This window comes from Crocodylus siamensis, chromosome 9 (genome assembly GCF_052110815.1).
Source record: "Crocodylus siamensis isolate JL-2025a chromosome 9, ASM5211081v1, whole genome shotgun sequence".
Taxonomy (NCBI): domain Eukaryota; kingdom Metazoa; phylum Chordata; order Crocodylia; family Crocodylidae; genus Crocodylus; species Crocodylus siamensis.
Window position 1 is genome coordinate 53,012,258 of NC_143403.1, and position 54,558 is coordinate 53,066,815.

At 46.7% G+C, this 54,558-nt stretch overlaps 1 protein-coding gene across 4 annotated transcripts; it reads right to left on the reverse strand.

Annotated features, from left to right (window-relative positions):
- Positions 1 to 10,193: 10,193 nt before the first annotated feature.
- On the reverse strand, positions 10,194 to 40,574 carry TESC (tescalcin). 4 transcript variants are annotated; one of them, XM_090063473.1, is made up of 8 exons: positions 40,266 to 40,574; positions 24,257 to 24,326; positions 15,036 to 15,116; positions 13,129 to 13,268; positions 12,850 to 12,911; positions 12,644 to 12,751; positions 11,219 to 11,266; positions 10,194 to 10,552 (listed from the first exon to the last, which is right to left on the reverse strand). In XM_090063473.1, exons 1-8 carry the CDS (start codon positions 40,321 to 40,323, stop codon positions 10,475 to 10,477), a joined length of 645 nt encoding a protein of 214 aa, XP_089919599.1. In that variant the 5' UTR covers positions 40,324 to 40,574; the 3' UTR covers positions 10,194 to 10,474. The 4 variants fall into 4 exon arrangements, with proteins under 4 accessions (XP_089919599.1, XP_089919600.1, XP_089919597.1 ...); XM_090063474.1 differs by lacking the exon at positions 24,257 to 24,326 and adding an exon at positions 34,076 to 34,241; XM_090063471.1 differs by lacking the exons at positions 24,257 to 24,326; positions 40,266 to 40,574 and adding exons at positions 34,076 to 34,241; positions 35,233 to 35,342.
- Positions 40,575 to 54,558: the final 13,984 nt, after the last annotated feature.

Genomic DNA, 54,558 nt, shown 5'->3' on the forward strand with positions numbered 1-54,558 from the left:
TTGCCCCCCCCCTCCTTTGCCCTGTCAAGGTTAGTGGAGGTGCTTGCAAACCTGTCCCAGCTTCCTGCCTCTCCCTTCTGGAGTGCTCACATCCTTCTGCATGTGCTCTCCTCTCTTCTCAGCCTTATCTATTTTTTTCTATCTTCCTTAACAGCAGGGGATCCGTGAGATGTTGTGCAGGTTAAAGCTTAATTGTGGATATATTCTGTGGAAAGGATCTTCTGTCTTCAGCATGATCTGAGGCAGTGGTTCATTAGGATCAAACCTGAGCCTATTTGATCAATGGGAATTCTGCTGGTGACTTCAACGAGAATAGAATTTGGCTCTGGATGCAGCTGTTATCAGAGCAACTTCGTAATGCAGATGGCTTATTCATTAAGCGGATGGCTTATTCATTAAACAGAACTGTTCCCGTTATGGGCAGAAGCAGGATTTTTGGGGTAGTATTTTTTATTGGATCAACTCAAGGTGTTTTTTGCACATTCTCTGGATCATCCTGGCTACAACAGACCTTGTCACTGGTATTATTTTAAGAGGATCGCCTATAGCAAGAAACTGTATTCAGAATTACTCTGCTAATTCCATTTATAGTACATTCCAACCACAAAGCAGGGCATTTCTGTTGTTAGCAAGCAGCCATGATAGAATACAAGCTTTATTAGCTTTTTTCCCTGAAGAGGGAATATTGGCTTGCTCTACTTCCCAGTATCCTTTTATACAGCACTATAAGCAGGCATTGTGCTATCAGATGAAATATTGGCAATTTTTCTTCTCTAAGACCCGTAGCTGTGATCAGTGTGAGTGCAGTAACTATCTGGCCTTTTCCTGTCTAGAACTGAGGTGAACTGAAAGGCCAAGCGCACTGAGTGGATGATACAACCTGCTGATCAGGCTACAGCTGTTAGTCGAGTTCAGGTTTTTTTCTAGCGCAAGAACCTTGGAGGCCTCGGCGGTGGGAATGCTGGCTCTCGTGTCGGATGAAGCAGAAGTGGCACCTGACAGGTGGGGGAATCCCATCTCTATCCCTTTCAAACAGGGAGCTGACCTTTCAGCTGACTACCCATGCTAGGGACAAAAATTAGTACTGATCGATACACTGAGTAAAACACAGACAATGAGGACAAAACCGTTGATTTCCTAGGGAGCGCATTGCACTAGGCTTTCTTCAGGTACTGCTGGCCTCCAAAGAATGAAGAAAGGGTTCCCCAGAACCAGTTAAAAGCCCTTCATTGCTGGCTTGCCCCATCCTTGAAGATTGTACAGCTCCTCTCTCAGCCATAGCAACCTCTCTTCTCAGCTCCAGCATATGCATCCTAGACATGTGAGCACCATCATCTCTTCCACACTGCCTGGCTACTTACTTGCTTTGGGGCCAACACTGCCTCAGACAGTTGGATGGAGAGGGACAAGAGGCAAAAGGTTTGCAATCAAGTGTATGGTGGCCCTCTCTCCTTGGATGTTATTTCCCACTGCACAATTATTAGTCTTTACCTGGGGGTGGGGAAAGCCCCTTTGTATTTTGTTGCTCTTTCTATAGAGGGTCAGGACTGCAGTTACTGGCTCCCACCTAGTGTGTTTAAATAGCTCGGGCTTTGTGGGGGAGGGCAGGTGATCTTTCTGTAAGTTCATAGCACCTGACATAAGCTTCCATAATACCAAGTAAATGCCATCATGGCAGACCCATTGCTACAATGGAAGCGGGGCATGAACCTCTGTGCATGCTGGCTGTAGTGCACAGTAGGAACTAGGTGCAGGGAGCAGGTCAGCCACAGAGGGAACATGCCTTCAGTGTCAGATCGCTGTTGTCTTAACATCACTTTAGCGCATGGCCACTCAAAGCCTGTCTGCCTTGCATGTGTGAAGTTAGAGCAGAGCTGAAACTGTTGGATTGTTAGTGGGGAGGGGACAGACTTCTAGACAGTGACACAGTTGCTCTTGGTCCCTTATGGACCCCTGAACCTTGGATCCCAAATACACTTTCAGCCTCCTACCTCCTACTGCACTGATTTAATTCATTGCGTTTCCTAATTACGAGGCAAAGACAGGTCATTGTGGCCCTGTCTGCTTGGCTGTTCTGTATACGCTGCACAACATTTGTTCATTATCAAATTTTCTGTTGCACTGATAAAATTTACTGCCCTTAATGAAATTTCATCTTATGCTGCTGGACAACAACATGATGCAGCACCACATTATATACCAACTATCAGCATGTTGTCTTGGATTGTACCATGCTCCCTAATGTTCATTTAGTAGACACTGGCATATGCATATGCATACACACACACACACACACACACACACACACACACACGCATGTACATACATACGCATATATGCATATATATACACAGATAGACACAAATATATATGCAGGCACACCCACGCATACATACAGATGTGGGGGGTGTGGTTGATTGCTTTTCGGGGGGTTTTGTCGCCCCCCCCCATCCCCCGCACCCCCTCCTATTTTGCTGTAATAGCACATTTTGCCCTTGATCACTTTCCTCACCACCACGCCCCAGATGAGCATCCTGCCTTTGCTCTTTGCCAGTGCTGCACTTTTTAAGGCCTGGGGAAAGCCTATACATAGAGCAGGGGTGGGCAAAATACAGCCCGCAGGCTGGAAGCCATTCTAGCCACCCCGCGGGGCCCCTAAAAATATTTGGAAAATTAATATTTCTCTGCTCGTGGCAGTAGGACCCAGGGGAAGCCCAGCAGGCTCCAACAATAGGGGGCCCACCCGGACTCGCCCCCCCCCAGCTGGGGTTTCTGGGCTGGGAGCACGTGGCTGCCCCACGTGGGAAGCGCAGGTAAGTGGTGGGGGGGATGACCCCAGGCAAGGAAGGAGTGCAGGCGGGTGGGAAGTGGCCCTTCCTGACCCCACACCTGGTGCCCTGTGCTACAGCTGCTCACAGCTGGCGTGGGGCTGCCTGTGCCCACTCCAGACAGCCCCATGTGGGCTGTGAGCACCTGAAGCATGGGGCATCGGGTGTGGGAGGGGCCACTTACCCCCCCCCCGCACTCAGCTTTTCCCCAGGCTCCTTCCCTGCATGTAGAAAAGTGGCCCCTCGCCCACCCCATAGCTGGTGCTCCCTGCTGCAGGCACTTGCAGCCCACGTGGGGCTGTCCAGAGTAGGCACAGGCAGCCCCAGGCCGGCTGCAAACAGCTGCAGTGCAGGGCACCAGACATGGGGCAGGGGGAGGCTGCTTTCCCCCCCCCACACTCAGCACCACCTGGCCTCACTTGTAGGTTGGCAGTGGGGCAGGTTACAAGCTGGTACTGAACACGGGGAAGAGTGGCCCCTCACCTGCTCCATGGCCAGCGCCCTGCGCTGCAGCCGCTTGCAGCCTACCTGGGGCTGCCTGTGCCTGCTCCAGATAGCCCCACAGGGGCTGGGAGCACCTGCAACGTGGGGCGCTGGGCATGGAGTGGGTGAAGGGCCACTTTTCCCAACGCTCAGTACCAGCTTCTTCCCTGCTGGGGCGGAGCACTGCCCCCTGGCATGTACCGTGGGGCTGGGGGCACTGGGTATGAGTGGGCAGGGAGCCAGCAGGAGCACAGGGCCCACACCAGTGTCCCAGGGCCAGTGCCAGCAGGGCCCAGAGCAGGGTGGCAGGAGTGCAGGGTCCTAGCTGCAGGGGCTCTATGGAGCCGGGCCAGCTCCCCCCTCCCTGCTGGTGCAGCCCAGCCTGGCTCCATGGACCCCCTGCCAGCCTGCGCCCCTCCTCTGAGCCCCTTGGTGCTGGCCCTGGGACATTGGTTTCAAGACATTGGGACGTTGGTCCCAAGATGGTGACCAGGGGCGAGACACCTGTCATGGGGCAGGGCTACCCATGCGGCCCTCAACAGCCTGCCAAAACTGGGTATGCGACCCTCTGCCCAAAACAATTGCCCACCTCTGGCATAGAGTCCAAATGCCACTGGTACAGAGACACCCCATGCCCCACCCCTGGCTTCATGCCTGCATCAAGGAGAAATGAGAAGGTCCCTTTCTGAAGGGGCGGGAGGGGGTGGGGGACAAGACATGAGATGGGGGAGAGTTAAAGTGTTGCTGTCCTTTCAAAAGCTGCTTGTTTACCTGCTAGCATTTGAGGCACTTCCTCTGAGGCCTGGCTCTGTGACTGGCACCGTGCACTGCAGAGACGCAAGAGCCTGAAGCGCGTCTTTGTAGCATTCAGACTGCAACTGCTTTGGGGGAAGGTGGGGTGTAGTTGTTCAAGAGAAGCTCCTCAGTGGCAGTACACCGTGGCACCAGACAGGATGGGAAGGAGAAGCTTGTGTCCTAGGGAAGCAGCTCTCCCAAATCCCCAGTGGGAGTTTGGACAAGAGCCTGGTTGCTCATACCTTGTTGGATGAATGATAGCTGAGGGAGCTTGAACGAGCGGCAGGGGATCAGCCTGAGTGTGACACTGCATCAACTGGGAGTCATTTCTCCCTTTAGGGGAGGGTCTGCTTGAAGGCTAGCAGAGCTGAATATAACAAATGGGGGTGTAGAGGTAAAAGCTGGCCCAGCTTAATACTCCATACGCACCTTGCTCCCCTCACCAGCTCCAAACGTTCAAGCTTTCATATGAGCTTCGGCCCCTGACTCCCGAGCCCTGCTGAAAAAGGATGCGAGTTTATCAACTGTGAAGTTCCATTTCCTTCCTTCTGGTTTTTGAGCTTCTCACATCACAGGCGGCCACATTATCAGGGTTTTCTCCACAGCTATGAGGTCTGGAAACGGACTTTGGCTTTTTCACGTGAGAATTTCATCTTCCGTTTATCACATTACTCCACTGGTACGCTTTAATAAACGTACCAATTAGTCCTGCAACCCCCATTAGCAGTGTACAACCAGAAGAAAGGCTGGAGGCAGGAGAGGCCTTAGCTCACCATCTGCTTTGGGACAGGCACAGTGATGCTAAGTCTCTGCCTCAATTTGCCTTTCTGCTGCTGGGTCCATCACCCCTGCCAAGCCTAGCAATATAATATGGCCACATGTCTTGTTTCCGCCACCTGCGCCCAACATGAGCCCCTCTTACTCTAGGGCAGAGCTTCTCAATGAAGTCAGAGCATAGGCAGGATAAAGCCAAGCCGGAAACTTTGCTCTAAGGCAGGGGTGCTCACTCCCCGCCTGCAGGGTGATGTTATTCAGCCCATGGGGTTCCCCCTGACCCAAGACTTTGGCAGCAGGGGAGCAGAGACAGCTAGTTTCCACCCCTTGGTGTCAAAGTTTTGGAGCTGGGGGAGCCCTGTAGGCCAGGTCACCAGATGAGTGTGGGAGGCTAAGGGGTGGGGGTGGGGGAGCAGCACAGGGTGGCAGGGAGCGGAGTAGGGTTGCAGGGAGCCAAGTGGGGCAGCCAGCAGCCAAGCTGGGGTGCCACGGGCCCTGATCCAACCCACAGACTGCCCCCATGCCACCAACCTAGCCTATGCGGCAAAAGACTGAGCACCACTGATCTGTGAGTACAAAGGTGGGCCAGCCCTTTCATGAGGGAGCGTTTCATCCCCTGCAGCCCCAGGTGGTCTTGCACTCTGAGCAGGGCACGTGCAAAAGGAAATGAGCCCAGCCTGGAGCTGGTTCTGCACATCCTGCTGAGCAGTGCAGGTATCCTTAGTTGTCCTTTCTCCCACAGGGGACCGAGAACTGTTAACAAGACTGCATTGCAGGGAAGAGGATCATTCCTGCTATTGCTGTATCATTAAGTAGCTGGTCTCATACTTTCTTCTCCCAAATGCTCCATTTATAAAAAAGCACTAAGAAAGGTTAATATTTCACACACACAGATAAACAGAATTCTCTTTCCAGTAGCTCTTGGGATGGGCAAACTCTAGCTCTTCATCTCAGTTGTATGATTTTTTTTTCTCCCTTATCTGTAAAATTAATGCAGAAATGGATTACAGCTTTGGCTCCTGGGCAGCTGGCTGCGTTCTGCTTTGCCTTGCCAGACTGCTGCAGCATGAGAAATAAGTTGGAGGAGAGCAATAAGAGACAAAGCTTGCTCTTGTCCTGAACTCACCCAGGAAGGACCCCCACACAGGGCATGTCTACATGTTCATTAATGCACAGTAGTTATTGTGCAGTAGCCCCAGCATATGGGTTTTTTTGTGACACTTACTGCACAGTAGCCTAATACTACTGTGCAGTAGTGTATTAGCATGGTTTTTGCTCAGCGCACTACCACACAGTGTTATTAGGATAAGTGCAAAGAAAGGATACCTCCACCAAGCATTCTGCAGCGCTCTGTGCTTTCCTAGGGCTATCTGGGGTCCTGCAGGCAGACTTACTCAGTACCACCCTGTTTAAAACCCATCCCTACCCATTGACTGGGGAGAAAAGCGACAAGCTTCTGCCAAGCTCCCAGGGCAGCCCCCTCACAGCTCATGCAGCCTTCCAATGAAAAAAAGGTTCAAAGAGGCCTGAAGAGATCAGTATGTCCAAGATGGGTTTTGATTCGCTCAGCTCATGTTTACAGCCACCATGTTGGCAGACGCAGCAGGGACTGAACTAGAGTCTCCACAGCTAGATGCACAAGTTGAAGGAACCCAGGTCCCTTAGTCACCCATCCATGAACTGGGAACAGACTGAGGGTCGTAGACATACCCAATACCCACGTTCTCTGAGCTGCACTGACCCATCCAAATCCGCCTCCACTGAAGCTTGCTTGATCAATCTGGGAGGCAACTCGGTGGCTGCTAAACAGCGAGGGACACCGCCAAGCAGGGAGAGGATCACAGCATTGTTTTAACAGGCAGTGAACAGAATACCCGATGTTGATTAGGCTGGATTTTAAACACAATTCCTTTAAGCCAGATTGGCTCAAAAGTTTTTCACTAAGAGGTCCTTTCCAAATCTTGCATTGCCTCCCAAAAACTGTCATCCTTCATGTTTTCTTTAAGCTGTAACCAAACTGGTTAATATTTTATTTTGGGAATATCAACAAAGCTTCCCTTTTGTTTTTTCTAATGCAGAAAGGAAAATAACTTCAGGGTTTATTTTGGAGCCAAGTTCTCTGCTCCCAGCCAGAGCTAACTTCAGGGATGACCTTGTCAACACCTTTCTGTAGGACTGCAGCGGCAGAGACTCCCATGGCCAGTACTGTGTCTGGAGTGAAAAGAAAATGGTGGAATCTATCACACTTCAGTGCAAGGCTGATGTACCATGACCCTGCTCTCTTCTAGCTGGTTAAAGGAGAAGCTTGCGCTCATGAGAGCCTAATAGCTTCTCTCAAACATATCACCCACCTTCGCCACGTCCAGACAAGCACAGCCGTGCGGTATGTGGCATGACAGACATGTCTGTGGTGCCACGTACCACACGTTCAGTTCTCCATGCTGCAAGGAAGGGAGCAGCGCAGAGGGGTTTTTTGACCCCTGGATATCCAGCGCACATGGCACAGGCATCCTCCAGGGAGAACTAGCAGCAGCGCAAGGCGCACCACTGCTACTTGTCCCCAGGGAACCAAATGTCCATGCACGTCTGGACACAGTACCTGTGTGATGCACAAGCTGCACTAGCAAGAGGCAATCACTGCTCCCATTCCACACTGAGCCACAGGACCACTGCCTCCCTCTGTCCAAGCTAGTCCTCCACTCCTCCCTCCCTCAGACAGCAACATATATTTCAATTCTCAACACAGATGAAGACTGAGTTCAGACACCTTTCCAACTCATGCTGCTTGCTCCTCCACTCCCACCGAAATTTAATATATGTGAGAGGCAAAGATTTTTTAGGGTGATCTTTTATTATAATTCCCAATCACCACCAAGATGCACCTACATTAATAACATCCTTCAGTAAATAACTCCCAGTCTGAAGTCCCTTGCAAGCAGCTCCAAGGTTTCCTGTATACTTTATTCAACCCCTTAATTAAGAGGCTTGCTAGGCAACACATTGCTACTGGCCCGTAGGCAATTGCTTACAGCAGATGCACACAGCCACACTCAGCTTATACCTAAATAGTACACAACAGCATCACAGTTTTACTGACTTGTGCTGAGACTGTCCTGCATTGCCCAGTTGTGACACGGGAACATCTCTCGTGCCAACAATTTCACATGAGAATGCTGTTTAAAAACTTTCTAGAATGTCTAAAAAGAATATCTTGCCCTTTTTTTGTCCTACTCCCTTGGTAAGAGGAATCCACATGTGATGCCAAATGGAAAAATACATATCTGTTAGAATAAACAGAAGTTCACCCTGTTTTTCCATGCAAGATTACAATCTCCCAAGACCAGAAACACGTGAACAGCCCGGGTGATCCTGCATCTCAGTTCCTCGACACCTGGGTAAAGTTCCCATTTCCAGTCTTTCTAGCTTACAGAGTTTTAGCCTTTAAATAGTCCTCCTAGGTCAGCATGTTCATGAGTGGGGATAGAAATCAGACAGAAGACGGCATCTTTTATAGCAGGTTCCTATTTGCCTCAAATTGAGATTATTAATATTTGTATAATGGCAGCATCTAGAAAAATGTCACCTCTTAGCAAAACTGGCCAACTGTGGCTTCGGTTTCTCCACAAGCCACTGGCTGGGGAACTGGCTCCGTGGTCGGACCCAGAGGGTGGTGGCTGATGGAAGTCAATTGTCGTGGTGCCCAGTGACCAGTGGGGTCCCCCAAGGCTCTGTCCTTGGACTCATATTGTTCAACATCTTCAATAATGATGTGGACATTGGCAGCAGAAGCGGACTGGCCAAGTTCGCCAATGACACCAAACTTTGGGGTAAAGCGTCCACACCTGAGGTCAGGAGGGCGAGCCAGGCTGACCTGGACAGGCTCATGAAGTGGGCAGATGAGAATCTGATGGTGTTTAACACCAAAAAACGCAAGGTTCTCCACCTTGGGAGGAAAAACCCACAGCATCCTTGTAGGCTTGGCAGTGCTACACTGGCTAGCACTTCAGATGAAAGGGACTTGGGGGTTATGATTGACGACAAGATGAGTGTGAGCCTTCAATGTGATGCTGCGGCTAGTAAAGTGAGCAAAACCCTGGCTTGCATCCATAGATGCTTCTCAAGCAAATCTCAGGACGTCATTCTCGCATTGTACTCAACCTTGGTGAGGCCGCAGCTGGATTGTACCCCCCAGTTTTGGGCTCCACAATTCATAAAGGATGTGAAGAAGCTTGAGAAAATCCAGAAAAGAGCCACATGTGTGATCAGAGGTCAGGAGAACAGACCTTATGAAGAGAGGCTGAGAGCCATGGGACTCTTCAGCCTGGAAAAGCGCAGGCTTGGGGGCGATGTGGCGGCCACCTGTAAGTTTATCAGGGGTGCTCATCAGGATCCTGGGGAATGCCTGTTCACCAGAGCACCCCAAGGGATGACAAGATCGAACAGTCACAAATTCCTCCATGACCGTTTCAGGCTGGACATAAGGAAGAATTTCTTCACTGTCTGAGCCCCCAAGGTTTGGAATAGACTGCTGCCAGAGGTGGTTCAAGCACCTACTTTGAACACCTTCAAGAGACATTTGGATGTTTATCTTGCTGGGCTCCTATGATCCCTGCTGACTTCCTGCCCTTTGGGCAGGGGGCTGGACTCGATGATCTTCCAAGGTCTCTTCCAGCCCTAATGTCTATGAATCTAGAAGGCACCACTGAATTATGAGCCCCCACTCTACTGGGCACTAGACATATTCAGAGATATTCCTGGCTCCAGAGACAGGAGCTGCTCTGGTTGGGATGCTGGAAGGTGATAGACCAATGGGTAGAGCAAAGACAGGTCAGAGGGCACCACGAATTCAATCTGTGCCATGGATTATCCCCTTTGTGGGGTGTGTCTATGTTCATTGATGCACTAAATCTGAAAGGGTACAAAGTTCTCATCTCATTTCCTGTTACATCTTTGACTCCAGTTTAATATTTTGGAGTGGTGCTGGTGTTCTCATAGGTTCAGCAACAACAGGGGGAAACTGCCCACAAAAAATAGCCCATCCTCCTTCAGCATCTCGTTGGCTTCAGGAATGCAGAGGAGAGCTATTTCCTGCACCTAACGCAGACCTGGAAACAGCAGCACATGCTGACTGGCTGAGGACACCAGCTGCTCCTCCTCACACTCCTGCCTCTTAGGCACTGGAGGAGCTAACAGGATGCTGCTCTGTCCTGGAGGAGTTGAGAAGAAGCAGGGCTCTGATTATGGACCATCTTGAAGCAAGGGCGGCAGGGAGGGGGGCACACATTCCCCAAACAGAGCAAAAAAAAAAAAAAAGACAGAATAATATTTTATTATAGATAAAAGTTGGCACTTAAGCCCTATGCATTTCTACACAGCACAAAGAAGCCCCTGTGGGAACACAGGGACTAGAGGACATCATAGGACTTAGTCACACACACTGGGAGCAAATGACAGATATCTGATATCAAAGACCTGAACCTGCTCTCAGAGGCTGTTTTCCCCCCTCCTCTGCTCATGGTCCAGTTCCCTCTTCCTGTGCTCCATCACTCATAGTCAGTACCCATGGTCCAACAACTCTGTGGAGCCAGTCGCAGTCAATGGCACTGTGCAATAGTCTCCATGTTTAGGAAGCGGACGTGCATCTTGGTCTCTATGTCAATCCCCTGCCATATCTGGAATTGGAAGAGGCAGGGTTAGGCAGAGGGAAGAGGCTGGGTTTTGCTCCCGACAGCGTGTCATTGCAGCAGACTTTGCCTGGGTTCCTATGGAGTCAAGAAAGGAGCAGGGCATCTGACCCTGAGCTGCTCAGTTTAAGGCCTGCACTGCATCCCACAGGATGGTCTCAGCAGTGGGAAGGACTGAACATTGTCACCACCAATCTGAGAGAAACAAATTCAGCATCTCAGTGCAATTCACTCAGGGACACCATCCCTACCCCAGAAACCACTGTCCTACTGGCATGTTTTGGTGGTGGCCTCTGCCCACATCAAAGACAACTTGGCAAGCAGAATCCTCTCCTCCTCTTAGGAGGAGCCCTCTCAGAAAAGAGCACTAAGCACTGGATACCACATGGGAGACCAGCCCTGTTGCTTCAGTTTTGGATAACAGGAGTTGGGTGACAACAGACAAAGGGACACAGCAGTCTTTGCAATGCCCCTCTGAAGGTACTACATGAAAACTGGCATCTTGAAAGATTAGCAGGTGTAGCTGTGAGAGGCCCAAAGGACCTTTACACTGTGGAATAACCAGAGCGGTTTAGTGATTCAGCCCTGTTCTCCCCACCAGCCCAACAGGGCTGCCAAACTGACAGCATGAGTAACCCAACTATCATTGCTAACCTTAAGAAAGTCTTCAAAAGTGATTCCCTCATATACCTGGTCTGGCTCCTGGAGTTTGGGGAGAGAGAGAAAACATGTTAGGAAATTAAATCTGCTAAAAGTTTGTTACCAACACTGAAACACCAGGCAGGGACAGCATTGCCTGAGCTGAGGCTGGGAATCAGAAGGCCTCACTCAGCCACTTAAGCTGGTCATATCAGGCGCTTGTACACGTGATGATTTGATCGTGTACATGTGATGAAGTGCAAGGAAAACTGCCATTTGTCTAGCATAATGGCATCACCATGTACATGTGCATGCTTTCTTGTGTCAAAATTTATTTGAGCATGGGAACTTAGACCACCTCCACTGTATTTTAATCATGGCCTATCATTAATTCTCTCTTTGTGTCTCTTGTCCCACCAGCACAATGGGGCCCTTTTACTCAGTGTTCCAGTGCAAAGGTATCATTATTGCCTAAAACTGGGTGGGGAAAAAGAGGCCAAGCCTGTGTTTTGCTGGCACAAGCTGGTATTTCAGAGGTCAGAAGGGGCTCTGAGGTGGACTGAATGCAGCCAGGAAGTCACAGACTGGAAATCCAGTCCCCAGAATGGGACTTCAGGGGACTCAGGCTGTCAAAACAGAAGGCGATTACTGGACTGGACTTCCAGGGCATCACTCTCCAAGCAGTCACTGCACTACTGACTGCTGTGCAGGGCTCCCAGTCAACAGCGATCACCTGCTTCTCAGCACAGCAATAAGCCTTAGTTAGAAACTGCAGCTGCTTATTTGAAATGCCTCAAATGAGCAGGCACCAAGCAGTGCCTCCTTACAACAGGGGGAGGGTGACTGGGTTTTTTTTGGTATTCCTTCAGTACACAAGTTCCATGGGCTTCTTACACGACTGTGTGCAACAAAGGATGGCAAAAACTTTCATCTACACGGAGGTCCTCCCCCCACAGGGTCTCAGGCTCCTTGGCCTCCTGGACCAAAGGGAGGTCTCCAGGCTCCAGTCCCGTGAGGTGCTGAATATACTGCTTTCAGGGAACCCAAGAACATGCTTAGGGCTGGGACGAGGTGTCTGGACAGGGCCTGGGACTGCACCTGGGCCAGCTGCTCTGCAAGACAGAGCTCTGATGAATTTTGCGTGCACAAGTGGCTGCATCTAAGAGCAGCAGACAGTGCACAGACATAGCCACCCTCCTCCAAACAATAGCATTATGTAGAAAAGAGCCATGTGATCCCATAGTGCTAGTATGGGAGTACAAGGCAGAGTGCACAGCACCAGGCCCATGTGCACTGTGCAGCAGACAGCAGGGCACTGCCCAGAACAACTCAGTGCTGTTTGCTTCCACTAAACAGCACCAAACTGGCCCATGGCACCTCACTGCAGGCTCATCATGCTACAGTGCCTACACAGCTCTACACCAAGCCAGTGGCTACTACCATTTGTCCAACACAGATGCTGGCAGCCTCCATCATGGCACCATCTGCAATAGACCTTGCTGACTCCTTCTCCAGGTGGGGGTTTCCAGACAGCAGCTCTTCCACCACCTACCAGGGAGTGAGAGGAAGGAAAACAAGGCAGCTTTAGAGGTTGCAGAGCATTTGGAGAGACGCTGGGAGAATGGGGGGCTGGAACAATACATTACATTTCGGTACTCCTGCAGTGTGATCTTCCCATCATGGTCTGAATCGTACATATGAAACAGAACTAGGAAACACAAGGCAGCAGTGGAGTCAGTCCAGGGCTCCAGTGGCTCAGAGCCGAATCATACCCATGTAGCCCAAGAACCCAATGCTTACTGCAAATAGAAGGGAGCATGGAAAGAGCTAGAGCAGGGATCCTGGGCTGGGGGCGGGGGGGCCTCACCATGCAGCCTTCCTCTAAAGCCAAGGACCTCAGGGTGGGAACTTATGGCAAGCCTCACATTTTAGCTTCTCTTTCCGGAAGTGATCTAGCTGTTCTTCATCCATGTTCATCTCAATAGGCCTGAAATAGGACATGATGGTCAGGAAGTCCTCAAAGTTGATCTCATCAGCTAATCCATCTGACTCCTGTCGAAGATTCCTGCAGAGACAGCAGAGAATGGAAGTGACACAAAGGAGGCATGATGATACCTGCAGTGAGAATCCACCCAGCAACTTTCCATACTGTGTCAGAAAATGGACCCGGTTAGGTCACCATCTCCACCCGTTCTAGCACAGATTGGCTACTGACACTAACAGGTTGCCAGGTTCAGTGTTAAATGTCCTAATCAACAGGGCTCCCACCATTTCTCTTAGGAGGCCAATAATCATTATTTGTATCAATTAAGCATCCAGAGGCAGGTACTGGGCACTGACCAAACAACAAAGGACAGTCCCTGCCACAGTGTGGATGTGGGATGCAAACAATGAGAGGCCACAGGTGGATATAGCTAGCCAGGGAGCACACAAGGGCAAGTGTGAAACTGTTGTAAGCGGCATAATGAGCAAAAGTCAGGGCTTGTTCCTGCACTGAGTTGTTATCATTAACTCTCCTAATATTCAGCCCTAAATTTTCTTGTTCTGAGATCACCCCCATTTAGATCTTTAAAAAAAAATGACACAACAGCCCCTTAATACTCATCCACAGGCACAACCTGTGATGTGACTCAGCCTGCTCATACAATCAGAGTAATCTATGGGAGCAGGCTCCAGCCCACATTAACTCACATCCAGGCTGCAGACAGACAAAACAATGATACTGATTTAAAATGAGAAGGGAGAAAGGGAAGGGAAGACTTCCCATTTGCAAGCTCAGGTCAGCTAACATTGCAGCTGTTTCACCCCTCTATTCCTATCTGACAAAATGGAAACTAAGCTGAGGTAGCGTACCCCAGAATCAAACAGCTGCTAAATGACCAAGGTTTAGTTTCCACTTATCACAGTGAAGTGTGGACATATAGGAACGTAGGGCTGGAAGGGACCTCAGGAGTTCATCTAGTTCAGCCCCTTGCTTAAGGAAGAATCATCCCTGACTAAACCATCCTAGACAAGCATCTGTCCAACCTGCTCTTGAAAATTTCCAGGGTTTGAGATTCCACACCTTCTCTTAGGTAGCCTTTTCCAATACTTACCTACCCTCATAGGTTGGAGATAAAGAAAAACGTCCTGACTAAATTTCTCCTACAGTAATTTGAGGCCATTGTTCCTAGTCCTGTCCTCTGTGGCCACAGAGAATAGTCTGTCTCCATCTTCCTCATCAGGTATTTGAAGACTTTTAGCAAATCCTCCCTCAGTCTTCTCTTCTCTAGACTAAATAACCCTAGTTCTTTCAGACTTTAACCATAAGTCATGTTTCTCAGGCCTCTAATCATATTTGTCATTGTCCCCAGGACCTTTTCTAATATGTCCACATCTTTCTTGAAGTGTGGAGTCCAAAACTAGACATGGTACACCACGAGAAGCCTCATCAGTGCCAACAGAGCAAAAGAATCACTTCTCTTGATTTCCAAGTGATGCTGGTTACGAGAATCTAGTATTATGTTGTGTGAATAGGTAAGAATGAACTAGCTAAGCTGAGACTGAAATGCAGGACATCCTGCCTCCCCACAATTGATATCATTGTTTCAAGTATCTATATCCAGTTATCCATACCAGTGTCTTTGTAGTATAAACCATAAAAAGTCCTGCTTAAGGGACAAGCATGTTCATCCACAGAACAGGTAGAACACAGGTCCACCCGCTGCTGACCTGGCACAACCAGCCATTGCTTGAGATGAAAATGAAGGCTGTTATTTTTTAAGGTCAGCAGAGGAGGACAAATGTGATTACGTCAAACCTCCCCGATAGCTGCCAGGGGCGCTCCTCTTACCTCTTGTCAAAAAAGGCATGGACAATTTTTGACCTAATTGGGTTGAACTCTAGGTCAGGGATGTTGTCAAAATGCTCCTTGCTGTAAAACAAAAAAGAAAACATGGAGGAATCAGCTATGCATGGATGAGTCTGAGCGTAAGGGAACAACAACTTCTGATACCACTTTAACATAGGAGGACTTGGAGCAGGAAAATCCAGCTGCACTTATATCTCAAGACCAGTTGATCCTTAAGGCAGAGATGGAAAACTTTTATGCAGCCAGCCTCTGCAAGGGCAGACCATCGTTAGCCCATTGCCTGGGGTTTTTGTGGGACGCACATATGGACATTGATTAGGCTGTAAAACTATGCCAACTAACTGCACATGGGTGGCAATTGTATGTGTTGCTCAGTCTCCTTATATGTTCTTTGAAGGGAGGCAGAGGGAGGAACTGACGGGATTTGCAGGGGGAAACCTCTGCCATCTCTGAGCCATAATTGCTCAGTGTGTGATTTCAGAAGATTTGGGTTGAGGGGAAGCATGGTGGGCAGGAGGAATTTACCCTCGATGTTGGCACTGTGCCTTTATAGCACACGCTGCTTGCCCTGGAGCTGAAATTCCAAACCTGCACTCAGACGAATAGTCGTCTGGGTTGATGCTAACCTGCACTTAAAACCTTCCAGTCGCAGAGAACCCACATCCTCAGGAGATAACGTGTTTCGGTGCCTAACCACTGGCTCTGAGGGTAGCTAGCACCAGAGCCCATGATTGCAGCTGGCTGGGGAATCTCTGTGATTGCCTAACCTGCACTTTACAACTTCCAAACACTTGACTGGGATGGTTTATACAGGGGGTTGAACTAGATCCACAGTAGCTAGACTTTTTGCCCCGCAAGCCATCCAGGTCAGTCCGTGGGCCTGAGCCAGCTGTGTGGGACCTGGAGATTCAGCAGCAGGGGAGTAGCAGCAGTGTTAATTCCCAGTGTCCCACACTAACAAATTTCCATGTCCATGGGGAGCCCCATGGGACAGATGACATGGTGCCATGGGCTGATCTGGCCTGTGGACTGGAGGTTGAGTACCCCTGAACTAGAGGACCTGACGAGGCCCCTTTCTGCCCTGTTTTTTAAAGTTCCAACTTCATGTGCCCACAAAACTAGCACTCACCTTTATCTTAAGCCACAAATGAAACACATTTAGTGACCTCAGATTAATAACTGGGAGACCTGGTTGAAAAAATCTTCTGACTAGATGTTATTTGTCAAACAGGAAAACCTTTTCATAGGTTAAACTTTCTGTGGGGATGGGGTGATTTCAATGCAGCTTCCTTTTAAAAGAAGTAGAAGACAGTGATTGGATGAGGTGATGCTCTGAACAGAGGGCCTTGATTTTTTCAGCTCAACAATATTTTATAGAAGTAATGACATTGGCATAACCTATTTCAATTCCACAGAATCTGTTTTCCAGTTAACCCCAAATTAAATGATTTCTTGGTGAGCTTCATTGTGAGATTTTTTTTTTTCCAAATCAGAATGAAAACAAAGTTGGAAACATTAAAAGTTCCTGCAGAAAATAAGTACCAAGTTTTGAACTAGCTCCACCACTGTTTGTCCCTGGAAAACAGAAGCCACAGCAGTTGCTCGAGACCGGTCAAAGAGGCAGGCAGTGCTGCACAAATGGTAGCAGAGCTGCATGGAGCATCAGGACCGAACCAACGAAAGCTGCTGGAGGCCAGAACTGAGGAGTATCGGGGTGGTCTGTGCAAGGACAGCATGTAAGTTATGCTTTAATGTTCTACTCAAACCACGACTCCCCTTTCTCCGCGTTCATTAAGTGCAAAACCAGGTTCACCTCTACCTCAAGAAGACCCCCGTTAAAGCGATACGTGACCAGCAGTGCGCATGGAGGTGGTAAACACCACTCAGGTACTGGACAACCCCAACAACTAACAGATGAATGTACTGTGATCACTGGCACAGGAACAGTCAGATCCTACCACTGAATCAAGACAGTCAGGTGTGCTAACAATGAAATCCTCTTCCAGCTTGTATACACAGAAATTCTCATGGAGGGGGAACAGCTTACTTTAATCTCTTTGGTAACGTGATGTTTTCCCAGTGCCCTGTATGGTCCTCTCCACACATCCCAGTATGTTCAGATCAGTCCCTTCATCATGGATCTGTAACGGCAGCTGAGGGAGCGCGTCACCCAGTAGCATCTGATCTTGCAGAACTGCTGCTCCCTTTGTTCCCCTCGGGGGTAAGAGTCAGTGTAGTTGTGGTCCACTCACTACAGGCTTGAGGAAGTAGTGTCTCTCTCTCACTTCCTCCCTCAGTTCTTGTGGTGTCGCTCACAATACCCTGTGCTGAGCTTCTTCCTTTCTCCTGCTTGCCTATTCACTCAGCTACCTTTCTGACTTTTTAACCCCATGCTTCTGGGTAAAAATACAGACCATGCAAAGGGTATAGCCTGAAAACAAGGCTGTTTTAGCCTGTTACAAACTGCTGATATTTGGTGTTTCTAAAAGTCTCAGCTCCTGCAGCTACGTCATAATGAAGAAAGCTGTCATTAAAAAAATTGCCTAGTCCTCATTTTTGGGGCAGAAAACTTTAAGATATGAACGCAAAAAAAGCACCACCTTTGCAGGGCTGATATAAAGAAACCGACACCTATTATTTGAAGTTGCACAAACTAGCGAGAGCCTTGACTCGTGAGTTTTGGCCACTCAGCATTTAGAGCAGTATAGCCAACTCCATCGCTGACCTGGAGCTGCAAGTATAGGCCACTGGGGAGCAGCTAGGATAAAAGGCAGAGAGGAGCCTGCTTTCCAGTATGAGCATGGGGGTACTCCCCTGTCTGCTCTCCTGGGGAGTATCTTTATTTCACTGCCTCTGTGGCCCTTCTTGCATGACCTGCTTGCAGGAAGGGCTAGGAGGAAGCTGTGGCTACACACACACGGGTGTGCATATATCACGCAGTGAGCTAACAAGAGAATAGTCCCTGGGGGACAGTGTGAATCATCTCTAGAGATAGCACTTGTAATTTTCCTACCTTTCTGCAGCTGGTGTCAGCTGCTACTGTCTGGATAGTGATCTGCAAGCGCCTAATGAGAATCACAAACAGTGCTCTCGGGGAGAGGAGAGGAGGAGGCCTGGCTATATCTGGAGAGAGCGAGCGAGCGAGCGACCTCTCCAGAGCATCTCATTATCCCTGAGACGGGATCTCTGATCAGTGTGTTTTGTTAGTCTTGGGGGAAGGGAAGGCACCTGCCCAATTTACAACCTTCCTCCCTGCTTTTCATTAGAAACCTGACATGCAACATGCTTTAGGCAGCTGAGCTCAAAGAAAAGACTTGAAGCCAGTCACTCAGAACAGGCTAACCTAGTTACCCTACAGCAATCACTGCTCTCAAGAAGAAATGGGGGAGTAAATCCCAGTTGGGGCAGAAAAGCAGATGTAAATCTTTCAACATAAAGACTCACAAGAAAAACTCAGCGTGGGAAGGAGCTGGGTTCGAGTAGGGGGCTGGGTGTCAGGAGTCTCAGTCTGTCACAGGACATACGTGGAGCTGGTATTATGCACGACCTAGGATCCAATTTTGTAAGTGTTGTATGTAGTTGGGTTAGCAAGGGGAAGTTACTGTAGATGGGTCTTTGAATTTCCTGTAGGACTATTGATCCAAGTCTCAGTGTGAATCAGGAGAACATTTATTATATGTCTCTAATGCTGGAATTCAATGGTGACTATTCAGAAACACAACACAACGGCTTCTCAAATAAGAGCACCCCTGCAGGCAAGTACAGAACAGTCATGTACTGCCAGACTTCAGGCCAAAGTGAGACAGTAATTTTGCCAAGCTGGGAGCATGGGGTTCAAAAAGGTATCAGGCATTTAGGAACACCTTCTCTTCCCTGGAGGGCTTTTCAGCTGCCAGTGAGCTCTGGATGGGAGCCAGCCTGACATACAGAAGCTCTGCAGAAGAATATATAGAGTTCGTCCTTACAGTGTCCCCCCTGGGGAAGATGGGGAAAAAAACAGTAAGCAAGTCATCTGAAACAGTAAGTAGGGCTATAAGCACAGGGCCTTTCTGAAATACTTTTGGTGTAAATGAATGGTACACTGCTTTAAATGGTACCTTAATTTATCACTGCCATTGTCCCCGATGGAACAGGCCTCTAGGGTCATGCCTGAATCAGACCTGCCAAGGTACTTGCTGCCTGATCTGTGAGTCGGGGGGGGGGGCAGATTGTACTAATGGGACTGGGAGGGCTCAGAGTAGCAGTTTGCCCAGTAACTGTGACATCCTGCTCTGATCATCAGCCCACTTCCCAATGCTTTCTTGAAGAGCTTGGAAGATTTGGAGCAAGGCTACGGTAGACATAGACTCACGCAGGGGTTGGCAGTGAAAAGAGACTCAGTCATCTGCTCCATGCGGAAAATCTACCCCAACCGACATCCCACAACAAATGAGGCATCATGAACTCTGGGCAGCTCGCCTAGGAACAGGCATCCCACATCTGGGGCTCTGGTACAACAATGTTTAACTACGGATTGGTGAACTTTTTGGTTTAGTTTATTTACCCATAAAATGCAATTTTGGTTGACCTAAAACTACACTCAGAGTTTGGGGCAAATTCATGACATTAAGTGGGGGGGAAAAAAAACCCCAGACTAATTTCATAAACCAGAAGAGAATGAGAAGGTGGTTTGTCTCGTTGCTTCCTCCATGACTCAGAAGGCCAGTCGTTCGGGTACTCACTACCTCGGGGGACTTGAATCAACAGCTTCCACTAGCCAGGAGAGCACCCTGTCAGGTTACTGTGTATTCTGGGGTGAAATGGGTCTCTCTGCCATTGAAGCCGTTCCACTTCACATATAGTAATTTGAATTTCCAGAGCAAGTTGGCAAGAATGTACCCAGGGCCCAGTCCCTGCTGCAATGATCCTACTTCCATTCTCCTGGGAGGCAGGAAGCATGGCTTCAAGTGCCCCGAGGCGGAGGAAGGATCTGAACCTGGCGCTCTCACAGCGAGGCGAGTGCCATGATCACCAGGCTCCTGCAGAAAACCCCATCTCCTCCCTGTCACGAGTTCTTCAAACGGCACCTCCCTCTTTGGTGCTTTGTGTCAGTGCCAGAAACAGAAACAAAACATTGTTTCAGGTTGGTCCCAAAGACTGACTGTCAATGGACCCGAGTCAGTACCCTTTAATACATTCATAAACCATCTGGATTTGGGTGTCAGAAGTGGACTCACTAAGTTCGCAGATGACACCATATTATTGGGAAGCTCAGTCACTCTAGAGCAGGTGGCCAAAATGTGGCCTGTGGGCCAGATGCGGCTTGCCAGGCCATCCTATCCAGCCCACGGGACCCAAAAATTTTAGAAAATTAATATTTAGATCTGCCCCCGGCTGCCTGTCATGCAGCCCTTGATGGCTTGCCAAAACTCTGGCCCTCCACCCGAAATAATTGCCCGCCCCTGCTCTAGAGAATAGGCTGGGGATTCAGGCCGACCTGGACAGGCTTGCAAGGTGAATGGATCAAACCTGATGACATTCAACATAGAGAAATGCAAGGTGCTCCATCTCGGGAGAAAGAACCCACATCATGCCTATAGGCTCGGCAGTGCTATACTCACTAGCACCGTGACCGAAAGAGACTTGGGGGCCACGATTGACCACAAGATGAATATGAGCCACCAATATAATGCTTGCAAAGCAAATAAAAGTCAGCAAAGCAAATAAAACCCTGGCTTGCATCTACCAATGCATCTCAAGCAAGACCCAAGATATCATTCTCCTGCTTTATTTGGCCTCAGTGAGGCTGCAACTGGAGTACTCATCAAATTCTGGGCTCCACACTTTAGAAAGGAGTTGGAGAAGCTTGAGAGAGTCCAGAGGAGAGCCACGCGCATGATCAGAAGTGAAGAGAACAAGCCTTATGAGGAGAGTTTGAGGCAGAGGACTCTTCAGCATGGAAAACCGCAAGCTCAGGGGGACTTGCTGGTGGCCTATAAGTACATAAGGGGGGGGCAGTGTCAGGATGTGGGGGAACAGCTGTTCTGAATTTTCACTGTGGTGGATTCAAACAAAGTTTCCTTCAGCATTTCAGTTAAGCTGAAAGACTATGTATTCCACCAGACAGACCTTGTTTTACTCTGCTTGTTGCATGTCCTATGAGACAAAGCTGAGGACACTACCAGGCAGCCCGGAGACTGGGATATGTATGCTGTGGTGCCACAGGACCTCTCTCGTCAATCACAGTGAAAGGTCCCATTTGCTGATTCTCGTGAAGGACGTGGGGAGAAGTCACGCACACAGATTATGCAAAGCGGGTTTATGAAAGGCTGTGCCTCCTCCTGTAGCAACCTCCTACAGGGCAGGTCACACCACAGAGCAAAGCAACCTCATCCCCACTGCATCTCCATGAGACTGTGCAGCTACAGAAAGGTCAACCTGCTTCTCTTCATAAACGGAGGCTGAGTCACTGCTGAAGAGTGTGGTGTGCCCGAGGGCTCGTAGGACTGCGCAAACACTTGGCACTGAATTAGCAGTTGTGCTGAGCACAGATCATTCACACGGGGATGCACCCAGCATGCTGGGGGATGCCCGAAGTCCTGACGCAGAATGCAGTGGGTCTCCTGGAGAACTTGAAGGAGTCGTCAAAGGTGGCAGAACAAACTTCAGATCACATGAAGAACTAAGACTGGAGGGGATCTTGGTAAGGCATGTGAAAGCTTCAGGTACTGGACCTGGGGAAAAAGGAGTGGGGAACTACACTCAACCACCAAGGGCTGGGGAGGCTTCAACTGAGAGCCTAGGAAAGTCCACCCATCTGCTATCTCTCTCTACCAATGCTGATAGGGTTTTAGCATGCCTTGGATAATACAGCAAAGATCCTTCCTCTGTCCTCACCCCCACTGAAGAGTCAGGTGGGTAAACATCCCTGCAACTAGGCAGCAGCTTCAGATTCCCCAGGGTATCCCTGCAGACCAGGACGCTGGAATCCACCTCCCAGGCCAGCACTCACCAGCTATTCCCATCAAATCCAGATGGTCCACTATAGGCCAGCCCCTTGTGGGCCAAGTGCTGGGAAGGCTGCTAAACTAATGCCTTTGCCAAGCGAGTACCAGGAGCATCTAGAGTTGTGCGTCAGGGCCCCAAGTAAGGGATCTCAAGAAGTTAGTCTCCTGCTACCTGCAGCCTGGGGATTCATTCCAGTCTCGGCAAGGTGAGCACAAAAAAAACCAGAACTCTGCTCTGCTGCCTTAGTATCAGCAGCATTTTAACCGCTTCAGGTAAACTCTTCATACTTACTTACCCTTCCCCCTTTTGGGAAGCATTTCCAGAAAATGCTCCCGCCCACACTCCATTTAGGGCAGAGGTTTCTCACTACCATTTATCCACGCAGGGGAAAATGCCTCTTCCTTTGCAAGGCTTCCTGGTATTTTGTGGGCACTGCATCCAGTGAAAGCTGGTTTCCAGACAACACACCCACATGTTCTGCAGCCCCACCATGCTCTCACAGAAGCGCCAGGGGTTCCTTTGTGCTTCTTGACATGATAATCTTTTATTTATGATGCCTGCAACAATAACTAAAGCCCCAGGCAGACTTGTTTTAAGCCGCCTCTTCTTGCCAGGTCTTGGCCTGAATTCACAGGAGCAATTACGCCAATATGGGAAGAACCGAGACCTTGCACACAAAGCAGAGCGAGGGAACTTCCTTTTATGCTGCCTCGTGTTTTCTTACTATGACTCAGCTTCTTCCCCCTTATCGCAACATTGGGCACCATCTCCAAGAAGTGGCTATGCTCAGAGGTAAATACCTGCTCACATGTGAAAACGTCCCTCTGACAGCCATTGCCTATTAGAGCCAATCCTATTAAGAACATGAACAATCAGTTTACTAACGTGAGATTTCCCCTTTGGATACAGTTAGGCAAGTATTCGGCAAACCTGTAAGCGTAACGGGAAATGATGACCAGATTTCTCAGTGTAATCTTCCCTGATCCTTTCCCTGCCCTCTCCCTTATGCTTGCTATGCCTCAATACTGTGACATTTGTTCTACAGGCAGAGGTTGCAGACAGGGTTGGGGCACTGTAATCCTGCGCTGTTCCACTGTTGACCAGCCACCCAAAAAAACAAAACACACAAACAACCAAGTACGTTAGGAAGCAGCCTTGTTGCACTTAAAACACATGCTTTAAAGCAGTGGTTCTCAACCTTTTTCCTAGAGCACCCATTTGTAAACATCAGTGACCAGTCCCGACCCAGTAAATAGTTTAAGTAAAAAACAGCCTCCTGGCTTTGCCGATGCACCTCACTCCCGACCCACTGCCCCCAGCATGTAGGGTGGGGGGCAGAGCAGGGTTTGGGACATCGAGGGGGGCCCAGGCAGCCTCTTGCAGGCTGAAATGCCCACATTTCCTCCTTTAAATGAGAATCCATTTTTAAAGTTTGTTCACAACCCTGTCATATATTCTTGCAACTCACTTTTGGGTCACGACCCACAGGCCGAGAAACCCTGCTTTAAAGAACTGGTCAGAAACTAAGCATAGCATTTTCAAAAGAAAGCCTAGAAAGTGGTTTTCCTTTATTTGTTTTTCAAAATTTCCTAAGAATATTTTGATTTTAAAAAGCCCAACTGTTTTTCTGTACGTCTTTACCAACAGTTTATGGATTTTATTTCCAGTTTTACAGTATTTATTTTGGTCAAAACAGCTACTTTTTGTTTGGGGGAAAGATGGCTGCCAGTCCACAGCACATGATTGTCCCGAGGTGTCTAGGCCAGGAAGTGAAAATAATTTATAGCTGCAACTGCAAGGGAAACCTGGGTAACTACCCAAACTGAGATTCAACCAGGACTTTACCATTAATATCTGACTTGTGTGGAAAAGTGCCCTCAGTAACCTGAAAGAGATCAGGGATTAAGTTTATCATCTCTTTCTAAACCAGCATTGCTCCTTGTAGCAGCAGTATTCCCCTCGCTCCATCCCATGGGGTCTGTTTCACTCCAAGCCAGAGATGACGTCTTCTGAAATAAGAACACTTCTCTAGGTTTCAGTCCCTTTTAGAGCAATTCCACAAGATCTCACCTGCAAGCCATTGTACTAGTACCATCCAGATAGCTCTTTAGCAGGCTTGCTAACTCCAGAGAGAACACATATGCAGGATAAAAGGGGACTCTATAAAAATGCAGCCAGAGCAATTAACAGAGTACAGGAGGTAAGCAGCGCCCTACCGGATAGTTGGCTGGTCTCCACTTAACTGCTTGAATCTTCGATGAAGATGTTCAATTTGTTCTGAAGTGACTAACAAGAGAAAGAGAGACAGCTCATTGGTCACTAACTCTCCAAAAACAGTAAGTGAAGCACGAGTGGAAACCTCCCAGACAAATGAGACTCTGCAGCTGTGCTTGCCCCTACCAAGGAGGAAGCACATAGAAACTTGGTGAAATTCTGCACCCACAACGAGATGGGGGGCTGAGAAGGAAGGGTCCTGGGTTTCTGCTCATCCAGCCCTGCCAAGCTGCTAACTATTCACAGGATCTTATTGTTTGGAAAGCATCTTCTTATTTTGCCTTCAGAGAAAGTTCCCACAAGGGAGAAACTCCTTCACACACATTGGACTGATCTGATCTGCGCATGATACGAGTCATGGTTGTGGGATTGGGGATTGGACCCCAATCACGCCCTGTTGTGGATGCAAAGGGAGCCTGTGATCACGATCCCCCTGTACCAGCAAGCAGCAATGGCTCAGCGTACTGGTCAGCTGTTTGGGGAGCACACCAGAGCCCTTCAGGGCTCTGCTGTGCTCTCAATTTAAGATGGGATGGGAACCAGCCACAAAGTTATTACACTTTGTTAGTGCAGTGGGTTAATCGCTTCTTAAGTATAACATCTGCCAGGAGCCTCCGACTTAGGTCAGTAAGTCTTTCCAGGAAGAAGACAGGTACTGCTACATGTGGCATTTATCATGCCCGTTTGCCAATGGGTGCCATCTCTCTCCTCTACTACTAAGAAAGCTTTTGTCTCAAGCAGATTTCCCACTCTTCTCTGGTACCTTCTGCCCAGGACATACCCAGTGTACTGCCCACATAAGCCCAAATGACTTTTGTTTGCTCTGTAGCTCCTTCCAGACAAGGCATGACATACAATGCTGTCCTTGGTAGCCCACAACAGATGTATTACATACTGCAAATTGGAGTTATACACCAAATCCACAATCTCTGGCAGAACCCATGCACTGTACAAAGACAGATCCCCAAATTGCCACACTCCAGCAGCACAGGATATTGGCTAGAGCACAGGATTGATTGCCGGAGACTTCCGGCTTTTGCTCCTGCACTGCCCCTGCTCCCTTGATATCTTAGTTTAAAATGACCACACCTATCTTCACTTCTATTTTCCCATCCATAAATCAGGTAATTATCATTATCTGTTTATCTGCAAAGGGGCTGAGAGGACTGATTACTGGGTGCTTGAAAACTATTTTCAATGAGTTAAGTATATGAGCTAACTAGTCTTTTATAGAAAAAACAACCAGAGGCAATGCCGGATATTTCACATTGCATACAGCTACATTACAAACCCTATGTGAAGAATTATTTGTTAAGAGCTGTTGACAGCAAGAGACTTTTCCTTGAGGAACTGACATTTTAAAGGACCTGATCCTGCAATATGAGCCACTCAAACTCTTAATGCCTTGGTGGCCTATTAGCAAAAGCTGGTGTTAGACACTGACAGTATAGATAGGCAAAAGAGTTCATACACAAAGCACTAGAGTGACAATCTAGTCCCTAATTGGTAGGACTGTCGCCTGTTATCTCCCTCCTTCCCAGTCATCTCTCCAATTTGGAGGATCACCATTAAGAGCAACACAAAATAATTCTCGTAGATTGTGGTTGACTTGAAATAACATTAAAAAGACAGCCTTACTGATTGCTGCAAAAACACCAGGGAACTCTACAAGACTGAAGGCAATATATTTGAGCGAGATAAAAGGAACATGCTGTTTACAGTAGATATAATTACCCTGAGAAGTCACCAATCCACGAAATACACACTATGTAGGAAGTGCTGGATCCAAGATGTTCAAGTAACTATAGCAATTGGGGTACCCTGCTGGCACACTTCAAATGATCCTGGTTTTCAGAAAGTGCTTACCATCTTTGAGAACTCAGCACCCTTGAAAATGGCACCACAAAATTGAGGGAGATTATAAAGAGGATAGAGATGGACTATTCTCTGTGGCCGTAAGGGTCCAGACTAGGGGCAATGGCCTCAAACTGCAGCAGGGGACATTTTAAATTGGAGATTAGGAAGAACTTTCTCATTACAAGGGTAGTTAAGCACTGGGACAGGCTACCTAGAGGACCAGTGGAATCTCCATCCTTCGACATTTCTAAGAACAGGTTAGACAGACACTTGATTTGGATGGTTTAGGTCAGAGATGATACTGCCTTGAACAGGGGGCTGAACCAGATGACCTGATGAGGTCCCTTTCAGCCCTATGATCCTATGAGGTACTATAGATAACTGGCTGTTTTTTGAAAAAAATCTAGGCTTCAATGTACATTTACAATCATATGGTCACTAGTCATGCCAGCTAGGATAAAATCAAGAAACCTGTGAGGGTGATGGCTCAAGTCACACAATGATCAGCATGCAGCATCAGGAAAACTGGCATATTAAGGCCCATTCAGAAGCATCTGCCATTGGCCAACTGAACTAAGTTAAACCACAGCTCAAATCCTATGTGGCAAATCTTAAATCGCCCCACAGGAAAACACAGCTGCTTAGGAAGCCTGTGTTTAGAGTACAGTAACTCAACCAGGGGAGCTAACTAACCCTTTCAGGTACATACTATGACTGGACTGACTGACCATAAGAGCCGTCTGGGAGCTGCTCCTTCCAGAAGACGACCAGCTCTGAAGATTTCCTGTTTAGTCTTCAGTTCAAATAAAGACCTCACCTTACTGAGAACCCAGGAACAAACTCCATCCTAATGCATTGCACTCCTGCAGCTCGGTGAGCATCACAAAGCCCTGTTTAAGCCCCAGGCTCATCTATGAAGCAGAAACGAGCCCTGCCTCAGAGATGGGAAAGAAGCAGATAGCTTGGCAAGTTGCCAGCCATTGCACCATAAGGCTGGCATCATCGGGGACAGAACGCAGATCACTGAACCCGAGGCCTTGCCCTAAATGCCTCTCTCACTTTAAGAGGAACTAACCCTCTTTTAATGTATAATCAATTGTAGCAAGAACAAAGGGCTGACTGATCATCTCCTTAATCTCTGGCTAGAAGTTACTTCCTCCTCACCAATACCTAGTTCAGAAATTGTTGTTCACAGCAACAATACTAAAGTCAGTCGCTGGCGGGTACTTCTCAGCCCAGCACCAACATTGACAATTGCAGTTATATGGAGCAAGGAGGGCAGCCTTCGGCTTTGTTTGTACAAACTACTAGTTGTTGTCCGGGTGCCAGTTAGGATTTGCATTCTTTACCACTTACGCACAGAGATTGAAGATACAGCACACAGCAGATTGCATCACATTTGCTATGATGTAAAAAACCTTTAACTAATGGGTCTTTTATGGCAGGGCCCATTAAATACATCCCTGGCAGATCTGGAATATTGACTATAGCTGTAAAAAGACAACAGGTATGTATTAATATTTTTCTTCTTTTTATTTTGCCTAAGAAGCTATCTTCACTCTTTTAGTTTTGTTTTATGGCCTTGGAATGCAACTGTATTGATCTATTAGCCTGAGTGTTTCACAGGGCTCAATAAATGGACTGGAAAGTTATCTGCATTTTTTGTGTTACCTTCCATTTCTTTCTATGCCCACTGCTGAACCAGGTTGTAACTTCAAGCAATTTCCTCTGTGAAGCGCAAGAAAGATCTTTGGGCTAGCTATGCTCAGTGAGGGATGCGACTATTTTACTCTCCTTACAGCTGTGGAAGGATGCCATGATTACAACTTTGTGACTGACCGCACCTAGAACAAATCCACACCATCCCCATGGGTGACCAAAACACAACATAGCACATATGGTCACTGATGAAAAGGCTGATATGAAGAAAGGTTAGCCACTAGCTCAATTAAGCTGTAACAATGCAAGAGATCTTATCATTAGGAAATGAATAATAAGCAGGCTTGAGCAAGGATCTGTCTTGAAGTCCACTTCAGGGACAGCTCAGCTTCTTTCCGGGGCTACCATGTGGGTGGGTACAGAAAGCCAATCCAGGCTTTTCAGCTTGGAGGGGTTCTACCATGAGCTTGTAACCAGGCGGGCACAACCATCCACTCCACACTATCCTGTTGCTCAAAGCTGAGTGACTCCGTTCCTGGTGGATGCATAAATCCAGCCTGAATCCTTTTTTTTCCCCCATTCCAAATGCATCAAGCTTTCTTCTTCTCATTTTTTTTTTTTTTTTTTTTTTGCTCATGTGCACGATGATGGTATAAGGCTCCAGCAACTAAAATGGTTAATTTTCACCAGGAACAGCTGCATGTTAATGCCAGTTTGGAATGGATTCTGGCAACATCCCTGTATTTGAGTGGTTAAATCTATCATGTGATGGGGAGAGAACATATTTTCTAAGCAGAGCTCCTATACATCCAAATACCCAGTATCTGAAAATGTCAACATTTCATCGCATCAATTGATTCCCTTCTCATGGCTCCCCAGTTAGCCAAACAGATTTTCTGGGGTAGCTCAAGCTTTCTAGATGATTAGGATCCTGCTGTATCTTGTTCCAGTCACTCAACATGAGTCATTTCAAAGCCCTGAACTGCTCTAGGATCTGGCAGCCAGGTCATCCCCACAGCATTTTTAAATCTCTCTCTGGGTTTAAGCTATGCTTTACTTTTTCTTTACTTTTTTCAAAACATAAAGAAACACCTTTTCTATGATTTGCTTTCCAATTCTGGCTATCAACAATTGACCTTTCACATTTTCATTGGATGACATCACTGTTACCGTGGCAACACTGGGGGCAAGAAATCTTAAGAATCTGGAACTTTGCTTAAAACCAAAGCCTTGGATATCTTGGGGAAAAGTCTCAGAAAATGGAAAAAAGAAAGTCCCACCTAGCAGTGAAATAGTCCCTCTTCTTCCCCACACTGCAGTGTTCGAGAGGTTCCCACAGCACTCCAAGGTGCAGAAGCAATAAGCATGGAGGACTCAGAAACAGGACTCCTTGCCTCTTTTCCCAGTTCTGCGACTGAACTTGGAGAAGTCGTTTCACATCCCTAAAACTTGCATTTCACACATGTACAATGGAAGTAACCATCCACTTCCCCAGAGGGCTGTAGGGAAGGTAGCTCTTTGGGAACCACAGATAGAAGATAGTAGGTGAGTGAAGATCATCTCTGCTATTAGAGACTGCCAACCTTGTTTCACCCACAGATATGGTCCTGGGGAAGACCCTTACCATTCAAGGGGTGGGGTCCCCATCATTTGAGGTACCAGTAACCCATCCCCCCATCAAGTGGAGAGGCTATGGGATGTGCATAGAACGGGGTGCTGGAAGGGGCTCCTGTTCCCATCCTGGTGGAACGTGATACTCTGGAGCTAAAATACCTGCAAAGGAAGGAGGGCCACCGTCTAGAGCTAGAGCCCTACCTGTTAATGTGGTGACTCATCAACAGAGCAGAAAGGCTAAGGCAGGAGGAGTGGAAACTTCCCAGGGTCTGCTCACCCAATTGACTACTGAGGCAGAGGGGGAGGAAGGAGAGACTCAGACTCCCTCTGACTGCAGCCAGCCCCCAGCCAATGAGGAAACCAGTGACCTCGAGTTTGGGTTAAGTGACAGTGCCAAGGAGGAGTCTGGTCAGTCAGTGGCAGAGGAAACTGAGTGCCAGGGTTTGGCACTCAAGCATGGTATGGATTATTATCATGTCACCTATACTCACTAGTCATTGCAGGGGTGCAGGGGGGGGCACTCCTCACTGACACCTACACACCTCCATTAACCAACGGAGGGTTTTCAGGCATCACCAAGGGCCCAATATGAAAGTTTTCTATAGGTGTAGCTGGAGCCTGCTTTGGCTTGGAGCTTCTGGGCTCTGGAGGTGAAATAAGACCCTAGCTGGGCAGTCAGAGCCTAGGTGGAGTTTATAAGGTTTGAAACCCACGTAAACAGAATTTACTCAAGACTTAATGATATAGTGAATGTGGAACTGCACCACGTCATTCTGTGCAAGGTGAGGAGTATGAGACAGGGAAGAACACATTTCAATACATCCCTGTCTGTCGGATTTGGGGACCGAAAGTATTTGCTGGCTGATGGTTGTGTGCTCCTGCCTCTGCAGTAAGGATAGCTCACAGTGAAGGAGAACTATTATGCCAAAGGCTCTTGCTTGCACTGCAGTCTGATCTCACAGCTTTGCTGCATTTTAAAGGCTCAGTTTGCATGTTCTACTCGGCAAGTGGCAGCTATATACATCTCCATCAAAACTAGTGCCAAGGCTACGATGGATTTGGTTTCCCTGCCATCAAAAACACTGCAGAGGCAATTTGGGCTTGTTGGTCCAAAGCTCCTTCAGTGGATAAATTTGACTCCTTGTTTAAAGGCCAAAACAAAGCCAGATGTATTTATACAATTTAAATGCTGCCCTTCCCAACAAAAGCTCAGGGCAGCATTCCATTAAGAGAACAGAACAACTTCGAAGGGCAACTAGCAAAAGAAACCCCAAAATAAAACACAATAAAGCTGAGATCCGCTAAACAACATCTTGGCCTAGCTTTGGTTGCTAACTGCCTGCCCGAATAGAAGGGTCTTGCAGTGCTTCTGAAAGGACATCCAGGCTCAAGCTCTGGTAGGTCTCAAGAGGCAGCGAGTTTCAGAGGTGATGAGCAACTGGCGAGAGCAACTCCCACACATTTTTACCAAATGGACTCATGTACTGATGGCCTTTATTCCACCAGTTGCTCTCACCTGACTTTAGGGATTGTAATAGGGTGTAAGGCAGAAGACAGTTTAATATATTTCATAGACATTCGGGCTGGAAGGGACCCCGGAGGATCATCGAGTCCAGCCCCTTGCCCGAGGGGCAGGAAGTCAGCAGGGATCGTAGGATCCCAGCAAGATAAACATCCAAAAGTGTCTTGAAGGCGTTCAAAGTGGGTGCTTAAACCACCTCCGGTTCCTTAGGTCGGTAGGGCCCAGGCTGTCTAGAACCTTATAGGTCAAAACCAGCAGCTTCAAACTGAAATAACTGCACATCGTATTGAAACGGCTTACACTAGATGACCCTCCATAACCTTTATAATACAAGGGTCTTTGCAGCAGAGACCTGTCTTCTTTTAGAATAAGGTGCAGGTTGAAAGAGAAATGTGTGACAATAATGGAGGAGGACATCCATCTGTCTTTCAGGATGGTGACGTCATAGCTTGGTGCTTGTATGCCACAATGATGGATGCTTTGTCATATCACAGAAACTGCGGCCTTGCAATAAGACATCTGATACTACGGGGTTAAGTCAATTTGGGGGCTTGAGTTCTAATCCAGATGAATAAAGGAGTTCCCCAGTCCCTTTCCCTCCCTAGTACCATCTCTCCAAAGCCTTTTGGCTACTTGGATAGACAGAGTAGAGGAAGGGGAGCTGAGCTAAGCTTCAACTTTGCATTATTCAAGAGGTCCAACTTTAATGAGTTGAGATTAGTGGGAGAGGCGCCAGGGCTGTCAAGAGCAGGGGAGCTCAGTGCCCTAGATGAGTGGTCGTTCTTTAAGGAGATGATACTCCGGGCCCAAGGGGTGACCATCCCAACAAGAAGCAAGGGGGGCAGGAGTGCCCGTAAGCCCCCCTGGCTCACCAAGGGTGTATGGGAATGCCTGATTGCCAAAAAGGCGGCATACAAGGGGTGGAAGGGGGGTGCTATCTCCAAAGAGGAGTATACCTCCCCTGCTCGGGCCTGTAGGGGGGCTGTCAGGAAAGCTAAGGCAGACATAGAGCTAGGACTTTTGTCCAAAATCAAAGATAATAAAAAGTCCTTTTTCAAATATATAGGGAAGATGAAGAAAGCACTGGGAAATGTGGGGCCCCTGCAAGATCCTCCGGGCAATCTGGTGGTTGCACCAGAGGAGAAAGCAGATCTCTTTAACCAATTCTTCACCTCTGTTTTCTTGGGCAGGGACCGGGACTTCCCCACTGTGATGCAAGATGGATTCAAGGGGAACGCCCCCAGACCTCAGGTTGGGGAGGACTGGGTTAGAGAGCTTCTGGAGGGGCTGGACGCATTCAAATCAGCGGGTCCAGCTGCTCTCCACCCCAGGGCGTTGAGGGAACTAGCAGGGGTTATTGCAGGGCCTTTGGCACGGCTTTACGAGCGCTTGTGGTGCTCGGGCCAGGTGCCAAATGATTGGAAGATAGCCAACATGGTCCCCATCTTTAAAAAAAGGGAGGGAGGAAGGACGGACCCGGGCAACTATAGGCCCATCAGTCTTACCTCAATCCTAGCGAAACTCTTTGAGAAGATCATCAAGGAGCACATCTGTGAAGGGCCGGCTTCAGGGATGATGCTCAAGGGCAACCAGCATGGTTTCATTAGGGGCAGGTCATGTCGGACCAACCAGATTGCCTTTTATGATCGATCAGGTCACAAAAGCATTGGATGCAGGTGTCGCCGTGGACGTAATCTTTCTGGACTTCAGCAAGGCCTTTGACACTGTCTCCCACCCCATCCTCATTAAAAAACAAGGCAACTGTGGCATTGATGCCTACACAGTCAGATGGATTGCAGATTGGCTCAAGGGTCGGACTCAGAGGGTGGTGGTGGATGGGTCATATTGGACCTGGGGGGAAGTGGGCAGCAGAGTCCCCCAGGGCTCGGTCCTGGGGCCTGCGCTGTTCAATTTCTTTATCAGCGATTTGGACAATGGGGTGAAAAGCAACCTGTTTAAATTCGCTGATGATACCAAAATTTGGGGCGAGGTGAGCAGGCTAGTAGGGAGGGAAAGACCGCAGCAAGACCTGGATAGGTTACAGGCTAACAAAAACAGGATGTGTTTCAATACTGACAAGTACAGGGTGCTGCACTTGGGCAGCAGTAACCAGCAGCACACTTATAAGATGGGAAACTCCCTTCTTGAGAGCACGGAGGCAGAAAGGGATCTTGGAGTCATTACTGACTCCAGGATGAACATGGGCCGACAATGCGAGGTCACGGTTGGCAGGGCTAACCGGACCTTGTCGTGCATCCACAGGTGCATCTCTAGCAGGTCCAAGGAGGTGATCCTCCCCCTCTGTGCAACACTGGTCAGGCCACAGCTGGAGTACTGTGTCCAGTTCTGTGTGCCCCACTTCAGGAGAGATGTGGACAACATTGAGAGGGTCCAGAGGAGGGCCACCCGCATGATCCAAAGACTACAGAGCAGACCCTACAATGAGAGACTGCGGGACCTGAACCTGTTCAGCCTTCACAAGAGAAGGCTGAGGGGGGACCTGGTGACCATCTACAAACTCACTAGTGGGGACCAGAAGGGTTTGGGAGAGACCTTGTTCCCCCTAGCACCCCCTGGCATGACAAGGAATAATGGCCACAAGCTGTTGGAGAGTAGGTTTAGATTAGACATCCGTAAGAACTATACTCACGGTCAGGGCGGCTAGGGTCTGGAACCAGCCTCCAAGGGAAGTGGTGCTGGCTCCTACCCTGGGGGTCTTTAAGAGGAGGCTTGATGCCTACCTGGCTGGGATCATTTGAGCCCAGTTTTTTCTCCTGCCCAGGCAGGGGGTCGGACTTGAAGATCTACATACATGGTCCCTTCTGACCCAACTTCTATGATTCTATGCGAGGCAGAAGTCATATATAGGGAGGAGAGAGATAAAGCTCAGGGCAGCTTTGGTTTTGCTTAAGTGAATACTAGAGCTGATGGAAGATAGATGACTGACCGTCTCTCTCTGAAACATCACCAGGCAAACGCTGGGCTGTTGGGACAGCTAGATAGCTTGGTGATATGAGCACCTTTGTCTGGGAACAGAGTTAAAATGATCAACTCATTTCACAAAGGCCAGACAGCTGGTAATGAACAGTCACTTACTGTGTCTACCCACCTGGGCAGAGGAATCATGAAACTTCTCAGGTGGTAGTTGGATATTTTGTCTCCTGAGTCTTGGCCTGTCTGAGCTATGGTTTCAGTCACACAGCTCTGAGTCTTCCTTAAATCATCAGATGTCTCCTCCAGCCAATGGCAGGGTATAACACTACCTGAAATCTTTTCTGCATGGAAAGGAAATAGAGATGCCAGGTGCATTAGCTACTTGCCTACTCTCCTAATTGGGAAGCAGGCACAATGACTAGGTTTTTGCTTTTAATGAGTGTTTGTACATAATTACAGCTTATATGTATGTCATTTCTTTAAGAGCTTGAGTTCTGTCCTGCTAATTCCTGTGACAACTCCTTATGATTTCATTAAGATAAGAATATGGACCCAAAGGCAAGTTTGCCACTTTTGCTGGGAAGTGTAATTAATGAGTGCTCCTTCTCTGGTCCAGATCTCTGCTTCGTGGGAGGGAAGGATTAGGTAAGCCTCCCATATTCCAGGAACACTATCAGCACCACACACAAGTTCACTTAAGTCAGCGATTTGCCAAGTCATCAAGTCCTACCCCCAACCACAGCAGGATGGTTTCCTAGAGTATTTTTACTAGGGCCCAACATAGCCCAGTTGCAGAGGGCTCCAGTGACATGGCAAGTCTCCTTTGGAGGCTCTCTGACAGACATCGGCATGAGGAAATGCTCACAGGTCTGCATCTTCAAATGGCCTTTAAACTGACACCCCAAGAATCACTCTCTCACTTTGGCATTCAGACTCCTCCACTACTTCCTGACAGTTGTCACATCCACCCTTATGTTGCCATTTAGTTAATCTTTTCTCAGCTCTATCCTTCCAGCCCCTCTGGGTAGGGAAATCCTGCAGTCATTTCTTTCTAAAGAAGGGTTAATTCAGCATGGGACCCGTCTGAGACTGGAGTGTGCTGTCAGTTCAGACTAGAGCATCAGCCCTCCACAGGCCCTGGAATCGAAACATTTCATATGTCATATGCTGACCTGAGCTTTGACCACCTTCTGTCTGAGGGTAAGGAGTGAAGGACTATCTTCTCTCTGCTTTGCCCTGCAGTTATCCGTTTGCAAGTGAAATATTTATATTAAGAACCCAATGAATTTGGGAGCCTTCGAGGCTTTACCCATTTCTCCATGCTTGTCCTACCTTCCATGTCCCCGAATCACTGCGAAGAGATTAAACAAACATGAGGCTCTGCATGGACACGCTGCTTTAAGGCCTGGCTATATTGACTGCCAATGAATCCAGGTATTTGACAGCATGCTATGTGGTTGAGGATAGCTGGGGTCCATTTCCTTTAGGCTTAGTGCCGCTTCAAACATCACCCTGAAGAATGAGGTTAGAGGAAGGTCACTGAAGAGGAAAGGAAAAAGCCCCCCCTCAATCAACATCTGGCATTCAGCATTCTGCTTGCACAGTGACCCTAATATTTGCTTCTTTTGCAATCCCTGGGAGCTTTGGCATTTAAATGGGAGCATAAAGGTGGCCCCTGGAGAATTTGGGTGAAGTGAACTCAGCGAGACAGTGAAATGAGCTGCCAATGATCTGCCAGACTGGCCTAAAACTAATGTTTTAGGGTTCTTATTTGTAGCAATTTCAGGAGACATCACATGGCACACTCAAGGACACCAAGAAAGGCTGACTAACCATTATAAAACCTCCATCATGCAATATTAGTCTCGTGTCTCCAGCATTAAGTAGAGTTTAATGTTCTGCCCAGAGCATTATCAAAGAAGGATTAAATTCAGAGACTTCTCTCTCTCCTCATTAGTTTGCTTTGACCTTCTTTGGTTTTTATTTTAACATGAAATATGTTCTTGTCCCTTCCCAATTGGGTGGAACCGAGATGCGAATTAGACCCATGCTCAGACAATGAGAAAAACCAGAGGCTCCAGCCTCTTTGGCTCAAATGTTAATCTAATAGAAAATGAAGGGGAGTCATCTCCAAGGGTAATCTTCCTACCTGTCTGCAAGCAGAGATGTTTCAAATGCTTCCAAAGTAGCTCATCATTATAACCCATTACTATATTAGAATAGAGTCAACCATAATAAGCATGCTTAGATCACAGGAGAGTGGGCTCAGTATTCCCAATATAGCTTCCCACTGGAATGTGGCTGGGAACTTTTGTTCTCAGAGGCATGCCAAAGCCACTTACTATAACTGACAGCAGGCTTTGATAAGCATGAGATCCACTGTGCACATGTCAACCCTCACATGATCATGGAGGGCAAAAGCACCTTGACCCAGCTTGGCATTAGGTTCTTAACACAAAGACTGGCACTTGCCATCATTATTTGGTTTATGGTAGCCTGCGGAGGCTGGAACTGAGATCACATCGCCATAGTGCGTGGCTGTTGTACAGGCACGCAGGACGAGAAGTTCCCTGCTCTGCTCTCGAGAGAGGAGACAAACAGAAGCAAAGAGATGAGTTGCAACTTGCCCAAGGCCACAAGTCAGTGTTGCAAATTGGACTAGACACTACACGTCCCAAAGTCCTAGTCCAGTGTCCTACCCACACCAGGATGCGCTGCCTTTCTCTCTTCTCTATATATGTCCCTGCCTTGCTGCAATGTGCAGCAAGACGCTGTAAGCTGAAGTTCCTTGGGGTAGATAGTATCTTCATGCATTCCTGTAAAGCATCTAGCACCCTTCTGCATACTCAAAACAATACAGAAGTCAGCACAGAGATAACCCTAGCCTGTTTCAGTCTCTGCAACACTCCTCCCTTCTTTTAGCACAGGCCTTGCCTCTCTCTCTGCACACAGCCAGACCAAGAGCCTTCCTTTCTGAAGGTCCTTCCTTCCACCTGTAAGATCTGCTCCGTCTCTCTCAGCCTTTTATCCTTCTCATTTCAAATCTCAGGTGGCAAGAACAAGCTCTGCTCTCTGCTCCATGTCATTTCTCCTCTCTGGTTCCATCATGTATTATACAACTCCACAATCACATTAACTTTGCAAAACAGCCTGTGACACCAATTTGTATGAAAAAACACTTGGCAAAAATTAAACAGTATGCATAAACTGTGAGTTGATTTAATCATTGCATCCAAATAAATACTCACTGTAAATAAAACAAGTTAGAAGAGAGAGAATTTATTCCCATGACAAACTCATTCCTTGCTGGTGACACTCTGAAGTACTGTTTGTCCCAGCATTTGTACTCCCCAATACAATATCTGAACACTATACTCAAATGCACTTTTATAACCTTAATATTGTGTAGGTTTCTACTTGTGTAACAAACTCATCCAAGGTGCTTGTAGGGGGGTATGTGTGTATATGCATGTGTGCCGTCACACATTTAACCTTTTTCCATTTTGTGATAGATTCCTAAAGGCTAGGTGGATATTATTGCAAGTATGTCCCAACTTGTCAAAGCACATAGTATCAGAAAACTAATGGCTGATTAATGGATCCAACAAATGTTTCAAATGACAAGTGACTGATTTCTGAACATTAGCCATTTCTTCTGCAACATCGATATGAAAGTGAGGCTGTATTAATCCTATGACCTGACTGACTCATCTGGGGCATGAGTTGAAAGGAGGTGGGGGGAATGTTTCAGAAGTAAGTGAACATGCTCCCCAGCTCTCTTTAACAGAATGAAAAGCAGGCTGAATCAGACCTATATATACAGAAGCCAACCTGCTGCTTGCAATCAGCCTTTTTTGTAAGACCTGCCTACGTGCCCTCTATTTGCTTGCTGGTGCCTTTAGGATACAAATGTATAACAAAAGGAGTGAAGCAGGTTTCATCCCCAGAGAGAAAATTACAATTAACAACAGAACATCAACTCGCTGGTTGTTTTTTTAAATGCTCTTGCGCTGGCACTAGAAAGTCCCTGTGGGACCTCCACTGCAACAGCTCAAATATGAAATCTCTCAGGGGAAACTCATCAGCTGAGGCTTGTGGGATGGGAACCAGGGAGCATGCCAGGTAAACATTTTTAGGGGGAAGGGAGGCAATTCAGAGACATCCCATTTTACATGGCAAGCTTTACTTTAGATTCCTTTAATTGTTTTCAACATGCTGAACTCACTTGAATACGGTTTGCATAAGCTGAAACCCAGTTTTCATGTTGAAACTGCATGCAATTTATGGTTTCAACATGAAGCCAAGTGACAAGCAGCAGTTTCTCTCAATCCCAGAAGTCAGCTGATACAGCCGTCACCTGGCGTCCCATAGAAATCATGCAAGGCTGTATCTTGCATGAGGTCGTATCAATCTAAACTCTAAGCTAACAAAGCTTCAGACAGGTTAGTAAGAAATCCTTGAAGCAGAAGAACATTGCACAGTTGGGGGGTGGGGGTGCAAGGGAGGGGGAGAATACCACAGAGCCCCGGTCCCAAGCACTTCCCCTCCGTACTGGGGAAGTTCACTTCCTGGACACGCTCCATCTGGTAAAACACACAGCTGAGAAGTGCACAGGGTAAAACCAGTCTATGGTTTCAGTAGAATAATGCCAATGCAACTAGGGAAGAAAAGAGACATGCTTAATGCTGTTAAAAGGCTTTGGTGATGGAAAGTTCCTCATACTTTTTGCTCAGAGTATTTAGCTTTAACAGCTGTTTTTCAGGCTGTTCAGGATATTTAATCCAGGAGGATGACTATGACATTATGTCAACCCTTCTATCATCAGGAATAAAGAAAACAAGAGGCCATGTCAGATTATGTACCCTGAATACATTCGTTCTTTAGTTACAAACAAAATAATATTAACTTGAGTGACTTCCATGGCATCGTGGCTCTTCAGACCTGTGGTGAATATAATCTTTTAGAAGGAGTAACATTTATCTTCCAACCTGGTCCCTTATATGCAGTTGGTCATTTCCTAGTTACATGTTAGAACACGCATGTTACATGCTTGCTTGCCACCTGTTCTAATTAAGAGCATTTCTATAAAAACTACAAAATATTTAATTCCAATAAGGTTTATGTTGTGAATAAGAGGCAAAAATCTTACCTTTAAAAGTTCAGAATTGCACATAAAACCCCAAACAATCCAGATCTTAAAAAACTCTATTACCTTAGCCTATGCCCAAAAATACATGTTTGTGGGCATCTATACACTACACACGCATACACATTTTCTTTTCATAAAGACCCCGGAACTCAGCGTTCCGGTATTCAGGATCTGAACCTAGGTGCAGATGCATATCTTTTACAACTCGTATTTTTATAGCAAGGTTCAAAATGAAACTCCAGGTTCAAACACTCTCCAGCTTTGGAAGAAGAGGCTGAACTAGAGAAAGGATTATGAACTTCTTGCATTGAGAGTGTCTAGATCCTAGGTTTAGGATCAGGTTTTGGCAAGCATGTGGTATACGTTTAAAATCACTCCCAATTGTAAGGTATAAATGGAAACCTCTCATTGATCCATAACTACAGTAGCCTAAATTGAAAAATATGCTCATGAAAAATGTACATGAATTCAAGCGGATCATGCATTTACACTTCCTAAGGTTAGCCAACTTAGTAAACTTCAACATCTCTTACAACCAGTTGTAGCTTCAAAACCCATGCTCATTAGGGATGCTGGTAGATTACAAGGGTAAGAAATCAGTTAGGGTACAGGGGATGTCTTTCCATTATACAGACTCCTAGATTTGCAGTGCTAGGTAATTTGTAATCCTTTTACTGTAAGTATTTGGTGTTATCTCCAATAAACAAAGGGGGATGCTGAAGCAAAAGATGGTTTTATGGTTGTCCCAAGGTCACCCATCTGTTATACAGGTTTGCATATTCCGTTTCTCAGGACTCCTTGCAAATCCATGCATCATAGTCAGCTACTAGCAAGGCTCTCAGAACTGCAGTTAGTCTCATCCAAGGGCTGAATTGTCAGCGCAAACTGAGCAGACTGTATTTTAAGTTAACTTTCACAACCTTCCTTCCCAACCAAGTACTGTCATCTAGTTGTCATCACTTGCTTAAGGTTTTGAAAGCTGCTATAAACTGCAACAAGACAGAGCAACCCTCAAGCCCAAAATCATTTTTGCAGTTAAGCCACATTTATCACAAGCTCTGTGCTTGGTGCAATGTTTGCAGAAACAGTAGTCGGAGATGCATTAAAAAAAAAAAAAAAGAAAGAAAGGTAGCCTGTCAGATCTTCCGTAAACCATTTGCAATTATTAAAAATAAGACAGTGGCAACAAAGGAACTAAGCATGAAATAATACTCACAGCCAGTCTTCTCAGCAAGTTCTTGAATCTCCTCTGACATGGAGTGAGAGGAACCCATCCCCTTAGGATAAAGCACTGAACTGAAACAGCTGGGGCAAAATTCCCTCGAGCCCAAACTAGGGGCCAGGGTTGTGACGGATGTTGCAGGTAGTGAGGATGCTGCAGGTAGCGACTGTCAGAGGGAAAGAGGAAAGTTGTTTTACCAAGGCCAGTGCTAAACATAGAGGAGGGAGAAGGCAGACCTGCTAAGGGAGTGTTTTAAGAAGCCGACTCAGCAGTGCCAGGGGGACTGCCGTACAGTTCATCGGTTTAAATCTTGAGGAAGCAAGAGCCACTAATTATAATACTGTGCTAGAGAGGGGGAGGGAGAGTCACGTAGGCTTCCTCAGGGTCCAAGAACCCCCCATGTCTTCAGATCCATTGGATTTAGGTCAGCAGTGATCTTACGTTCCCATTAACACAGCAAAAGTAACAAGGAAAGAACACTGCTCTGCCTTTGGCCCCTTCAGTAAGGGAGGATACAGGAATCTCCTTAGAAAACATGCCATGAAGAATGGCAATATCCCCAAGATTTGCATCTAATCAATACCAATGTCAAGGTACTTTACAGTGACAGATGGAGTTAAGTTCACTCTAAAGCTTAACAATGGAAACAAGCAAGGAGCAGAGCAGAAGGCATCTAACTCCACACTCAGAGATCTTGTTTTAAGCTGCCTGCAGACTCAAGTTAACTTTACATTGGTTTACACACTGTTCATGCGTTCAGTTATAATCGCTAGAAACTCCATTTTAATCTTTAAATGGGGGCTTTTGTTCTGAAGTACAAGGAAAAAAACTAGGCTGAAGCACAGTCACCAGAAGTAGACCCAATTCAAGCCCCAGACTAAAGAAATGTAAGAGAGAATTGGAGCCCGGTTCTGTTTACATTAAGGTCTCTTTCTTTACCTCACTCTGATTAGTAATGGCACCATGCGTGCAGTGTCAAGTGTCCTTGTGGGAATCAGGCTCTTCGTATTTTGCAAAGCATGATTTCTAATGCAATGAGACAAAGCCAGATTCTCCGCTGATGTCCTTAGCACCCATGGTCTCAAGGCATTAGGAAACTGGACTTTGAAGCCACACAAATTAGCTACCATACACTAGGGACAGATAAAGCCATCTAAAATCACAGGCCCACATCTGGGGTTGCAGGACTTCTCTAAGACTTCTTCCCATTGATTTGTTAGATTTTGGCCTGAATGCTGCAGTCAGTATTTGTTCTTCCAATGGGAACTTGGAGAGTTCTGGACCGCTCTGTTTATGAAAATATTTTGCATTGATGTCTAATTATAGACACTAAACAGAACTTAAACCACTTATAGAAATTCACTTGTTTGTTTTTTTGGTTTTATGGTGTAAGAGATCCTCACATTACCCCTGAGTTCAAAGTCCAACAACAATTTAAACCCCTCTCCCAATATTATGAAATATGCCAAATCATCCAACAGAATTTGCTAAATCTTAGTTTACAAGATCCACAGGAGGTCATATGGGAGCTCAGTCTCCTTTCCATATTTATGTCAAAACGTTGATTATGCTCCACTGAAATTTTTGGGAGTGTTTTGACTTAATGCAAAAGACATCATCAGTGCAAAATTATTTCTGTGCATAAAAATGAGGGTGATATAGCCTCTAGGGAACCAATGCAGGCCTAGGGAACCAAGCAGACTATATCAAACTCCATAACAGAAATAGAGAACTCAGTACTTAACTTTTGTGAGTGACTGAACATGAGAAAGTGCCTTAAGTCAAATAGTGTAATTTGTACTGTTAATATTGTGTTTCTTAATAGTAATGCATGACTCAAATAGGACAGCTCTGCAGCAAGCAGTGACTTATAGCATTGTGTCTCTAATTCATATTAACTGCACGTTTCATCAATTGGACAGTTAGGAGTGTTCCCTTCTCACATGTCTATTCCAGTCGATGTCCTTTTGCACAGAAATAGCCTAATCGGTCATCTAAAATCCAAGCAGTTAAAAAAAAGCCAGCCATATGGCAGGAGATTGGCAAACATCCTGTTGCTAGTGTGACAGATTTGGAGCAGTTTGGAATAATTTCTGACTGCTGCATTTATGCTGGTTACCGAACTGTTTACTATAAGCATTTATACAGGTATTTCTCAAATAGGGTTATCAGGAACTCCACCTAGAAAGGAATCCTCATTCATGACGGGGACAATGAACCCGTATCAGTCTCTCTCTGACACCTTGGCTGAGCTACCTGAACCAGTTTAAAACAGATTCAAGAAACCCAGGGGAGAAAAAAGAAGGTAGTTTAGGCAGCCTTTAAGGATGCAAACAATATTTTGCCTGGTTTGGCCACCGAAAGCAGTCTATGTGACTAAACACATGTACACAGCTGCAAACTACTTAAAAAGTGGCTGATTGTGTGAAAATCTGAACCCTCATTGCATGAGGGTTCAGATGAAGACACTTCAAAATAGAGCATTTTCTGTAACTTGTGTCTGCCTGCCTGCTAGCCTTCTAGCTGTTTGCAGAAAGGGAGCAGGGAAAGGGAGTGGAGGGAGTTTGGTCTCAGGTTTTTTCAGCCCCTGCTGGTTTACTGGGGGTGGGGGGGATCCAAGGTGGGGGGAGCTCCAGTTTACCTATCCCACCCTCCACCCTGGCTGGGGAACCCCTAGAAGTAGCTCCCTCTGCTCTCTTCCCCCCTTCCCATTCTGAAAACAGCACAGGCTGGCAGGGAGGAGGTGCCATTCCTGTGGGAAACCGGCTGCTCCCAGCCAGCAGCTAGATTCCCCTCCCCACTGGAACCAGCAGGGAACTTCTGTTTGGTCCTGGGGATTGTTGCAACTTGGAGCGCTTCCTGCAAAGTATTCAGAGTTACAGCGGGGAGCTGCATGTCTGTCTGCAGCCTTAAATGACAGGGGGTAGAGATTTGAGGCAGAACCTGATAGGGAACAGACGGATACCCAAGAGTTGCCAGGGTCTGGCCTACCCAGGTAAGAGTTCTTATGCTTTTTGACTATTTTTGTTTTAAGAATCCTTTTCTCTTGCTCTTTTTTGTTCCTGTTGGGAAGATTGAGCAGTTTTGTGAAGAGGGCTCTTTTGGATCACTATATTTGTAACTGGCCAAAAAACTCCTGAAAGCAAGAACTAAGTGCAGCTCCGTTGGGGATAAGTATAATGTGAACACACGGTAGAGTACAAAACGTGAACACGCAGAGTACGAAAATTCAGACTAGCACCTCCTTGAGGAGGGGGGACTTCTGGGACCCTCCCCTAGCAGGGAGGAGGGGCTGAGACATGAGGTTTCATCCCACAAGGGCTGCACTTGGAGAGGTAGAAGGTGGCAGCAGAGGGGCAGTGAGCCCTGAACTATGATCAATTGTGTTATAAAAAAATCTAAGCAGGCCAAGCAGAAAAAGGCTTCACAGCTTTCTTAAAGCTCAGTGTCAAAATAACCTTTTTAAGAACACCCCTAGAGCTGGTATTTAAAAGACAGGCATGAAAACAGCAGGCAGCTGGAATTTCAGAAGAGCCTGGTTTTAGGTTTGAAAGGCATTTTCCTTTCTAGAACAGGATGACACCATAAAACATTAATCAGGAAAGCCAGGAAGCACGCTTCTTTGGAAGAGTGGGCAAGTCTGCTGAGAAGGAGAGAAGAGGATTTTCCCTTTTTCCAAAGAGCAGAGCCAGCTTTACTACACAAAGAGGTGGCCACTGGGTAGACAGAGGTGTAACTAGACCCTTGAGAGCTCTGGGTGACTGCAGTTCACCAGGCAGCATCTGTGGCTGTGCTGCTGGTGAAGTGGTGGCAGCTGAGCTGGCAGTGCAATTGCTGCTATTTTTGTGGCCGACCCTCTGCCCCCATCCCACTTTGATACCAGAGGCTGATGCCCCAGTCACCCTCCTTCATTATGGTGTTACTCAGGGGCAACAGAGGAGTTTATTGATGCTTATTGGTAGAAGTGACTGTGAAGCTTTGTCACACCGGGTCAGAGCAGTGGCCCATTAAGTCCAGTATCCTGCTACCAGCAGGGTTACTACTTGATGCTTGCAAGGGAGGCCGACAGACCCTCCTTCCTTTCACAAAGCTCCTTAATAATACATAGTAGCCAGCTATTTGTACAGCACCTTAATGGCTAGTGGTTGTGGGGAAACTTCTTTTACCTCTGTGGCTGCCTTTTTTTTTTTTGAAACAGTTAATGCCCTGAAGAGGAGATTTTTTTTTGTCTAATCCTTGCCTGCATAATCATATGCTATGAGATCTGTAATAAAATGATCCAGGTCTTTTGGAAGCCAAGTTTGCCTATGACAGCAAACTCTGGAACAAAACATCAGAAAGGACAAAATATACAAGCACACATCAAAACCTGTCCGCAAAGAAACTTCTATCATGACAGCATGATGTTTCTGCAGACAGGTTGTTTGAAAATACAAAACACCATGTCTAAGCAGAAGCAGCACTTAGTGGTTGCTATGCTGTGCCATTATGTTGTTGTATCACTTGATCAGCATGCAAAGCAATTCCACATCCTCTGCACATGCAGGCAGCCACTGACTTTCACACCAAATTCTTGGCATATTCGAGCTCTATTACTTCTTTTCCTCAGTGTGTCACTCACTTCCTTTTGTCCTACTATTAGTATTGCCTCCATGATTAAACGGAGCAGGCTTCCTGTCCTTTTTGCTGTTTCCTTAGTTAAGAGGATAAATATTAATAAAAGTATGATTTGTATTACGGTTCTGTAAGAAGACAAGTTATTATTGTGATAGATATATGAGAGACTAAATATAAATCAAGAGACTGAAATGAACTGGCACTTCCACAACAGACCCAGATCCCTGTCAAAGCTAAGACACCCTGAATTTAAGCGAGAAACAGAAATTAAATAGGCTGGTTAATGACTCCCTCTGATTAGGTCCATGTCAATACTGTACTTAGCAAATGTCACCACATAGCAGCTACTTGGTAGACCCAGGGAGGAGAGCTGGTACTCTGAAGACATCTCCCTAGAGATAGAAACCTGGGCACAATCAATAATTAATATGCTTGTGAAAGGCCATTAAGTCTCCAGCTGTCTACATCTAGGGGTGATTGTCTCCCAGTCAAGGTTGAGGTACATTAACCAGATTTCTGCAGGGTAGAAGGGTATAGGGGACAGCTCTGCACTCTCAGTTGTACACTCTCAATATGGACACCAAGGAAACATCAGTTTCCAGGGTCAAGAGTCCAAAAACTTTCCCAAGCTCTAAATATATTACAGAAAACAATGTAAAACAGCTTTGGCTCTGCATTTACTGCTCACATCTAATCCATAAAACACAAGGCAGTGGCTGACTCCTTTTCCTGTAAATTCACATTCTACAAACTGTTACATCCACAATGTTGAAATCTCAAGTAATTTACTTGGAGTTACACAATGTAACTTGGTCAATGTTTTCTGTTGCAGGCAATTAAGTGAGAGTTGCAAAGAGAGCAGGACATGCTACCAGAGTCTGGGGGGGCTATTGTTAGGAGGAAACTAAGAAGCTTATAAACTGGAAAACAGAAGGGTTATCTATAGGCACAAACCTCAGTCAGTTCTTGCTGGTTTAAATGAAGTCAGAGTGCCCCAGCATCCCCTCTGGGCTGGGCAAGGATCCCTGCTCCACAGCAGGGCTGGCCCCAGCTCTGGTAGTCTTGCAGGCGTCTGCCTGGCTCCCGCTCCTCCCCGCTAAGCAGGCAATGCCTGTCCCTCAGACACCTCAGCATTAGCTAGCAGACCACGTGCTGGCTACTAGGCCTGTGTGAAACAGCTAGTATTTACTTTGGATTCAGATTTGGCCAATTCGGGAGACAGTGATTTGACTCAGTGATTTGAATCACTGTCCCGAATTGATTCAGCTGAATCCGATTTGGAGATTCAGCTGCTGCCAAATCAGCTGAATCTCTGAATCACACAGGTCCATCCCCTGCCCAATCTGAAAGGCTGCCCCACCTGCTCCAGCTCCTGGCTCCTTGGAAAAAAAGAAAAAGCCCCCACTCAGCAGGTGCCAGGCAGAAGGGGTGTTCCCTGCTGCACCATGCTGTGTGAGGGACTCTGCCATGAGCCCCCAGAAGCCCCAAAGCTCCTGCAGCAGCCAGAGTGGGGGCTTTTATTTGTTTGTTTTTGTTTTTAAAGGGCCGGGACCTGGGGGAGGTGGGGCAGCCATGGGGGCAGTCTAGGAGAGCAGGCAGAGGTTGGAGGGGGGTCATGGCAAAGCCCCCCACATGGTGTGAGGCAGTGGGGGGCAATGGGGATCACCTCCCTGCCTGGCAACACCCAGTGAGTTGGGGCCTTTAAAAAAAGAAGACAGGAGCTGGGCCTGGGTGGGGCAGCCATGGGGGGCCAGGGGGAGCAGGCAGTTCATGGGGCCTGGCAAGGGTCCCCCCATGGTCACCTCCCCCGTCCCTGCTTACCAGCATGGAGTCTGGGTCCAGCTCCCTGCTGCAGCAGGTAGAGACTGCCCAAATCACCAAAGCTCTTCACATCTTTTCTGAATTGATCTGGAGAGCTTCAAATCAATTCAGAAGTTTTAATTGGTCCTCCGACTCCATTTGGATTCAGAGATTCAGTCACCAAATCGGGCCAAATCTTCTCCAAATTGAATCAGCACCTGAAGCTTTGCGCAGCCTTATTGGCTACCTCTGAGACATGACACAAAGGACAAAGGCAGAATCATCAGATAGCTGCTAATTAGGGCTGTGCAAAATTTCAGCAGCCATTTAATTTCAGAGTTGTTCTGGGCCATCGTGGTGCCCAAAACATTGAATCCGAATTGAAATGGAAGGCTCTGAAACAGCTTCAAAACGAATCGGAAGGCTCCAAAACATTTTGGAAACGTTTCAGCGAATTTCAGAGTTTTGGAGCCAGACTTGCGGGGAAATGAAAAATAAGAAGAGGAAGGGGAAGGGGGGGAAGCGGGGGGAGGACTGCTCCGATATTGACACCTAGCTCCTGGTTTGATTCCCCAGCTCTCTGACCATTCACCCAGCTCTTCCCAGGGGGTGCAGGCCCCTGATCTGTACACAAGGTTTCAGCAGGCTGCCACTGCAGGCTGGGGCCAGCAGCAGCCACTTGGTGCAGCCTGTGCCAAGTGCCAGGGAGACTGCGGTTCTGCCACTGGTCCCAGCCTGCAGCAGCAGCCTGCTGAAACCTGGCACAGACCCGGGGGCTCACACCCCCTGGGAAGAGCTGGGGGAATGATTAGAGAGTTGGGGAACCAAACCAGGGGCTGGGGAATCCCTGCTGCGCAACCTGGTTGTGCAGGGAGCAGATATCTGCGCTGGGGTCTCCTCCCCACTGCTGCCCGCCCCATGCAGCCCCAGATCTCTGCTTCCTGAAGAGCCAGGTCACGTGGCAGGGACACATGGCCCTGCTGCACAACAACCTGGCTCCGCAGGGAACAGAGTGGTGTAGGGTCTCCTTCCCACCGCTGCCTGCCCCACACAGCCCCATATCACCAGGGCAGAGCAGGGCAGGCAGTGGTGGCAAGGAGACCCCATTATGGATCTCTGCTCCCTGTGGAGCCGAGTCACATGGCAGGGACCATGAGGCTTACTAGCCACACTGTGCTGCTTCCCTGCCCCACGACCTGGCATGACAGGGATCAGAGATCCATGCAGGGGTCTCCTCACCTGAATGGAGTGCAGCGACCCTTCCCCTCCCCTGGACAAGCCACCCATGGCCCTGTCCTGACCCAAACCCCACCCTACCTGGGTAGGTAGGGCTGTGCAAAGCTTCCCTTGCAGCCTGTTTAAAACGGATTTGGCCGAAACGAAACAGGACAGTGATCCAAAATGCTGAAACAAATCACTGTCCTCCAAAACAGTCTAATCTAAAACCAGATCGAAACAGCCATTTTGCACAGCCCTACTGGTAATGTCCCTCTGTTGTTTTCTTAATAAACACTAAGTTGGGGTGGTAAACATTCCCGGCTGGGCTGGGCTGGGCAGAAGGGGGTGGGGAACCCCTCCCTAATCAGAGCTCCTGCCAGGCCTGGCCACAACCCCCCTCAGCTCAGCCCTGTTGAGGGGAAGGGAGGACTGAGGCACCCCTGGCTTCTAGCCTGAGCCACTGCAGGCATGTGCCTGCATTTCTGGGATGTCTGTCTGGTTACAAAACTGATTTAGCCTAGCCAGGTTAGACTAACCTGCAAAGATTGAATCAACTCAGGCTCCAGCTTTTTGAATGTCTGTCCCTAGCCCAGAGGTAGCAACAGGAAGAACTGGATCATGTAGGATTGGTTTCAAAGCCAACCAAAGCCGCTCAAACAGAACACACACTCCCACCATACCCTCCCTCAAAAAAAAGTTGCGTAGGAAGTGGCAGCTTTCCCATAATGAAATGCCAAAAACCATCATAGTTCCCAAGGAAAACGGGGAGAAACAGAGACCCTTCTTGTGTGGAGAAAGTTATAGCAATGGTTGTTACAAGTAACTTCTGAGACTACTGCAATAACTGAAGGTTACTAGAAGGGAAATACCAGTAAGTTCTCTTTCATGTTGTATGTTTGACAGTGTGTCGTGTATAGTGAATTTCATCGTTTCTCTATATAATTAGATTCCCCAGTTGCTTGTAAAGGTCTCAACAAGCAATAGGGGAAGGGGGAAAACAGTCTAGACCAGAAAAAATTGACTGGAGAAAACAAAGTTTGAGATGCAGATTCATATGACATATGATGCAGCCCGCCCTGAGTGAAAACTCTCAAAGTGGAGTGCAACTGTGACTGGTGCAGGAGATGGAGAGAGAACAAGGGAGATCTGCAGGTGGGATTGCTGTGAGAAGGAAAATATATTTTCTAAGAACTCTCCAGGTTGTGGCCTAAACACCATGCCTGGCATCTGGGAAAGCCAGAGTCCACACCCATGAAAGAGAAAGCAATGGAACCAGCGTCCAACGCTTCAAAGATTCTTACACCCTCCAATTGAAGAGGCATAAAATAAAAGGGATAATGTTTTCCATCAGTCTGAAAGATGGATCTTGTTTCCCTTCTATTGCAAAAGAAGCTGATCAGGTGTTGAGGTGCATATTTTGAATTCATATCCATACGTCAATTCAGAACAGGACTTACCTTTTTACTTATAAATAAGCAGCGATAAAAGTTACAAGGCATTACTACTCAAGTGTTCCATGTCAGCCATATATGAAAGAGAAGCTTTAGATAGAAGTAATTTAAGTGAGTGTTAAAAGATGGGGTATTATTTGTCTTTATCATTTATAGACTTGTGTTCCTAAGGAAACTTGGCCTTTAAAAGACAAAAAGGAGAAATGCAAGTGCATAGATGTGGGGGAGTGGCAGGGGAAGAGGAAGAGAAAGCAGGGGAGAAAAGCAATTACTGGTACAGCTATAACAATTACGCCAATTAGTTTTGGGGAGGGTTTAAATATGTATAAATGATTTAAACTTTGAAATTCTTGAAATTAGAGCTGGTTGAAAATATTATTATCCTCCTCTCCTACCCCCATGAAAGTTGGAACTGACTAGGTGAAAATTCTCACAAAACTTTCCAGTTTTTGCAAGAGGTTCAGACCATCATTGAAAAACTGAAATGACCCCTTCAGATCTGGACCGAGCACAGCCGGGGCAATGCCGAGACGTATTATAGTCATGTTGTGACCAAAGGACTTCCAGTTCTAGGCTTGCCAATCCACTATTTCTGCTTGTTACTCAGCAGTGAGTAAGGCAGAGTTCCTTCGTTAGTAATGACAAAACAAAACACAACACCAAGTTTGCGCTGATGGGCTGATATTATTCCTGACAAAAAGACTGTAATGGAAGAAGAAAAATATAACCTGCACAAGGCTTCAGCAAATCCCCTCATGTTGTTTTGTCCCAATACTCAACATAAAACTTTGCAAGATTACATATGCCTCCAGCTTCATAATTTTAGAATCTTCTCTTCACACCTACATCCCAACTTAACACAGGGCTAAGTGGGGAACAAAAATAAAGAATTAATTTTCTATCTTATATAGCCAACAGCCTGGTTACCTACAGGTATAGTTAGAGTTCAGGTTCTTCCCATCTAGCTCCACACCCTTCCCAGATGTAAGCGCAAGTCAAATTAATGTGCATTGGGCATGCAACAACCTCTGAAATCCAGAGCTGAACACACTTATCCTTACAAAGCTGTTTTCCAGTCCTTATAATTGGTTTCCAAAACCAATCTGAATGAGTCATGCATATTGTGCTCTACCTAGACAGCAACAATTAGACATAACTATTACTGGCAGCCAAATGGCAATGCACATGGGTAATAAACATTCCCCCCGAAGCCATCTGCTTCCCTCCATTAGCGTGCAGGAGTTGCCACTGGTATGTTTTCGTCCGCCTCCATGACATTTCTGGAATAAAAATCGCTCTTCTTTGGGACTCTTTATCGAACACAAATTTCAAACCTAAATCCAGTGCTTGTTGCTCAGCATCAACATGTCCACCCACAACTGCTGCCAGACATCAAACAATTGTTTGTAAAGGTTAAGTAACCTACGTCAAGTGAGCGAATGTAGGAGGAAGAAAGGGGTGTTTACATGCAGGTACCAACACATGCAAAAACATTGCAGGTACGGATATGAAAGTTACCATCAAGACAAGTCTGAAGGATATTAAAGGTCCAGGTCCTGGTAAACTACCATATAACTAGTGTCAGCACCGCGCTCTTAGTAGACTTCATGGGGGTCTCTGCTCTTTTTTCCCCCCCCCCACCATAGACTTTTTTTTTTTTGGGGTGGGGGGTGGGGGGAGGGAGAGTGCCACCAACCCCACCATTTAGGTTTTAGCTCTCTTCAAACAAAGGATATTACAATGTGCCTAGCAGGAGCCAGATTCTGCATGATGAATCTAACCACCTGGCCTCCCAGACAAACTTTGGATGACTCACCGATTCCTTTGTGGTTGGCCTAGAACATCAGAAGTTACGTTCCAGAGGAGCACAGTTCCCTTTGTGGAACTGCATATATATAAGAATGCTTATATGACACGAGGCAGTCTACAGTAAGGATTTTTTGCACCAATTCACCATTGCAAATACCCATTGCAATTACTTACCCCACTTCCAAGCCACTTTGCTGTAGTATGAGGTAATTTGTACTGCGTAGAGTAGACAGTACAAACCTGTTCATTGGTTGTGTAACTAGACCAGTACAAAACTTAACGAAACAAGTCCCAAGTACCAGAAGAAGGGATTGCAGCATGAAGGATAAAGTATTTAAAAAGCAGCTATTTGTTTTAAATAAGGTTGATAGTCATATTGCAGGCCAAGTGCAGCATTACTTCCACCACACTGAGTAGTTAGATGTTTTAGTCTAAAGTCAGGCAGAGTTGTATCTTACAGACGATTGCAGAAATGCATAAGCTTTTGTAAGCAACAGCTTAAATACAGTGAATTATGTTAATTTGTTCCAAAGGTTATAAAAGCAGATCACTGTAACCAAATTTCTTGGAAGTGAGGTGGAGGCAAGCATTAAAAAAACCTCATAAAACACAGTCACAGAAGCCCTATATTTCCTTACCTGGCCTGATTTTTTCTATAGATATGGTTTCTCATTTGTTAAGCAAAACATTAATCTATTTATCCACTGGGTGTATAAAAGAGCAAGGCAACTGGCCATTTCCTTGCCAGTTTAAGTGTTTTGCACCTGATTCAATTGTCTGTAAAATGATTATTAGTCTAAATTCACTCAATTTCAGAACAAAAGATTGCAAAATTGTGATGGTAAGTAGAATAAACTGACTTATGTCAGTAAGGGTGGCCTTAGAGTCTATAAGAACCACAAATGAAAATGAAGGCCCCCAGAAGCACAGGCTTTCATTCCAAACTTCGGGCTCAGTGGCAGCAGGGGAAACTAGTTTTTGGGCCCAACTGCCAGTAAAATGAGCAGATGAGGGAGGAACGCTACAAAAATCGAGCCCAAATTACTGAGGATTTACAGATTATATACCATCATAGCCATGTAATAAATGATGTAATAGTAGAAAACTGGGGTTGGAAGGGACCTCAGGAGGTCATCTAGTCCAACCCCCTTACTCAGAGCATCAATAAATGACTGCTTTCTAGAACAAATAGAAACCCACAAGAGAAGCAAGTCTAGAACTAATTCTACATAGCATTCAGGACTTGGTTCAAAAGGTGAGCCACATTCTAGCAGTGACCATAAACAATGAACATCCCAGTGGGAGGGAATAAGCCAAAAACATCACACCAATATGCAACTTTAGGAAGGAAAAGTACACAAAAAATGAGGACGGTAGTTAGAAGGAAGTTAAATGGAACAGCAGTCACAAATGTTGCAGGCAGCCTGGGAGTTGTTTGAAAACACCACATTAGATGCTCAGAAAAAAAGTGTATTCTGAAAATCAAAGGGGTACCAAGAGATCTAATAAAACCCTGCATGGTATAGTAGCAGCACTAAGGAGGCCATCCAAGCTAAAAAAAAAGCATCCTTCAAAAAAAAGAAAAAAAAAAAGATATGGAAACCAGGAAAACTCCCAAACTCTGGCAGGTCAAACATAAAAGCAAACTTTTTTTTGATAAATCCAAGAAGCTAAATTAATTTGGGGAGTGTGTGCATGTCTGTGGCGGGGATTCTCATACAGGATCAACCCTCCCTAGTAGATATGTCTGAAGAGTTGGGTCACACTGAAGACAAGGTAAGTTTTAGAACAAAATGATAACTTAATACTATTAAAGTGGCCAGGACCAGGTAGAATACACCTGAGAGTTCTGGTTCTGAAGGAACTAAAAGGTGAAATGATAGAACTTTTGACAACGGTATGTAATTTGTCATTAGACATAAATAGTCTCTGTGCTACATGACTGGCAAGTTGCCAACATAGCACTCCTTTTCAAAAAGGGCTCCAGAGGTGATCCTAGGAACTACGGACAAGTGAGTCTCACCTGCCATCCCTGACAAGTTGGTAGAATCTATAATAAAGAATAAAATCAGGTCACATGGGCAAATCTGATCTGCTGGGGAAGAACCAGCATGGTTTTTGTAAAGGAAAACCTTGCTTCACCAACCTGCTGGAGTTCTTTGAGACAGCTGTCAACAAGGTCTCTCAAAGACTTTGGAGGGAAAACACTTTCATGGATTGAGAGAGCTGGTTAAAAGATAGGAAGCAGAGGGTAGGGCTAAATGGCCACTTTTCAAGATGGAGAGAAGTAAACAAAGTGGTGGCCCACAAAGATCTATGCTGGGCCCTATTTTGTTCAATATTTTAAATCAACGATCTGGAAATGGAAGTTTACACTGAACTCCACATTTGCAGATTATGCTAAACTGTGCCAGGTAGGTCAAATCCCAAGCTAATAAAGAGAAGCTGAGAAAGATCTCGCCAAGATGAGTGGGCAAAAAAAAATGGCAGATTAAACTTCAACCTCAACAAGTGCAAGGTAATGCACAATGGAAAAAGTAAGCTCAATTATATGTACATGACTAGCTGTTAGGATTCAGGAGAAAGTCCTTGGAGTCATTGTAGATATTTGTCTAATATTAGCTCACTGTGCAGTGACAACCAAAAAAGCCACAAAAGTATTGGGCATCATCAGAAAACAAAACTGAGAACACTGTCGTATTAGGGTATAAATTCTTGGTATACCCACCACATCTTGAATACAATGTGTGGTTCTGGTCCCATCTGAAAAAGGATACAGAATTAGAAAAGGTACAGAGAAGGGCAACCACAAATGATGAGGTAGGGAGCAGTTGCCATATCAAGCGAGACTAAAAAGACCAGGACTTTTGTGTCTGGAAAGAAGACTGGAGGGGCTGGGAGAGGAATTTGAAAGGGATCTATAAACTCATGAAGGGTATAGACTGTTATCCACCAGGTCCCAGAATACTAGCACTACAGTGAAATTCATGAGACAGGTTTAAAACTTAGCAAGTTTTTTTTGTTTTAAACACAGCCTGTAGTTAACTTGTGGACCTCATTGCTACAGGAGGTTGCAGAGGCAAATAAGATAGCCAGGTTCAAAAAAGGCTTAGAACAGTGATGCTCAATTGCTGGCTCATGAACGAGGTGCAGCCTGCAAAGCTGGTGTGAGTAGCCCATCACCAGGATGTCAGTACAGGTAAATGCTCCTGCCACTCCTCCGTTCCTAAAGCATCCACTCCTGCCACTGTCAGAGACGGGATACTGGATCAGATGGATCATTGGTCTGACTCAGTATGACACTTAGGTTCTTTCTCATGCCAATGTAAGAAGTAGTCTTTAGGATTTGAGGTGAACACTTCAGAAAACCAAACATTAAAATTTAACTCCTG

Coding starts and splice junctions, on each gene's coding strand:
- TESC (XM_090063471.1), bottom strand. Junction 13,269..15,035: donor CATGCCTTTTTTGACAAGAG/GTAAGAGGAGCG, acceptor CTGTCTCTGCAG/GAATCTTCGACAGGAGTCAG. Junction 10,553..11,218: donor CTTTTGAAGACTTTCTTAAG/GTTAGCAATGAT, acceptor TTCCAATTCCAG/ATATGGCAGGGGATTGACAT.